The sequence below is a fragment of the Salmo trutta genome, chromosome 13 (assembly GCF_901001165.1).
Source record: "Salmo trutta chromosome 13, fSalTru1.1, whole genome shotgun sequence".
Lineage (NCBI taxonomy): Eukaryota > Metazoa > Chordata > Actinopteri > Salmoniformes > Salmonidae > Salmo > Salmo trutta.
Window position 1 is genome coordinate 52161843 of NC_042969.1, and position 72089 is coordinate 52233931.

Genomic DNA, 72089 nt, shown 5'->3' on the forward strand with positions numbered 1-72089 from the left:
TATCAACTGGATGGAGTTATTTCCTTCTTGACGTTTAGCAAAATAATGCCTCTCAACACACTAATACGCCTAATGTATTTTAAATGGGAAAGAAGGAAAGTGCAGATGTCATGTCCTGGCCAGTATATAAGGTTAATTGTTTTGTAGTTTGGTCAGGGCGTGGCAGGGGGTATTTGTTTTGTGGTTCAGGGTGGTGTGTTTGGTTAAAGGGTGTTTGATTTAGTATTTCCGGGGTTTTGGTTTATAGTCTATGTTTATGTATTTCTATGTCTAGTCTGGTGAGTGTGTTTCTATGTTGTGTTGATTGGGGTTGGGACTCTCAGTTGAAGGCAGGTGTTGTCTATCTGCCTTTGATTGAGTCCCATATATTAGGGTGTGTTTGTGGTTGTTATTTGTGGGTGATTGTTCTGTGTGTAAGCCGTATGCTTTAACAGACTGTTTGTTGATCGTTCGTTCGTTCGTTCGTTCGTTCGTTCGTTCGTTCGTTTCTTTGTTATTTTTGTATGTTCATTTTTGAAGTTAATTAAAAATCAAGATGAGCATACACGTACCTGCTGCGTTTTGGTCCTCATTCACCGACGACAACCGTGACAGCAGAGCACATACAGTATTGCCATGTAAAAAACTACATTCCATATGCTGTGTTGATGCTAATGCATTCATGTGTTAACTTAGATCTGCAAAGCCAGATATTCCACAAACAGTTGTCCCCCAGAATTATTCACTTATATAATTAACTTACACAATTCTCACAAGTATTATTACATCTAAAATAGTGGAATGGTTGTAAGGTTAAACTGCAATCATTTTGCATAGTGATTTTTAATGATTTGTAAAAAAAAAAATATGTTTAAATCACCACTCTAACACCTTTAGTCTGAATTAATAAATCATTGTGATTGGTTGCTTGAGTTTTAGAACACACATATAGCCAACCTACTGACACTGCTGAGTATGAGTAGAAAATATATATATATATATTTTTTAAACTGGAGCAAGTACAAAAAGTTTTGAGAAAATCACTTTCTACACATCACACCCAAGGAAGGATTCAAATTCAATGTTTAAAGCCATTCAACTTTAAGCAAGGTCAAAATGTTCTATATATTTTGGGAAGCACCAGTCATTACAGTTTGGGTAGAGTGAGCTCTGTCAGTGCAGTTACCAACTCGTTCAGAATGTTTGACACGTGTAGAAGGGTTCTTTCACTGTGCAGAATGGTATTGAACCTGTCCTCTGAAAAGGAGCAGTAAATAAACATACCAGAATTATTCCTCATATATGGCAGGAATATTTATAAAATAGCCTCCGGCAAGGTTTTTGCAAACAGTTTGAATATCTTTTCATGACAAAATACACAAAAACACCAGTTAACCTCTCGTCCCTGCATTAATTCACTTTTTTTCTCTTTTAAGTGTAGTAAACTATTGTGAGCACATTAGAAATAATTAGGAAAAGATTAATCGGCTTCCATTCAATTATTCCATTTTAATTGGAATGCTTGTTAGTATATGCAAACCAAACAAAAATGTGTTATTTTATAACAACAGAGATTAAAGGATTATACATTAAACCCACTACAGTTTTTACACCAGACCTTGATGAAAGTCAATGTACATCTGAAGAAAATAGAGAATAACAAGTCTAAGATCAGTTACAGCAGCTATTTTCAGATGATGTCCTATATGACAAGGCCAGGCTACACTAGAAAATTTATTCCCACCAAAACGTCCGGTGAATGTGCACATCAATTTACAAAAATACTCATCATGAACATTGACAAAATAAATAACAATTATTTTAAGAATTATAGATAGACTACCCCTGGATGCAACCGCTGTGTCAGATTTTAAAATAGCTTTACGGAGAAAGCACATTTTTCAATATTCTGAGTACATAGCTCAGCCATCACGGCAAGCTATTCAGACACCCACCAAGTTCGGGGCAACCTAAACTCAGAATTAGTATTAGAAATATGCTCTTACCTTTGCTGATCTTCATCAGAATGCACACCCAGGACTGCTACTTCCACAAGAAATGTTGCTTTTGTTCGAAATAATCCATATTTATGTAGAAATACCTCCGTTTTGTTCGTGCGTACAGATCACTTATCCAAAGGCATAACGCGCGAGCGCGGAACGAGAGATGAAAAGTCAAAATGTTCCATTACCGTACTTAGAAGCATGTCAAATGCTGTTTAAAATCAATCTTTATGGTATTTTTAACGTAAAATTGCGATAATATTCCAACCGGAGAATAGCATATTCATTCAAGAAGAAAAATAAGGAAGGGTGCGCTCGCGGGACCGAGCATATCCAATCCCTTGTTGCCAGGCAGTCTACTCAGAAACTGAGCTCCTATTATCTGCCCAGTGACAGGAAAATGCTCAAACCACTTTCTGAAGGCTTTAGACAGCCAATGGAAGCCTTAGGAAGTGCAACATCCCCCACAGACACTGTAGTTTCGATAGAGAATCAAAAGAAGAACTACAATTCTCAGACTTTCCACTTCCTGCTTGGAATTTTCTCAGGTGTTTGCCTGCCATATGAGTTCTGTTATACTCACAGACACCATTCAAACAGTTTTAGAAACGTCAGAGTGTTTTCTATCCAAATCTACTAATTATATGCATATTCTAGTTTCTGGGCCAGAGTAGTAACCTGTTTAAATTGGGTACATTTTTCAACAGGCCGTGAAAATACTGCCCGCTAGCCCAGACAGGTTATTAGGACTCTACATATATTTCTGCAACAAAAAAAATAATGTGTGCTATTTCATGGTGTAGAAGAGTTTCACGACAATTTTGTTAACTGTAACGTCTTTGAACTTTCGTCAAAATGTTCTAAGCAAAACTAGTTACCAGTTTCTGGAATAACCCCTAAATATATATCTTTCCCCTGCAGCAGTTGACCATGTTTGAAGTTTGATGAGTTGAGTGTTCAGGGTCGTTCCACCAATTTGGTGCATTTTGAAAAGTGTAACTTGTTCAAAAAAGACTTGATTTCACCAAATGTGTACGTTCTGTCATAAAGTACACATGTTCAACTTAAAATGATAAACAAGTTCTTAAAATACATGGCTATAATAAGTGCCTATTCAGTACCAAATAAAGTAACAGGATTGACCGTAACAGGGTTGACGATTTCATCTAAAATCAGCCAACAATCCCCTTGTGACAGGGGTTGCAAGTTCAGGGTATATTACTGGAAACGTTGTAAGTTTATCAGTAAACCACAAGATAGCTAGTGGACCTTTTGGGTACTTCAGATTATCACAGTTGTCTGTAATTATCTCTGGCCCTCTCTCTGGCATTATCACACGTCAAATATATAAACTAATTAAAGTTTATTATCAAGATCATCAAAAAAACGAATGACAAATTTATAAAACATTATACTAAATATAAACTATCAATTTAGTGAATACCATTGGTGTTTAATATGATGAGGGTTTCAGCATGAAATATCCTTTATATATGTTTTTACACTTTAATTTAATTTACTATGTAAATATGTAATTGTTGCCAATCTTTTGGCGTCAAACTGGTGGCAGTTGTGAAAAAAGTTAATTGTTGGACAAGTAGCAGAGTCCATTGTTGATTAGATGCTTTTTTTAATTAATTAGACTATTTCCTCTTGAACTATATGGTCTATCTACTATGAACTCATGGACAATATGGACGCAGATATACAAACTTAATACTATATATGAATGCATGTTTTTAAAAGTTATTCAAGGATAAATTACCAAAGTTATGATAGATTGTAATAGATTTTCTGTTAATCCCCAAAATTACTGATGATTCCGGTAACTTTTTCAAATTACCGGTAGCTTTGCAACCCTAGACAGGGGGAATGGAAGCTTGTTGTGTGCAACAGGGACTGGCAATTGAATGCAAGCTTCACAACCCAAAAAATAATTGTTCAAACATTTCTTGCCTGTCGATCTATGGGTAACAGGGTTTATGTGTTGTGGTCAACTTGTTTAGTTTTCAACCACAAAACACCAAACATTGACAAAAAGAGTAAAACTTTCTCACCTGCTTTAACACTATGGTTTGACGATTACATGTTCAATGTTTCATTAGAATCGTTTATTTTATAGGAACAGTTTCACCATATTAAAACGAAAGTTCAGTTCATGTAACAGGATTGGCCTTAAAATGGGAGACAGACATACATTAATTGATAATCACATGAAATAAATAATCATTTTCAGAAATTACTTTGTCAAAGCAACACAACAACAAGGGCTTTACAGTTATGTTGAAAACTTGGATACATGCCAGGGTTAAGTGGGTTAAAACGTCCTAGAAGTGACACGGTTGATGGAGGAACATGACAAAATTACGAATTTTGGCACTTTAGCAAGTCTTTATTCATATTCAAAATCGGATATATTGACTTCTCTATGTGGTCTATATTAAAGGGCAATTCCATTAATATAACAGGCTTTTGGAAGTAAATATTGGTCCACAATTTCCACTTAAAATGTTACCGCAAATGTTACTCCTTCTGTTGAACAACCCATCTGCTCTTCAGACTGCAAACATTGTTTGCTGAGTACATGAATCAAAACGTGTATTATGTCAGCACAATAATATATTTGTAACCCCTCTTGGATGTCTGATAACCTGGCTTGATTGCGCAGACCTCAGGTATCAGATAATCATGGCTCTTTAGACTACACTCTTCCAACAGTGTTCCATTTCTCATACTACTATTCATTTTCCATGTCTTTCTGAGAGAAGCACTGCATCCTGCTCAGATCTTGCAGTGGGTTCCCGCAAAACTGAGCTAAACCACTGCCACCACTGCTTATCTGAATTTACAGGTTTTACGCACCAACAAAAGTTTTAGGAAAGTGTGATGGCCTCTTTTTGAATAGATATCCTGTGGGACACTGCCTGTCAGACAAGAGGGAAAAGCCATGCATGAGGTAAAAACCAGAAATAAACATTTTTTACATAAACTCTGTGAAACTGACAAAGGTGTTAAAAACAAGTTTGTGTAGGGGTGTGATGAGGGTGAAAGATGTTAATTTGTTTGGGAAAGCATGACACAAGTTCAGCAGCCACAGTGAAATTATTCAGAGATGTCAGAAAGCAACCACCATTGTCAGCTTAGTTAAGCTTTTCCGAAACCCAGGGCTTTTGCCAAGTTTGGAATCAACAAACCTTTGTTTGAGCTGATGTTCAGGCATTCCAACATGCTGTGTATTATTTGTGTAGTATATCCTGACAGATGCACTTACAGGTTTGTATTTGTTTAGGCTGGATCACTGTCCTGTCCTGACAGTGATATAGCAGAATCAGTAATCTGTCCATCTGTGTTAGGGTAAACACATCCACACTTGCAAATGTGAGGATTCAATGCGTGATTCATGGATTGTGTAGGTGGAGAGTTGTGAATGTGTTCTAATAGCAGGAGAGAGGGTGGAGTTATCCTAATGCCACAAATGACGGAAGCCAATTTTTAATGGGAGGGCAGTGCCTCAGGGCCCATTACCTTAACGTTTTCTCTTGCTTTTGACGTTTTTTAAATATTAATTTGAAGGCAGACACACAAAGCGTGAAAACAAGACTGAAAAGTGCACCGCTCACTTTCAAGTCAGAAACAAAATTAAATTGTACGTAGGTTTAAGGCTGTCATTTGTGAGCCTTTGTTGTTTTTTGATGGATACTACAATTCACAGCACGACTCCATCTTTGTCTATGTACTTTTAAAAATCTCCAGGATATGTCAAGCTTCAAACAAAACTCAGGGGGAAGAAAATTAAAATCAAAACACTTGATCCTGGTTCGCACACTAATATAACAGGTAAGCTATGTGTGCCCAACACTAATCACGTTCCAGTTTATGTTGTGACATTTTTTCAACTTCAGTTTAAGTCTCAACCTCAGTTTACGTGTTCCAGTTGCTGATTGCACCCGGTTAATAGATTTCTTTCAGCGGAACCAGCCTTTTGTTCCCATGGTAACAAATATAAAATACTGTGCTACTTGGAAAGCTAGGTGACAAATTGCATGTGTTTGACATGTAACCTATGCTATTTGATGGTATTTGAAACATCACTTTTCATGAAAAAATGTAAACGTTGAAAATTGCTCTAACTTAAATGTCAAATACGATGAATTTTAAATGCAGTCATCAGGACCAAATCAAGTAGCTATAGTACATTCAGGGCCATTGAAATTCTTTATGATAGACTAACGCATTACTGTTCTCTTGAGGACACCAGACACCATCTGTACATGGCCACATTCACTTGACGGGCCTTTCATTCTCCCTGTTGGGAGAATGAGAGCCCACTCCCGTCCCTGCTCCCCCACCTGCCAGCTCCCTTGCAGCCCAGCACAATGTCACAGGGATTAGGCAGAAGGCAATTCAGCTCCATCCTTGAATCCAATCCAAAGCTTTGATATTAGCGCTTTTTCCCCCCTTTCTCTCTTTTCTGAGGCCACCAACATGTGTTAAATTGCCTCGGCCCTATGTCCATTATGAAACATGGCCAGCTGGGTAACACACTGGCCTACTGATGGTAACCACACTGATTTTGCTACATGTAGCAGGCTATGGTAATTGAAAAAATAACAACAACCCACAAATGCCACTACATTTCCAAACATTCCAAAGACTCTATTGGACTTTATTGGAGATAGACAGTGTACAATTGATCTTGTGTTTATGAGCTAGGTGTCATTTATCAAAGTATGTCTCTGCTGACGTGGGCTGTAGACACAAGAGACAGAGCTTCTCTTTGACTTACAGTGTGTTGACTCTTAATGAATCTTAGAGGGGTCCACCAGGACTCACAGATTATACCGTGTTGGTGATTTACAGTCCTGACTGGACAGATCGGACTTCTATAGGATCAGGAGTCAACACCTGTTATTAATCATACATAGCAATAGCACTAAGGTATGCAGGTTTGGAGAATAGACATTTGCAGGAACTGTCTAAATTCAAAAGGACATACAACCTACTTCCTCATGCATGCGCGATGCACTCATGGCTGTAACATGCTTTTTTCATGTGCATTTACAGTGTATGGATGTCTTTAATTATACATCCTGGATGACCTTAGTGTACTTGTTTGTGTGTTTGTGTGCGTTCAAGAAAGTGCTTGACTCAATGCTGGAGTCCTAGTATAGTAGCTGGATATTTGCACCAATGTGAATGCATGCCAGTCTGCTTTTGGTGGCATTATGGGTTCCTGTGGAATTGGATGTACAGTCCTTGGGTATGCTGGGATAACATTGTGTTAGTGGAGAGTAATGCAGACCTATCAGGCTTTACTCAGAGTTTAATTAGTAGCACTCCTTTCTGGACTCAAGGCATAGCCCGCTGTCTGCAGCTCACTGGGGACTAATTAAAAACCCCACCTAGCTAAATCTGAGATACATCCCTTAATTGTGCTACCTTATCTCCCAAAGACACACATTCACTACCTAAGACAACTATATTTTAACACACAGGTCAGAACTCACTGACATGCGACAGGAACCGATTGGCTGGGTTATCTCAAACTCAGTAATGTAGTTAAAGGAGTGAACGTCATTTTTAATAAGGGTTACATGGATTACATCGGACCTCTCTGAAATGAAAATGGACGGCCCTCCCTTCAGCAAAATATTTTTGACCTTAACCCTTCATAAATGCTTGAAAATATAAAAAAGTGACCCTTCCCTATACCCAAAATAATAATTAAAATATAAAATGGATAGCAGAGAACATTCTTACCTTTTACTCTCACTTCTTGGACAGACCAGAGCCTTAGATATCCCATTCCAGAAACTCTACTTCGTCCTGTAAGCATTAAATAGCAACACAGGACTTTTGATAGCGCACAGGGCTGCGGGCCAGAAGGTTGTGGGTTCACAGACTACTGTGGACAAGTGTAGGGGTGGAAATATCTCATTTATAGCAAGCATTGCGTGAATCTATCATTGTATTTACAAGTACGAGAAAAAATGGCCTTTTATTAAAATTCTACATGAAATTCTACAACTTTACATACCAGCAGAATTTTTTTAATACCACACAAATTACCAAAATTACAGGCTAACACTGGACAGGGAGATAGGCCTATGTATTCATCTTGTCATATTTCTCCAATACCAAATCGGTGTGTCTTCTTTGCAAATAAACTGTCATTGTTTACAAATAATTGCATCTGAGATGTCATTAGGAATCATAGAATGGTAGTTTCAAAAGTTAGGCCTACCTTTCCACCCCAGACAGTAGGCCTACCGATGCAGAATGTAAGCTTTAACTGCTGGCTTTTCTTCTTCCGTGGCTTAACCCAACAAGAGAAGGTCACAAGTGTTTCCCTAAGAGCTGTCTATTGTACAGAAAGTGAATAGCTTAATCAATTGATAGCGGCAGAATTAGATTACTTCTCAAGCAAAGTCTTTTTTTATGTCCTCGGTTGTAGCTCAGCCTCTGAATGTCAAAGAAACAAAACAATGATATCCCCATATGCATCAGACTCACTTCTTTCCTGGGTATTTTACAGCTTCTTCTTTCAGATGAAAGCACTGTTATGGATCTCTTTATATAATCGGATCTATTTTCTTTTCTTCAGAATCTTAACTTAAATATTGGTAGGCCTGTGCTTTTTGTCATTTTTTCTTTAATAAAAGGTATGCCTATGGCACACCCTCTCATACCCCCTCAATTCGAGTCCTGGTTTAAACTTAACAGCCCTTCACTGATACTGAGGTAGGCTATTTAAAGAGTAGATGGTGGGTGGAGGAATTGGCCAACAAATCTACAGTGCCTTCAGAAAGTATTCACACCCTTTAAATGTTTAACAAATTAATTGAAAATGAAAAGTTGACATTTCTTCAAACCTTATGTTATGGGAAGCTTAAATAAGTTTGGGAGCAAAAATGTGATTAACAAGTCACATAATAGGTAGCATGGACTATGTGAGATTTTTGAATTACCAACAGAAAACAATCACCTTCTGGGTAATTACAGAAAGTAATTACTTCAGAAAGTTAACAAACCCATTGACTTTTCCACAATTTGGTGTGTTACAGCATGAATTTAAAATGGATTAAATTGAGATGTTTGTCACATACTTACACACAATACACCATAATGTCAAATTGGAATTATGTTTTTGGACACCAAGTCACTACAACGATACAGGCGTCCTTCCTATCTCAGTTGCCGGAGAGGAAGGAAACCGCTCAGGGATTTCCCCATGAGGCCAGTTGTGACTTTAAAACAGTTACAGAGTTTAATGGCTGTGAGGATGGATCAACAACATTGTAGTTACTCCACAATACTAACCTAATTGACAGAGTGAAAAGAAGGAAGCCTGTACAGAATACAAATATTTCAAAACATACATCCCGTTTGCAACTTTTTATCCTGAATACAAAAGTTTTGTGTTTGGGGCAAATCTAATATAACACATTACTGAGCACCAGTGATGGCTGCATCATGTTACGGGTATGCTTGTAATCGTTCAGGAATGGGGAGTTTTAAGGATTAAAAAATAATATGTAATGGAGCTAAGCACAGGCAAAATCCTAAAGGAAAACCTGGTTCAGTCTGCTTTCCACCAGATACTGGAAGATGAATTCCCCTTTCAGCAGGACCTAAAAAACAAGGCCAAGAAGAAAGTGCATTTTTCTGAGTAGCTGTGTTACAAATTTTGACTTAAATCTACACGACAATCTATGACAGGAAAGACAGAAAATGCTCGTCTAAAAATTATCAAAAACATTTGACAGAGCTTGAATAATTTTGAAAAGAATAATGGGCAAATGTAGAACAATCCAGGTGTGGAAAGCTCTTAGAGACTTGTCCAGAAAGTCACAGATGCCAAAGGTGTTTCTAGAAAGTATACACTCAGAGGTGTGAATACTTATGTAAATTTGATTTCATTTTCAATAAATGTACTAACATTTTCCCCCCCAAAATATATATACTACTGTTCAAAAGTTTGGGGTCACTTAGAAATGTCCTTATTTTTTAAAGAAAAGCATTTTTTTGTCCATTAAAATAACATCACATTAATCAGAAATACAGAATAGACATTGTTAATGTTGTAAATGACTTGTAGCTGGAAACGGCTGATTTTTTATCGAATATCTACATTGGCACAAAGAGGCCCATTATCAGTGACCATTACTCCTGTGTTCCAATGGCACGTTGTGCTAGCTAATCCAAGTTTATCATTTTAAAAGGCTAATTGATCATTAGAAAATATTTTTGCAGTTATGTTAGCACAGCTGAAAACTGCTGTCCCTATTAAAGAAGAAATAAACGGGCCTTCTTCAGACTAGTTGAGTATCTGGAGCATCAGCATTTGTGGGTTCGATTACATGCTCAAAATGTCCAGAAACAAAGACCTTTCTTCTGAAACTCGTCAGTATATTCTTGTTCTGAGAAATGAAGGCTATTCCATGCGAGAAATTGCCAAGAAACTGAAGATGTCGTAAAACGCTGTGTACTACTCCCTTCACAGAACAGCGCAAACTGAGGAGCAATTTCCAAACGCCTGAAGGTACCACATTCATCTGCACAAACAATAGTACGCAAGTATAAAGACCATGGGACAACGCAGCTGTCACACTGCTCTGGAAGGAGACGTGTTCTGTCTCCTAGAGATGAAGGTACTTTGGTGTGAAAAGTGCATATCAATCCCAGAACAACAGCAAAGGACCTTGTGAAGATGCAGGAGGAAACAGATGCAAAAGTATCTATATCCACAGTAAAACGAGTCCTATATCGAGATAACCTGAAAGGTCGCTCAGCAAGGAAGAAGCCACTGCTCCAAAACCACCATAAGAAAGACAGATTATGGTTTGCAACTGCACATGGGGACAAAGATTGTACTTTTTGGAGAAATGTCCTCTGGTCTGATGAAACAAAAATAGAACTGTTTGGCCATAATGACCATCGTTATGTTTGGAGGAAAAAGGGGGAGGCTTGCAAGCCAAAGAACACCATCCCAACCATGAAGCACGGGGGTGGTAGCATCATGTTGTGAGGGTGCTTTGCTGCAGGAGGGACTGGTGCACTTCACAAAATAGATGGCATCATGAGGACGGAAAATGATGTGGATATATTGAAGCAACATCTCATGACATCAGTCAGGAAGTTAAAGCTCGGTCGCGAATGGGCAAAATGGCTTAAGGACAACAAAGTCAAGGTATTGGAGTGGCCATCACAAAGCCCTGACCTCAATCCTATTGAAAATATGTGGGCAGAACAGAAAAAGCGTGTGCGAGCAATGAGGCCTACAAATCTGACTCAGTTACACCAGCTCTGTCAGAAGGAATGGGCCAAAATTCACCCAACTTATTGTGGGAAGCTTGTGGAAGGCTACCCGAAACATTTTACCCAAGTTAAACAATTTAAAGGCAATGCTACCAAAAACTAATTGAGTGTATGTAAACTTCTGACCCACTGGGAATGTGATGAAAGAAATAAAATCTGAAATAAATAATTCTCTCTACTATTATTCTGACGTTTCACATTCTTAAAATAAAGTAGTGATCCTAACTGACCTAAGACAGGAAATTGTTATTTGGATTAAATGTCAGTAATTGTGAAAACTGAGTTTAAATGTATTTGGCTAAGGTGAATGCAAACATCCGACTTCAACTGTACCTGTCAGCAACGGGTGTGGCTGAACTAGCCTAGTCGACTAATTGGAAGGGGTGTCCACATACTTTTCTCTATAGTGTATCTTAGAAATATACAGTATATCTTTGCTCTGTTCATCTCCGAGCATGAACTTCGTAGCTTATAGGCTATAGGCTATGGATCATTTGATTGAGAACACACTAAATAGCCTATAGGCGCACTTGGTATTGCACGGCAATCTTAGAATCAGAGATGAGAGGCGGCATCAGGAACACATCGATGTATAGCCTAATAAGCAATTCATTTTAAAACACAGAGAAATATTGAAACGTCCTCAAATACAAATTACATGATCCTCCCCTATACTAGATAAAAACAAAAATACTAAACCCTTCCATTGACTGAAATTGAAAAAGCATGACCCTCATTTTCCTCCAGGTACACATTCTGTACATTTTGATCCATCCCTAACTCAAAAGGTCACTTTGTTCATATCTCTCAATTATGGATCAACCAGCATTATATACTATACAGTGTGTTGATTACTGTAACCTGATAGTAAACTATTGGTTTAATTGGTCTCAATTTCAAAGCTGAAGAGTTACTAAGCAAAATCCACTGGGCACATATGTCAATTCAATGTCTATTCCACGTTGGTTCAACATCATTTCATTGAAATTGTGGAAACAACGTTGATTCAACCAGTGTGTGCCCAGTGTGCAGTAATCAACAAAACTGCTTCAGGGCATATCAACAAATTTGAAATTACACATTACAACACATTACATAGCACCCAATGATTGAAATACTTTTTTGGACCTGAATGACTACCGGGCTCCGTAGTAGGAAACTGGTAGGATATTAGAGCATGGCAGTTGCAGTTGGCAACTCTGTGGCTCTGGCAATGGTGTTTGACAAACGCACAGTGCCTCCAAACTGCCGTTCAAGGCATTTTTATCTCAAAAGAAAGGTTGTGAGCTGACAATAGAACACAGAAAGCCTCTGTTTTAAGGAAATGTTCCTAAATTACAATGTCCAACTCTTTGGGACTCTTGGGGTAAATCTATGTGTCTGTAAATCTAAATATATTTATGGACAGGAATAATGTTTAAATCAGGTTAGCTACAACTGGGGTTGGAGTAAAAACTTACAGGAGAGTAGCTCTCCAGGAACAGGGTTGGAGAGCCCTGGTGTAGACAATATGATAATGTTAGAGGATTTTTGAATAGATCCTACTTAATTCATCCAGGTGCCCCGTGTGAGGATGATTATTTACAACCTATTTAGAATGGGTTCCAATGGTCATTGACTGTGATGTGAATGGAGTGAAATTATTAGCTGTTCATCCACGAGGCACGGGTGGAGAGTGTTTGTCCACAATACTGAATGTCAACAAAACCTGAGGAAAAAAGGGCACATACAGGACAGGAGGGCAGCAATCACTCTCTCTCTGACATGGCATGAGGATGGCTGAAAAAGCCAGATAGGACCACCCCAATGGCAATTCTGTCTCATGCTGTGCCATGCTAAGTGTGCATGGACTGCAGATTTTACCAGCGTACAGCCTCAACCCACCATGATTCAGCTTTGACCTCTGGCTCTGCAAGCTATGACTCAAACAGCTGTCACTCATGGTCATTCCAGGACAATGCCCTTTGCTATCCGGATCTGTCAGCATAATGTTACAGGTTGTGGCCTATCCTTCACTACTGACTCAGAGAGATAAGATATCAAAGAGGCCACCCACAGTCTCGGAGAACATCTGAGTGAGCTGTATTTCCATAGATATAGCCACAACATCTCCATCAATATCTTAGTGTGTTATCAGCCGTTGAAGAGCACCAAAGGTGCTGGCGAACACACACTCTGTTCTCTGTACAGCACAACATCGGGTTGATCCCTTTGAACTAATGAAAGGCAAAAGCAATGCATTTCTGAACACCCTGTGCTTCAGTGCTTCATAGACTGTGCATCTCCTCCCCTCACTCAGTGTACTAGTTCTCTTGTGTGCCTTTGTGCAGATAAAAAACAATGCATTTTTTAGGAACCATGTCTCATTTCTTATACAGAACCGCCTACACTAGAGATTGCATTCTCCGTTCCAGTGCCTCCCCCCCCCTGGCTCTCCACACAAATGTATTTGTTATAATGTACATTTGTGTACTGGATATGAAACAGTTTCCCTTTGCCTCGCTCTCTCTCTCCCTCTCTCCAATGGAGGAGGGAGTGCTCCCTAGCAGCCAGCTCCCGCTGTCTTTTCTTTATTTCTGATCAACAAAGTCCTCTCTTCAGGGAAACTCATGTAGGGGATCCTGTTTTAATGTTGAAGTGTCTTCCTTTTATTCACATCCAGGTTGGAGGTCACATGGAAGGGTTGATGGTGTAAGCGTAACAGTAACAATACCACAACAGGCAATTCATGTTTTTTCCCCATGTGATGCAACACTGTTGTTGGCCCTGTAAGACTACACCATTCTTCAAGTCATTCAAGCTATAGATTAAGAGGGTTATGGTTAAATTAATGGGAATATGGGATTGTCAGAGGAAAGAGGATTTAATGCAAAAACACCCGGAAATTTGCTCAGTATTATGTAAAAAATGTGCTCACGATTAAATCATTTTGGCCCGATGGATCATGGTGCATTGGATGAGATGATCCATGGTTAGGGTGTTCATTCAGAGTGGGAAATGTTCAAAATGAGTAATTGCAACTGTCACGCCCTGATCTGTTTCACCTGTCCTTGTGCATGTCTACACCCCCCTCCAGGTGTCGCCCATCTTCCCCATTATCCCCTGTGTATTTATACCTGTGTTCTCGGTTTGTCTGTTGCCAGTTCGTCTTGTTTGTCAAGTCAACCAGTGGTTTTCTAAGCTCCTGCTTTCCCCGGTCTCTATTTTTCTCGCCCTCCTGGTTTTGACACTTGCCTGTCCGGACTCTGAGCCCGCCTGCCTGACCACTCTGCCTGAGCCTGTCTGTCATCCTGTACCTTTGCCCCACTACTCTGGATTATCAACCCCCTTCCTGCCTTGACCTGTCGTTTGCCTGCCTCGTTGCTGTAATAAACATTGTCACTTCAACAGTCTGCACTTCTGTCTTACCTGAAACATTATAGCATGAGTATGAGAAAGCATTTATTCTGAGTTTAATTATTGATACAGTGAACAATGCACACATTTTTACACATGACTTCTACAAGACTGCAAACATCCCATATCCTATTGGCTGGCAACTGTTGAAAAAAAGGACAAATTGAACCTATTCATTCAGCCACCCGTGGGTTGCCATCCATTGCAAATGATACACCTTACAGCAATGGGGTGTCAGGGCTCAGAAAAAACAGCATTATTAATTTCACCGATTGTCAAGTTATGAAGGAGATATCGGAAGGCAAAGACCATATTGTGATTGGCCAAACGGCTACACTTTGTGAATTTACAGATGGATGTTTCTCCCGGTGGAGTTCCTGCTGATAATGACTACTGTAACAGAGCTGCTCATCTGGGGATTGAGTGCTAATTGAAAAGAAGCATCAGATCGTTGTAGTGAGCTAAATATCATTAGATATATGGTCATAGTGACCCTCCTGTAAGGCTTGACTATGAGGTAACAGAGCCTTTTGTGCAATTTGGTTTCTTTGGAGATTAGATACACCTCCTTTCTTTCTCCCACATATCTTTATCTTCCTCACTTAAGAACAAACAGGACTGCTTGAATTTCAGGAGGGCAGATGGTAACACATTTGCTATGAGACCCACCGGAAACATCACGCTTTCCAAAAGTTGCCAAATTCTAGAGATGGATGGATGTTAAATTAACATTTGTACCATGTCTTTTAAAGGCATTATACTCTCATATTTCATAAATACATTTTCAGCTACATTTACATTTGAGTAATTTAGCAGACACACTTATTCAGAGCGACTTACAGTAGTGAGTGCATACATTTTCATACGTTTCATACTAGGTAATATCTTTTTTACTGTCATATTTTCGGACAATATGTAATCAAATCAAATCTAATTGTATTTGTTACATGCTTCGTAAACAACAGGTGTAGGCTAACAGTGAAATGCTGACTTACATGTTCATTTCCAACAATGCATTGTTAAAGATAAAAAAATTGATAGGATAAAGAAATAGTGACACAAGGAATAAATACAAAGGGAATATCTATTTGACCAGTATTATGCAAATGCATGAGTGCCATTAATATTGAGGCAGTCTGTCCCTACATCATATTGTCGCTCAAGTTGGTAACAGATTGGTTTTAGTTGATATTAGAGCTATGAATCTGCTTCTTACAAGTTTTGTGTAACTGTCATTTTGCGAGAGTCCATTTTCTCTCCCATGTAATGGTAGGTTTGCCAGCAATGGCTCACTCTCTGTATGACATCTTCATCGAGATACAATGTGTCAAAGCAGTGTTATATCACTGAATAATATGTAAACCCTGTGCCAGTTGTCCAGTTCATGGTGGAAATATTGGTTTATAAAGTGTAAACCACTGCTTTCAATGATTTCATCTCATATGCAAAGTGTCAGTGTGAGGTCACACATTCAAGCTTGTGTTCCCACCAAGCTAGTCACACATCTCATTGTGATAGTTCCCTTCTGTGTCTCAATACTCTGCATTTAAATGGTTTAGGCGAGAGAATATCCCTCTTCTGTTTCCAAGTCAGATATAAGGCTGCGTTTAGACAGGCAGCCCAATTCTGATATTTTTTTCACTAATTGTTCTTCAAATCAAGCTTTATTTATACAGCCATTTCAGACATGGAATGCAACACAATGTGCTTTACAGGAAAAATAAAAAATAAAAAACAATCAAAATAAAAGCTGAAATATTTACTACACAAACAGATAAAAAACGAATGAATGACAGATAAAAAAACGAAAGAATGATGCAAACTGAACAACTAAAAAGCACCCTAAGGAAAAGAAAAGCTATTCAGGCAGCATATTCCAGAGCCTGGGAGCATGATAACTAAACTAAACTTAAAAGCATGTCTGACATGTATTGTGGTGCACAATCGTGGATTGATTTAAAAATCAATAGAATAATTTTAAAATGAATTCTAAAACTCACCGGCAGCTAGTGCAGACACCTTTATACCGGTGGAATGTGTGATCTCCGTCTGGTCTTGGTCAGTACCCGTGCTGCAGCATTCTGTATGTTTTGCAGTTGACCAATGGCTTTCTTGAGTAGGCCAGACAGGAGTGCATTACAGTAGTCAAGCCTGCTTGTAATAAAGGCATGGATGAGTCTCTCTGTATCAGCCTGAGAGAGCAACGGCCACACCTTGATTCTTCTCAGGTGGTAAAAAGCTATTTTGGTCACATCCCGAATGTGTGAATCCAAATTGAGTTTAGAATCTAAAATAACACATAGGTTTTTTATCTTTTATCATTATTGCCTGTGAATTAAAATGTGTGGCTAAATTCTCTCTCTGTGCTTTGGCTCCAACAATAAGGACCTTGGTCTTGTCTCGTCTTAGCTGAATGAAGTTGTGAGCCATCCAAGTATTTAAATCACTAATGCAGTCTAATAATTTATCCGTGGAGCTAAAATCCTCTGGTGACAGAAATGTAAAGTTGTGTATCATCTACGTAGCACTGAAAATCAATGTTGGGCTTTCTGATGACGCTGGCAAGGGGTAACGTATATAAACTGAACAGTACCGGACTCAAAAATTAACCTTGTGGAACGCCACATGTGATATGTATTTTCACTGAGTTATGTTCACCGAGGCTAACAAAAAACTCTCAACCGCTTATATAGGTCCTAAACTAATTTAGAACTGGCCCGGAGAGGCTGCCTCATCTCTCCAGTCTGTCGAGAAGGACATCATGGTCAACAGTGTTGAATGCAGCACTTAAATCTAAGAGTACAAGGATGGTGACCTGTTTGGCATCTGTGTTGACTCTAAGATCATTTCCCACTTTAACTAAAGCTGTCTCTGTGCTGTGGTGGGCACGAAAACCGGATTGGATTTAAAAAATATATACAGTTAGTACTTAAAAAATAATTTAGCTGTTTGAACACCAATTTCTGCCAAATTTTGCTTATTAAGAATGGAAGGTTGGAGATTTGCCAGAAATATCTAAGAGCTGAAGAATCTAGATTGCTGTTCTTTAGAAGGGGTTTCACCATAGCAGTTTTTAGTGAAGTGGGCAAAGTGCCTGTGAACAGGAAGTGATTAACATTAGCTGGCACTTCTTCTGATATCCAATTAAAAACTGTTTTGAAGAAGGTGGTGGGGATAGGATCGAGAACGCAGGTAGAACGCTTAAGTTGTGATATCATATTTTTGAGAATGTCTGTGTCAACCAGGGAGAAAAAAAGCCATAGTGCCTTTGCGTGGTAGGTATCAAACTTCTCATCAGGTCTTGCATGATTGATACCCAGCCTAATGTTGATTATCTTATCTCTGAAATATGCTGCAAACTCATCACATTTAGATGTGGAGGAAAGTTCACGTAGGATTTATCAGGACTTCAATGGTCGATAAATGAATTATTCTGATTAACAGTGATCAAGTTAGAAAATCTCCTATCCACCTCCTACACAAAAAGGGACTTAGGAAAATTGAAATAGGCTCAGAACAGGGCAGCACGGCTAGCCCATGGAAGTACAAAGAGAGCTAATATTAATATTATGCACCTCAAATGCTCAAAGTGGAGGAGAGATTGACTTCATCACTAGACATGTTGAAGGCACGGAGCTGTGTGTTTGAACTACTGGTGCACAGCTCGGACACCCATGCATACCCAACAAGACATGCCACAGTCCCCAAGTCCAGGACAGACTATTGAAGGAACACAGTACTACATAGAGCCATAACTACATGGAACTCTATTCCACATCAAGTAACTGATGCAAGCAGTAATATTTGATAAAAAATACACCTTATGGAACAGCGGGGACTGTGAAGCAACACAAACATAGGCCCAGACACATGCATACACACGATAACATACGCACTATACACACACGTGCACATGGATTTTGTATTGTAGATATGTGGTAGTGGTGTATTAGGGGCCTGAGGGCACACAGTGTATTGTGAAATCTGTGAATGTTCTGTAATGTTTTTAAAATTGTATAAACTGCCTTAATTTTGCTGGACCCCAGGAAGAGTAGCTGCTGCCAAGGCAGCAGCTAATGGGATCCATAATACATACAAATACCCTAGGCTGGCCTTTGTTACTTTATCATGGGGAATGTTTCTACAGTGCCCTATAGCCATTCTACACACATATAGAATCAACAGTGTGTCCAACCATCTGATTGTCTGAAAAAGGCTGATTCCCTTGTAGATTACATGAACCTGTCTCAGAGAACACCTGGGGTCCTGTGCAATAGTCTTTAGCATCTTCACTGTCCTCCAACAAAATCAGAGAACAGCAGGCTTACCTTGGCTTCGCCAAGCTGTTACCGTGGCGACTGGGAGGGCCGATTTGCCACAGTTCCTGAAGCTTATCCATCTGACTGCTAGCCATGAATAAATATTGTATTGTATACTATCCCCAGGGAAGGAGTCATTTGTCTTTGATGAGAATCAATGACTCTGCAATGCATATTTTAATTGTACAGTTCTAGGTCTTACATCTTATAAAATCACAAATTTGTGTAGCATGGGTGATGGAGGTAATGGTTTTAGCAAAAAAACAGGCAAGGTGGTCTGTGATCCTGAACTGAGACTCACAGATTTGGCATTACTGCACTCTAAAAATAAAAGGTTCCTGAAGCATCCTTTGGGGTTCTTCAAATTGAAACTGTCTAGGAACCCCTATAAGTTCTTCGAAGAACCCTTTAAAAGGGTTCTTCAAATAACCCCTTTTAATGGATCATAGAATAAACTTTTGAATAACCTTTTGGGATCTATTTTTGAACTTAATTATAATACGCTTAACAATAACAAAAATAACACCATATTTTAGATGTCAGTGTTTATTATGATTTTAGTGACGAAGCAGCATAGAAAAATGCAAATATCAGGTAAACACCCAGCAGAGACCCAAGTCCAATGGGTATATCATCTGGTGTGTTGATGTTAATGTGTTGATGTTCTCCGTGTCCATAGCCAGAATCATTTTGCAGTGCATGGTGATCGAACAGGTTTCCTGTTGTATTAATCAGAGGTGTAGGGAGGGTGAAGTCTGTGAATGTTTCAGTTGAGCAGTTAGGTTCCTGCAAGAACAACCACCAACTTAGGAGGTTCCTCGAAGAATCTTTTGGCCAAGGACCATAAGGTTCTTTGAAGAACTTTGAGGGTCTTAGAAGAACCCTTGTTGAACCCCTAATCTTTAGAGTGTGCTGATCTTAAAACAAACAAGCATGCACAAACACACGTGCATATGAATACACATGCACCCAAGCACAGAAATATACACGGACACACGCACACACACACACACAAACACACACACACACACACGCGCACACACACACACACACACACACACACCATATTGCCCATTGCTGAGCAGAGGTGATTGCAAACAACAAAGACCTAAAAATAATTCCTTTTTACAGATTGAATCAATACAAGGTGTCATAGTTCACTAGTATAGAGGACCTTCAACCAGGAAGCAAGATATCCATTCCTTCTTCTTCTCTGACAAGCTGTCTGTAGTGATGTGTTCTTAGAACTATCAGAAATCTGTCTTGATGGATATTGGACATTGAATGACATATGTGACTCGTTTCAGGAAACTACAGGAAACTAAAATGTTCAGATATACTGTAGGCATATGGCGCACGTCACTACTTCACAGGAGCGGCATTTGAACGTAAGCATTCATTTTTTCTCAAAATGCGCATTTTGACAGAAATACTTTTAGGAACATGTGAACTTTCATGTGCCTTAATAATAAACTTGTATTCCAACCATGAATATGAATACAATTGTTAAATTACGAGCCTAGTTGGTTTAGCCACGGAAAAAGACAAGATCCTTCCCACTAGCCATGATTGGCTGAGATAATGGATGTGCTGGACATGCCGGGAGATGAGTTTGGATTGTTCTGACAAGTAGCATGCTTCTGTCTATAACGTGAGCTGTTCAGTATAACGTGAGCTATTCATTTTTGAAAGATATAACGTTAGCCATCAAGAACTACAAAAGTCTCAACAACATTGATGCCCTGAACTTAGCAGGCGCTATTGACAGATCAGTTGGAAAAAGTGATGGGCTACTTTCTGCACACGCCACAGTCAGTGTGAACTAGAGTGACTTAACACAACGCTGGCCAAACAAGATGTAGCTCCAAACTAAACAGTGTTAAATGGTTCCAGTCATACCGTGAAGCGTTCATCCATGTATACGGGTAAGAGTCTTGCTACTTCTTAAGATAAGTTTCAAATTTAGTCAGAAAGACAATTTATTGCAAGTTAAAGCATACTGTTAGTTAGTTAGCAAACGTTAGCTTGCTGGCTCGCTAGCTAACATTACATGTATGATCTGGGTAGTAATATTATTTGAATCAGGAAACCATTTGCATTGCTAGTTATAACATAATGTTAGCTAGCTAACGTTGAACCAAGTTTGTTGATTTTGTACGTTTGCCCACTCACAAAGAAATGATCAGTCTATCATTTTAATGGTAGGTTTATTTGAATAGTGAGAGACAGAGTAACAACAAAAAAATCCAGAAAAACGCATGTCAAAAATGTTAGAAATTGATTTGCATTTTAATGAGGGAAATGTTATTCTGTCTCTCACTGTTCAAATAAACCTACCATTAAAATTATAGACTGATCATTTCTTTGTCAGTGGGCAAACGTACAAAATCAGCAGGGGATCAAATACTTTTTTCCTTCACTGTATACTACAGCTATGACAATGTTTGTATTGGTAGTATTTTTATTTTATTATATTTATTTAACCTTTATTTACCTAGGCAAGTCAGTTAAGAACACATTCTTGTTTACAATGACGGCCTCCCAAAATGCAAAAGGCCTCCTGCGGGGACGGGGGCTGGGATTAAAAAATATATATATAAAGGACAAAACACAAATCATGACAAGAGAGACAACACAACACTACATTAAGAGAGACCTAAGACAACAACTTAGCATGGCAGCAACACATGGCAACATATTATGGTTGCAACACAATATGACAACAACACGGTAGTAATACAACATGGCAGCAGCACAACATGGTAGCAGCACAAAACAAGGTACAAACTTTATTGGACACAGAAAACAGAACAAAGGGCAAGAAGGTAGAGACAACAAAACATCACACGAAGCAGCCACAACTGTCAGTAAGAGTGTCCATGATTGAATGAAGATAAAACTGTCCAGTTTGAGTGTTTGTTGCAGCTCATTCCAGTCGCTAGCTGCAGCGAACTGAAAAGACGAGCAACCCAGGGATGTGTGTGCTTTGGAGACCTTTAACCCTCCTGTTGTGTTCGTTTCATGTTAATTAATTCTGTGTTCCTGGTCCAAAATGACCGCCCCATTATAGCTGATTATAAATCCATAATAGTACATATAGTATCACCTAATGTTGTGTTAGATCTTTTTATTAACTTAAGTTCTTGGGAACAGTACAAATGTTGAACTTCTATTTGCTATTTATGGCCTGTAGGCCTCATTGACCTGAGCTCATACAAATTGTTTTTGAGCAAAAAATGCATAATATATGGATTATTTTGACTATAAGAAATACTCAGATGAAACATATTGTGCTATTTATCATAGACTACTTTGTTTCAAAGTTTAACAAGGACATTTGTTTTGAAACCATTTCAAATGTTTAAATAGTGGCATAAAATAACATCTGTCGTGTCCCGGTCAAACCTGACCGGTATGATTTTATTAGTAAAGAAAGGACATAGGCCCAAAACTACTCATGAAAACTTTACCATATTACAAAATCAATGTCTGAACACATTAAAGAACAACAGTAATAATAACAGCATTACTAACAATTACAAAAACATTAAAATGTTCACAATCTGTCAATCAATGGTGGTTACATTTTGTGTGTTCTCATGCACTTGTTGGACAATACGTGGTGGTTGTTGCATGTGCATGGGCTTGGTTTATAGATGAGTGGCAGGTGCTCCACCCACTTGTGCCAAACCTCTCTGATCACTGCCAGCTTGTCATGTTGACGGTGGCCTGGTCTTGTATCACGGTTGTCGAATTGAAAATTGTCTGACCAGACTCTGCATTCCATAAACTGGTGTTAGATTTGTTTCTGGATCTGTACACACCAGCCAAAATCAAGAGACCCACATATCCTTGCCTCTCTCCTCCTCACCAGTGTCATGATCAAAGATATGATCAAGAGCCTCACATACAGTATATCATTTGGTCATTGTGCTGCCACAGAATGAATTGTGAGCAAGGCCTCAAAAAAGCTTTATATACCAGAGCTGCGAGAAAAGTTCTATATATTATTGAAACAATGTTGCAATTGTTTGTGAGAATGCCAACAGGTGTGGTTCCCGTGGGGAAAGATTCAATTGGGGAAAGGTTCCCGTGGGGGTTGTCATGTAAGCCAAGAAGGGGAGTGAGGTGTGTGTGTGTGTGTGTGGGTGCTCAAACACACATGCATGTTGGGGTCTGGGAGAGGAAGTGTGTCCATCTGATGAATGGGCATGTCCCTGAACTAAATTTTATACACTAATTGTAGTCTCACCCATTCATTTCCAATGACGGGTGATTTTTGACCGGGAACACCACAGGTGTACAAAAGTTAAATAAAACACCCCAAATTTTATGAAAATTATCAAAATGTATTTGGTGTGTTCAGATGCCCTGTGTGGACAAAGTCATGGAACCTTATGACAATCAGATTAAATGAACTACATTTTTCAGAGAGAAAACGGTCCAATTCGACTGGAACACAACAGCAGGGTTAACAGAATGTGACTGGCAGAACAGGTGTTGTATGTGGAGGATGAGGGCTGCAGTAGATATCTCAGATAGGGGAGAGTGAGGCCTAAGAGGATTTTATAAATAAGTATCAACCAGTGGGTCTTACGACGAGTATACGGAGATGACCAGTTTACAGAGGAGTATAGAGTGCAGTGATGTGTCCTATAAGGAGCATTGGTGGCAAATCTGATGGCCAAATGGTAAAAAATATCTAGCCACTCGAGATCACCCTTACCTATGGATCTATAAATTAAGTTTCCGTGATCTAGCATGGTCAGGATGGTCATCTGAATCAGGGTTAGTTTGGCAGCTGGGGTGAAAGAGGAACGATTACGATAGAGGAAACCAAGTCTAGATTTAACTTTAGCCTGCAGCTTTGATATGTGTTGAGAGAAGGACAGTGTACAGTCAAGCCATACTTCCAAGTTCTTGTATGAGGTGACTACCAAGCTCTAAACCATCAGATGTAGTAATCACCCTCAGAGGTAGTATGAGTTGGGATTATGCCGGTTCATTGTTACATGTCTAAACAAAAGATTCCACTTCGGACGGATTGTTACATGACCCATCAAATTAGCCAGGTGTGTCTGGGGGTGATTACAGATATCTATTGTAGTTCATGACATGTGCACATGTCTAGACAATAGTGACCCATCCACTTAGCTATATGTGGCTGGGGGTGGTTATAGCGTTTCCTTCACATGACCCATCAATGTAGACAAGTGTGTGGGGTAAGCGTCATCTAAAAATGATCAAATATTTAAAAATATTTTTATCTGGACACTTTCTGTTTTTGATATTGCTACCATTAAAGTAACCACTACACTGTACCGTTTACATCTTCTGTATCCTGTGCATGTGACAAATAAACTTTTCAAATTTTATTTGATATAGTGTGTGTTTACCACATGTCCTCACATGTGAATCCTTAAAGAGATGGGTGGGGCTAAGGATTAAGACGGTGTGAATGATGCTGAATGGGTGTAGACAAAGAAGAGCTCTCCAGTAGGAGAGGGCCATTTTCTCAAAAGTGAAGTTTATCAATTTTCAAAGCAGAATTACTTTCCCATTGTTCCTCAACTGCAGTGTATGATATACAATTTTCTAGCTTGGAGTCTCTACTTTTATCCAATGTAAAAAACACACCACTTCAAATTTTACTACATAAGACCAAATCGAGGTGGTCGGTCACATATTGAAATGTGTGGCCAATATTGACCTTGGTGAACGCATTTGATTGTTTGACTGAGCTCCCATTTTATTGATAGTTTAATATAGGCTTGCAGGTTCCATCTGGTTAGTTCAAAGTTTAATTTGGAACAGACGGTAGTAAAAACTGCAGCATTTATTTCTATCAAACTTCCTTTGACTTTTATTACAAGTATGTACTACAATAACTTTCATTACAGTCCCTCCACTGACAACACAATCAAAGTAAATTAGTGAGGGTGAAAAAACATTGGAAACCATTTCAGCAGACACTTATCCAGAGCGACTTACAGTTTACAGTCATACATTTGGTGGTACTGGTCCCCTGTGGGAATCAAACCCACAACCCTGGCATTGCAAGCACAATGCTCTACCAACTGAGCCACACAGGACCCACATACAGTGTCTTCAATCACGATACTTTAATATATGATATGCCATAACCATTATATATTGATTGTTATTGCATGTTTGTGTTCAATTTGCACATTGTGACATTCATTGTTATCCCTTTAATGCCATGAGTGACTCTGTAATTTTTAAAGACGGCATCTTCGACATTCAGAGAAATGCAGTTATGTTTATATATCCATGTGTGTCTGAGCTGGCCAAAGTAAACATCCTCCCACTATGACAGTAGTGACAGATCACACAGCCAAACCTTCATTTGTGTTGCACCATGCAGGGGGAAACAGCTGAGCAGGAGAGCTGTGCCGAAAACACAAAAGGAACGCCCTCTCAATCTCTTGTGACGGAAATAATGGAGAAATGTGTTGGACGGACGAAGCAGTGGTTTATGTGTGCCCGATCCTGTGATAGGCCAGACAGCTTGCTGACACAGAGGAGAGGAACAAGATAACAGAAGAAAAATCACATCAACTCAGACAATCCGTCTGTTCTGTCTCTGACTCCCCCCACTCTTACCAACCTGCCAAGGGAATTTGCTGTAAACGAAATGTCTTTACAAAAACATAGAAGAATACAGATATTGTGTCTCGTCAGTGAGAGCAAACACTGGGATTGAAACACGTATACGTTTAAGGTTGACTGCACATAACTTTCACGCTTCCAGAAGTCTCCAAATTACTCAGATGCAGACACTATAGTCTTGTGTATCCAGAAGGTGTAATGTCATGTTAGCTCTGCGCTCAATAAGTATTAGCTAGGTAACATAGTTAACATTCTCATTGTTTATCAGTGTTAAAGTTTGATCATTTTTTTTCAATGATGACTCCCAAAGATACCGATTTGTTATTGTCAGAAAACAGCCTTAGTCTTTGGCTAAGTTCCCTGGGGGAAAAAATTATTAACACCGTTTAGTTTGACAAGGCTGTTATCCTCCAACATAGTATTCTCACAGTTTTAGCCCAACAATGCATCTGAATCCCACCGGCATCGCAAGGGAAAAGCCTGGGAATCTATCCTTCTACTCCACTGACCAGTGCAGTACCTAATTTTCCTCTGCACTACTTTATTCAATTTACCTTCCACCAGATGAAGATTACGAGATAAGGGAAGACAACAATGGATTGTTCTCCCAAGTCAGTTTGCTTTGCAGCCCCTTCTGGACAGCAGTAAACCAGCCCATAGCTGTCACTCTGCTGATAACAATGTTATGGTTTGGGGAGGACTGCTTTTTTCCTTCCTGAAAGTAAAGGTGACCCTGGACTCACAGTGTGATGGCAGGAGTGAACATTGAGTTCGGGGGTGTGTGTGATTGACATTTGGCTACATGATATGAGACTTGTGGACATTCTGCTCAGTTGAAAATCAAAGAAAGTGAGTGTTTGGGAATGTTTGACAATTCCATGTGTGATTTTCTTAGACTGAAGTTGAAATGTGATACTTTTGTTTGCCTTAGGTGCCCACTTTCATTTAAATTCCATTCATGAATTGGTTGCTTGTATGCTGATAAACTGACCCTGTATTTGAACAACCACTTGGGTATTGAAGACCCAGTTTTAACATAACCCACCTGAATAAAATGCTAACAAAACTGTGAAACTATTAGTATCATTTGACGGGTGGAGTTCTTCGGCCAAATCTGCAAGACAGAAACCGCCAGTGGCTGGCTGAGTTTGGGAAGAATGAATTGTAAATCAGATGTCAACAAAGGCCCCTTTCATGTGAAATAAAATGTTTTAAATGCTTTCTTGGAGGAAGTTGTATGAATTTTCTATTATTGACATGGAGAAAACATTTAAAACATTTGTAAAGCAGAAATCCTTAAAGCAGGCATGCGCACACACACACACACACACACACACACACACACTAAATCATAGCAGTATTTAGGTAATATCATGCAATATTTTGGGTGCTTGCTGTGCTAACTCTGTGGAGCATATAGAGTAGATTCAATTTCTTTTCATCCAGAGAATGAAGCACGGATGGAGCTTAGTGCTGTACTGATTCAGCATGGCTTCATGATAAATAGGGCTGGTGGATGTGGCTCCCGCATACCACAGGATTCTCTGTCCAAACCACATCAGCATATTGGAAATATTAAACTATGTATGAATAAGGTTTCTCTCACACTCTCTCCTACTTCACTGATGTCCAACAGCGTCATGCTATGACCAATTGTGTTTAAACATCAAGCCGGGTCCTAATCCCCATGCAGTACCATGGTCCTCTAGGGCCCTGGCAGACACCGTTGTTCATTATCTGGCCTCAGTTTGATAAATCCAGTGCCGAAATACTCAAGCCATCAGGCTGAATCAAGGGCATGAATAATCCTGACACCACCACTTTCCCCGAGACAGCCCAGCAGTCTACACACACGCCATCAAAAACTAGGACGAATTTTCCATTTCAATTGAATTTCATATTAAATGTTTCTCTAGGAAGACACTGTTCCAGAGAGTGTTATTTTTTGTTCAAGTGTGAATTCATGACTACGGCCAAATGGTTTGCGGTGATTTGTTTTCAAAAGGGCTAAAAAGTGACATATGAATACTGCATAATAGCTAACTGATTGCCAACAGAAATGCATTGTTCAGTCTTTACACTGTATGTCAAATCACTTGCTAATCAATTCTAAAACGTGTGCATGTGTGTGTGCGTGGCTTGGCTCACTGGCAGACCTGCTTAACCTCTCTTCCTTTGTTGCTACTTCTCCTTGGATGCCAGTGGCGGTCAGTGCAGTTTAAGATGAGGGAGGACGATCATCTTTTTATGAGCATGGCCTTATTTCTATTATAGCATATCGGATGACTGACCTTTATATTCCATTCACCCAGCTCAATGTAACATCGATAGGTTTAGGCTAAAACATGATACAAAAATGTTCCTTATACCCATCATGAAGTTGCTACAACCTATCCTAAAAATAAAAGTTTACAATGTAGGTGCACAGGTCGAGATCTTTTTTTTCTCCAGGAATCAAGGTGACAGAGTGACACATTCAGTACCGTCTTGCACTCTTGCCTGAATCTAGAAGATCTAAGGTGTAATCCTTAGTCCAACAGCTGCAAATGAGAGTTTCTATTGGAAAAATTCAGGAATGTTTATCCCTGTTCCATTTGCTTCTGTTTAAGAAAAGTTTTTCAACAGAATCTGTGGACTGAATACACCCATGATCACCGCAAACATAGTTCACTTTCATAGCAGCCACATACACATGATCATTTGCTCGTTGTATAATTCCTTCTTGCATCTACGCGCTCCCCTCCTCTCACCTTTTCCCTTCGTGTGTCAGTGACCAGGCGAAAAAAACCTTTCCAAGCCCAACCTTCACACCATAACTGCTAACAGCTACACACAGCCTACATCGTTGTCACCATATTACCTAATGTCATAGTTAACATAGCTAGCTGCTAGAACTAACACTTTAATAAACCTGCTACAATCATGCAGTACAGTGTACAGCAAGCAGCTTAGCAGTTACACCAGAAGGCCCCGCTGGCAATAAATTAATAAAACCAATAGCTTACCTTGACTTGGAAGATGTCCAGTGTATGGATAGCCATAGCCAGCTAGCTAACATAGCATCCCTCTCTGTTTGAGCTGGGTGTTTGAGTAGGCTAAACAAAACAACGAAATATAGCTCTCTCTCAATTTGTTCAAAGCTGTTCAACTATTGTCTTTCTCTCTCTTTGAGTCAACTACTTTCCACATTTTATGCACTGCAGTATTAGCTAGCTATAGCTTATGCTTTCAGTACTAGATTCATTCTCTGATCCTTTGATTGGGTTGACAACATCTCAGTTCATATGTCAGTTCATATGTCAGTTCATGTTACAACCCCTATTACTAGCCTGTTCAAACTGTCTTTTGTATCATCTGAGATCCCTAAAGATTGGAAAGCTGCCACGGTCATCCCCCTCTTCAAAGAGGGACACACTCTAGACCCAAACTGTTACAGACCTATATCTATCCTACCCTGTCTTTCTAAGGTCTTCGAAAGCCAAGTTAACAAACAGATCACCGACCATTTCGAATCCCACCGTACCTTCTCCGCTATGCAATCTGGTTTCCGAGCTGGTCATGGGTGCACCTCAGCCACGCTCAAGGTCCTAAATTATATCATAACCGCCATCGATAATAGACAATACGGTTCAGCTGTGTCATGACGTTGGCCTCTTTGGGTACAGGAAGGACAGTTGACCCCCTCCCCTTTGTACCATCACCCAACCTACCTTCCCCCCCAACCCAGGGTTGTAAAAATTCCAAGAGGAGAATCTACTACAACATGTTTCATAGAGAGACAAAGGAAATTCTTCCAACTCATAGAATTGGAGAACCTAGCGACATGTGTGTTCTGGAGAAGATATGGAAGATTGATGAAGACTCCAGCTACGAACTGATCCGCTTGGTACAATTTTGTGATACTCAGAAGAGACAATATAGCCATATTACCCTAAAACGGTCTACATGATAGCCTCAGCGATGAGACTGAATCCACATGGTTGTATACAATGTATTATTAAGGATAAAGCTATTTGTAATACATTGAGATGCTATGTACTGATGTTAATGTGATAGAATTATATTTCTGTAACCAAGTCTAGCTCAGTCATAGGCACGCCCCCAGGGACACATACAGGACCAGGCGTCATTTGACAAGCCTGTTCTCTGGGCCCTATAAAACACCCCCTGATTTACATTTCTACAGACCAGGCCTCCACTCCATCGTGAGTTTGGCCCAGAGGTTTGACCAGCCAAGTATTCTACTGAAAGTGAACCATACCACGTGGTTAACTTTTAGACTATCGATATCGACAGAATAAGAACAAGTCTTTGATATTAATTATTAGTCTGCAGCTAAGTAAATTATATCATCGAACGCGAAGACCAACCACATCCATTCTATGACGACATTCATGAATGTCGCTCTGACAGATCCATTCTAACCGAGAGAGAGAGAGCGCTGACAAACTCTCCATCAGAACAAAACTCTCCAACAAGAATCCCGACGACACATGAGCGTAAATATATATTGATTGCAAAGGTTCCCGAATGAGTGAGCCTTCAATTGGCAATTGTTAATATTAATGAACTCTGTGTAACTTCTCAGCTTACCGTTTTATGACCCATTGTCTAACAGACCAGCCATGCTTGTTAGCCAGTAGGGCACATTCCTCTACCCATCATTGGTGACGATAATTACTGTTTGTATGTTTTCTGTTAATTACTTAGTGTAGTAAATAAATGATTAAGACAATTGATGTATGGATGATTTTAGTAAAGACTGGGTTCGTGCAGATAACCAAGAATTACAACTTTCATGATGAGACTGAAACAACATACGGGTTAAGATTGACTGCTATCGATGTAAAATATTACTAAGTATTTTAAGAGTTTATTCAGAGGATAACAGCTCTATAAACGTTCTTCTGTGGTGCCCCGACTTTCTAGTTAATTACATTTACATGATTAGCTTAATCAGGTAATATCAATTACAGAGAAATAATTTTATAAGTTAGCATGTCATATCACTTAATCCGGCATAGCCAAAGACACGACATATATGGAGCCCCCGTGCGAGGAATCTAAGATAGAATTGGACTTTGCTGTGAAATTCTATATATCAATTGTGCAAACAGAATTGTACAAACAGCCTGCTATCTAAACAAAGTGATTGTGCATTTTCCATTGAGAGAAGCTATTTAAAATAGCCCCGGTCTTATATCGATAGCAGTGAGGAATAAATTCCAGTTTTAGTCCGTTAGGCCAAACGGTACTATTTCTGTCGGTAAATATTAACTTCTAGAGTAAGGTTAGAATTTAGAAGTTAACTGTCCGGTAACCGAGCCGAATAATTTGCCTACCGCACTAGGACAGTGTGGGCAGACCGTATGCGTATCTGTATTTTAGTACCGTGTCGCTCCGGTCAGCATAAACGCTAGCAGAATATGCTGAATGGGGTTAAGGTGAGACGTCACTAGAAAACCCACCCTTTCCATAAGTGAAAGGATCCTATTTTGGTGCTTGGAAGGATACTTCTGAACCAAGTAGCAATAGCTTAGCATTACGGGCAAGCTAACAGAGAGGGAACATTTCCTCTCTCCGTACCACGTTTAAAATTCCTCCGTAGCGCGACGGAAGTCCGACCTTTGTACTTCCGTTTAAATTTCATCATTCTGCACCCTGGTGGTGAAGAATTGCCAGTACATCTCTAGGGGAAATTCAAACGTGGAGCACGGGATATGACGTCTCATTCAATTTAACTAACAAGTGAAATTGCCAGATTTACCTTTTCAAGTGGATCTTTTTTTTTTTAAATATCCAAAATTGATTGGGCGTCCATAATGAGACATTATTAACTTTTTCCAAACTTAACTTAGATGAAGCAAGGCTCTCAGGTTAATTGAAAGTTAATTCCCAGATAGCCTATACAGGTTTGAGATATCATAAATAGATTAATCAGTAAAATCTGCTTTAGCAAGGCACATTCAGTAAAACCCATTACTGACGGGAATGAATCCCATGTGGCTTCGGCCTTAAGGGAAAGTATAGTGGTGAATGTACTCTAAACATTTAAACTACATTACTGTTATGATAACTCTGCAATCTGAATTGCTTGGGTATCATTGCCTCATTCAATTTATTTAGTTAAATTGTCAAACATACCTTTCTAGGTTCTTCCAACTGAATGAGACAACTTAAACTTTGCATATTAACCTTGATGAAGCAACCTCTCAGGTAATTCAAAGTTAATTCCCAGATAGCCTATACAGGTTTGATATATCCTAAATAGATTAATCAGTAAAATCTGCTTTAGCAAGGCACAGTCAGTAAAACCCCTTTACTGACGCTCAGCCCAGGTAGGTGCGTACCCTAGTGGTGAAGGGTCCCAACATTTGACCTACGGTTTACACTTATGATATCCAATCAATGGAGATTGTAGGAACCAATCGTCTCATTCAATTTAATAAGTTAAATTGTCGAACATACCTTTCTAGGTTCTTCCAATTAAATGAGACAACTTAAACTTTGCATATTAACCTGGATGAAGCAAACTCTCAGGTAATTCAAGTTTAATACCCAGACAGCCTACCCAGGTAGGACTAATCATTGGCATTGATTAATTCAATTTGCTTTTGCAAATTCATTCACGCCCAACTTCCACAGTACTGTACAGTACTGATGGTTCATTAACGTCTATAAATAGATTAAAATCGTCTTTGCAGCTCCCCACGTTCCAAAACCAAATTTTGGAAAATTAGGAAAAACATTTTTCCTTTCAAATGTTCTAATAATGTGCAAGCTATCAGATGGGGTGGTCCCCACTCGCCCGCTAATTAGTGAACCTCCACCCGTAAATGGATTGATCTCTGACCTCAGCAGCGATAACAACCCTAATTATGCCATTAGTGGAAAAGCAGACAACAATGTTTTCCAAAATCAACCATCGGGTGCAGGCCTCGTAAAGGTTCTCTCCAGTCTAGCTCTGATGTCTTGCCATCCGAGATTTGCCATCTGTCCAATACCGCAGTCCACAGCTGAAGCACGAGCAGGTAATGGTAGACATAAAGGGACAGGTGGAGAGAACCGGGAAACCAATGACCAAGGCAGACAAGGGAAAAATTCTGCTAGCTATGGAACTGCGTTCGAAAACTGAACAATTAAATGTAATTGCAAAAACGTATGACGATGAACAAGCACAAGCTCTTCAACAAAATCGTTTTCTACAGGAACAAAATCATAGGCTACAGGAACAACTCGATTTAGCCAAAACTAAATACGATGATGTCCACGCCAAACTAGATACATCTGAAGAGTTATCTACAAACAGGAGCGCTCAACTTGACAACATGCATGCTGTTTTGTTGAATGTTACTCAAAATAACACGGTGCTCCTCAAAGCGCTGCAGACCAAAGACGATCAGTTAATGAACACAATGACAAAGTTGGATGATAAATCAGCAGAACTTATTGAAGTCGCTGACCAAATGAATGATGAGAGAACTCAGGTGATGAGGTTGGAAATATTGATTTCTAAGCAAGCAGAGGAAATCTCATCACTGAATCTCTCGCTCCGTACTCAAGACCTCTATCTGCAAACCATGACAGATAAGTTTGAGACCGAAAGGAGCAGGTGTGACACTCACGTGTCCAAAATCAGTACTCTAAGCGCTCAAGTGGACTCTGCAATGCAGCAGAATTCCACCCTTAGGTACCATCTGGAGGAAATCCAGAATGGTCACGCTCTACAGCGCGACTTCCCATCCAAGCAACCGGAGCCCTGTACTCACAGGAGTGAAGACAATAGGTTTCAGACATTGCCTCCCTCATGTGTCCCTCAGTCTTCTCCTCTTTGCCCTTCGGCACTGAGTTATATGGCGCCTCTTGGCCAACAACAAGGCTTGGCTTCCTCTCTTGGCCTTTCGGCCCCAATTTCTCCACAGGATGAAGCCAACCCTCTCCGCCCGCTTGGCGCGGAATACCTTGACAAACTCGTCAAGAAATTCCTCACCTTTGACCCCGTTCCAGGTCAGCCAAACGATACTGAGACGTTCCTAGCTGACATAGAGGACGCGTTGGATGGCTACCCAAACGCTACGGGTTCTGACAGGGTTTACCTGTTGAAGCGAACGTCAAATAGACACGTGACAAGGTTCATTCGTCTACAACAGCAACACGTGCTAAATGACTACACTAAACTTGCCACAGCTTTGAAATTAGAATTCAGTGGTTCTGCGACTCGCAAACACGATAGCTCACTGGCTAACACCGTCAAACAAGCTCGGAACGAACACCCACAAGCTTACTATCATAGGCTTCGTTCAGCTTACTTTGGCCTACTCACAGAAACAGGAATGGAAGAGCTTTTACCATTCAAACAAATGTTTCTGTCGAACATGTATCCCACCTTCATTACCTACTTGGGCCCTGCCGCCCACGTTGGCTTGCCTATCTTACAACTCAGAGAGCTTGCAAGCACAGCTTTTGAGGCATCAAAAGTTCACAACGCTAAGAGCCCTGACCACTCGGTTTTGAAGTTTAACCAGGAGCACTCACTCCAGTTAGAGGGTGCATTATCAGGTATTGGAGCGTCGAGAGATGACGCACAACAACAGTTTCTACCACGAAACCATGATTCCAATAACCTCCGCGGTCGAAATAACTGTAAAGTACGTAGCCATCAACATGACTACCGCTACAATCGACCCGTTCGCTGCGTTCCTGCACCCAACCCACAAAAAGTGTCAGAGCACAAGAGTAACAAAGGGTTGAAGGACGATCAAAACGTAGACCAATGTTCTCCAGAAGTCCCACTACGGGAAGAACTTAAGCGAGAACAATTTGAGAAAAGGGTAAAAGATAAGTCACAAGGACTAGACGGGGAATTACCGGACACCAGGTCCGCAGGAATTAACACCCATAGCAAGGACGTCAAAGTTCAAATTTCTCCCGCTCTCATTCAAGACCCTATCCAGGGCCCGCTTGATCAAGAAACAAGCCCCCGGGCTTTGTCTATAGACTCTGATAAAAAAGTTGCGAAGAAAAAGGTCAAACGCTTCGTTAAAGCCAAGCCCACTCAAAATCGGAAAAGTCAATCTGCTTCCACCTTGAACAGACATGGCACATCACGTCGTTGCGAACGACCACTCCACTTTGTGGGGAATATGTCCACTAACCACGAATCTAAACGGCCATACCTGGAAACAGTCCTGGAGGACTGCTTAGCTTGTTATGCACTAATTGATTCGGGTGCGACAATATCACTCATCTCTCAAACATTGTTTGATGATCTAAAAAGGGCTTTGAAGCCAACTAAACGTTGGTTAAAAGTGGAACGATGCGATACTAAACTTCGAGGGGTCACTCAGACTACCTCGCCTCTCACATTGAGAGTCATGCTGAAACTACACTTCCAGGACGTATCGCTCGTTCACCCTGTGTATGTTACCAGCCTCGAAACTGTAACCCTCCTACTTGGAGCAGACTTGATGGATCGGTTACTCCCATTGATGGATTGGAAAACCAACCAGGTATGGTCACAGGCCACAGTGCCTTCTCCACTGACCACACTGTCTTCCCCTAACGCTAGCTGCAACGCAGTCCTTCACGAGGGGTATCTGTCGAAAGCACCCCTTGGGAAAAAGACGTTTAGAAACCTCTTGGTACAAAATCCGATCCATGGAGATATTACGATATCTCAACACATTCCATCAGCCAACCTGATTGACCATTCTTTTCATGATTTCGAGCCAGCTGTCTCTGTGAATGAGCAACTTCCCTGCAACTTCCCTTCCCTCGTCCTTGCAGTCGTGCAATACGGTAGTTGAGATGAACTTCTCTTGCCCTTTGGACACTTCCGCAAGCACTGCGGCCGTCCCAGCAAGAAAAACATCGATGCGCAGAGTATACTCTGCTTCCCGATGATACACCTTCCGCTTTGTTGGGGACTGTCACCCCTTACAATGACACTAATGGCGTCAGTCCAGCAACTGACCCGATGACTCCCACTGGTGAAACACTTTGCAATATCACAGACCGATATCCTCGTCTCAGTTCGCAGGTAATGAAGAGGTTGCCACACGCGGACGCGGTGGGGACTGACATGCCTCGACAGCCACTGAGTGTTTTGAAGCACAAACACCAGGAGATTTGGTTGAAAGGTTACAGCCATTCTCATAACAACGCGGCCGCTGAAAACTCGTACGTAGGGTCCGATCTTCTTGTTTGCGCATCGGACACCAACACCACCCGCTGGTGGGGGGGTCCCGAGGCACAAAGGGGGGAAATAGTAGCCCAGACCCATGATGAGCCTCATCGAGGCCGGTGGGGGGGTCAAGACTACGGACAACACCGTACGAGGCCGCCAGAGCATAAATCAAATCTAGTTGTAAACTCTCCTATGAGAACAGTGAGGAGCAGACAGGCCCCTAGACGGGGATTATCTTAGAACACATCTAAGATAGTACTGAGGTGTACCACACTGGTCGTAAAGGAAGTCCAGTGGACTTTTCCACCTCCAAAACAAATGGCATCAATAATCATTCTTTGCCATGTGTAGGTTCAACTACAATACAACTAGTAAAATGCTCCAATCACGTGTTCCGGTAGATAATATTTCAGAATAAATCGGTAGGATAACTGGTCCCCTTGAGTACCAGTACCAATACTAGCAACAGTCAGTCCAGCTACAAATCAGTAAGAAGGTTAGAGATTTAACCAATCAAATTACCATCGACAACAGCGACATAGGAGTCACTCAGAGTGCAACACGTGGAGGGGAATCTCCAGTGCACTCTTCCAATGGTTAACACACATGCCACTAATAAATAGGACCCTCCATTCAGGAGGAAAATTATTAGAAGTCATGAACCATGATCACACCACGTATGACTGGTCCAATACTTAAAGAGTACTTCTGTCGTGAGGTTAGCTCCTCCGTGGATAACATAGCTATGAAATAGACTTCATACCTATCGCCACTACAAAAGTGGAAGAAACAGTGACTTGTAGAAAAACTACTACAGACTCATTTGACACCAATTCTGACTGACCTCCAGGCATTGACCTGAAAATTACCTGACTACGTCAGACTCATTCTGAACAAGTTGTAATCTGCCCGGATACTTGGTTTTCTTCCCTTGACATGCGCGCTTGTGTAAGCAGAAGCGCACATGCACAACGGAACATCCAATTAGGATTTATGCTAGGACCACTTAAGGGCCCAAGCAATATACCAGCCTTAGTAAAGGTGAACATTTACTTCTAGGCCTTTGACTCTACAGCACTCACCAGTTTTCTTCCCAGAAGTCCATAGGTCATCCCTGCAGACTGCCCAAAACTAGTGCATTACAGCTGTAGACTTATCATATAGTTATCAACTTAGGATAGCGCCTAAGCAACACACCAAGTAGGAAAAACCCTAGATATGGCATTAGAGACAATGCCATGATAATCATTTTGCCAGAACATTGGACGTATATAGAATACAGTCCAATTAGATGATTTTTTTTTTGTGTGAGAACTATATTTTGTATTTTTTTTTGTTTTGTTTATGCTTTCATTCCTTTTCGGTTCAGTTCCTTTGATGCATAGGAAGTGATAGAGCCATAAACGAAGTCCCCATACAACCATCCCTTAGTGCCACAACGCCGCTCATTGGGGAATGAATGTAATCATATATATTTCATGAGTGTGTGTGCGTTGTTAACATCTGCCTAAGTTACTGCCCAGATCTTCCAGTTTGGACGACGGGTCCGGAACGGCGACCCCAAATCCGGACACCCACAACCTATCCTTGGGGCGGCATGCCGCTGTCAGAGAGACTACCAAGGTAAACCACCAGAGGGGGGGACCGCAATGGCGATCAACAACCAGGACATCCCCTGGCCCTCCCTGGGGTACTTTGCAGCTTCCAGGGAACCTACCAAGGTACACCACTAGAGGAGACCGCAACGGCGACCACCAACCGGACATCAACTGCCCATCCTTGTGGTGGACGGCTCCGCTTTCAGAGAGCCTACCAAGTTCAACCACCAGAGAGGACTGCAACGATGATCTACCAATGGGACATCACGTGGTCATGATTTTATGTTGATTTGTAACTTGCAGGATAAACAAGATCCAAACCACCAGGGGGGGTATGTCATGACGTTGGCCTCTTTGGGTACAGGAAGGACAGTTGACCCCCTCCCCTTTGTACCATCACCCAACCTACCTTCCCCCCCAACCCAGGGTTGTAAAAATTCCAAGAGGAGAATCTACTACAACATGTTTCATAGAGAGACAAAGGAAATTCTTCCAACTCATAGAATTGGAGAACCTAGCGACATGTGTGTTCTGGAGAAGATATGGAAGATTGATGAAGACTCCAGCTACGAACTGATCCGCTTGGTACAATTTTGTGATACTCAGAAGAGACAATATAGCCATATTACCCTAAAACGGTCTACATGATAGCCTCAGCGATGAGACTGAATCCACATGGTTGTATACAATGTATTATTAAGGATAAAGCTATTTGTAATACATTGAGATGCTATGTACTGATGTTAATGTGATAGAATTATATTTCTGTAACCAAGTCTAGCTCAGTCATAGGCACGCCCCCAGGGACACATACAGGACCAGGCGTCATTTGACAAGCCTGTTCTCTGGGCCCTATAAAACACCCCCTGATTTACATTTCTACAGACCAGGCCTCCACTCCATCGTGAGTTTGGCCCAGAGGTTTGACCAGCCAAGTATTCTACTGAAAGTGAACCATACCACGTGGTTAACTTTTAGACTATCGATATCGACAGAATAAGAACAAGTCTTTGATATTAATTATTAGTCTGCAGCTAAGTAAATTATATCATCGAACGCGAAGACCAACCACATCCATTCTATGACGACATTCATGAATGTCGCTCTGACAGATCCATTCTAACCGAGAGAGAGAGAGCGCTGACAAACTCTCCATCAGAACAAAACTCTCCAACAAGAATCCCGACGACACATGAGCGTAAATATATATTGATTGCAAAGGTTCCCGAATGAGTGAGCCTTCAATTGGCAATTGTTAATATTAATGAACTCTGTGTAACTTCTCAGCTTACCGTTTTATGACCCATTGTCTAACAGACCAGCCATGCTTGTTAGCCAGTAGGGCACATTCCTCTACCCATCATTGGTGACGATAATTACTGTTTGTATGTTTTCTGTTAATTACTTAGTGTAGTAAATAAATGATTAAGACAATTGATGTATGGATGATTTTAGTAAAGACTGGGTTCGTGCAGATAACCAAGAATTACAACTTTCATGATGAGACTGAAACAACATACGGGTTAAGATTGACTGCTATCGATGTAAAATATTACTAAGTATTTTAAGAGTTTATTCAGAGGATAACAGCTCTATAAACGTTCTTCTGTGGTGCCCCGACTTTCTAGTTAATTACATTTACATGATTAGCTTAATCAGGTAATATCAATTACAGAGAAATAATTTTATAAGTTAGCATGTCATATCACTTAATCCGGCATAGCCAAAGACACGACAGCTGTATTCATCGACCTTTCGACTCTGTCAGTCACCACATTCTTATCGGCAGACTCAACAGCCTTGGTTTCTCAAATGACTGCCTCGCCTGGTTCACCAACTACTTCTCAGACAGTTCAGTGTGTCAAAGACTTCAGTGTGTCAAATCGGAGGGCCTGTTGTCCGGACCTCTGGCAGTCTCTATGGGGGTGCCACAGGGTTCAATTCTCGGGCACACTCTTTTCTCTGTGTGCATCAATGATGTCGCTCTTGGTGCTGGTGATTCTCTGATCCACCTCTACGCAGACGACACCATTCTGTATACTTCTTGCTCTTCTTTGGACACTGTGTTAACTAACCTCCAGACGAGCTTCAATGCCATACAACTCTCCTTCAACTGGAGTCCAACTACTCTTAAATGCAAGTAAAACTAAATGCATGCTAATCAACCAATAACTGCCAGCACCTGCTCGCCCGTCCAGCATCACTACTCTGGACGGTTCTGACTTAGAATATGTGGACAACTACAAATACCTAGGTGTCTGGTTAGACTGTAAACTCTCCTTGCAGACTCACATTAAGCATCTCCAATCCAAAATTAAATCTAGAATTGGCTTCCTATTTCGCAACAAAGCATCCTTCACTCATGCTGCCAAACATACCCTCGTAAAACTGACTATCCTACCGATCCTTGACTTCGGCGATGTCATTTACAAAATAGACTCCAACACTCTACTCAGCAAATTGGATGCAGTCTATCACAGTGCCATCTGTTTTGTTACCAAAGCCCCATATACCTTCCACCACTGCGACCTGTATGCTCTCGTTGGCTGGCCCTCGCTTCATATTCGTCGCCAAACCCACTGGCTCCAGGTCATCTACAAGTCTTTGCTAGGTAAAGCCCTGCCTTATCTCAGCTCACTGGTCACCATCTGTCATAAGAAACTAGCTCCCTGGTATACAGAAAATACACGAGCTCTGAAGCAAGCTTCCAGAAAATTGGAACGGAAATGGCGCCACACTAAACTGGAAGTCTTCCGACTAGCTTGGAAAGACAGTACCGTGCAGTATCGAAGAGCCCTCACTGCTGCACGATCATCCTATTTTTCCAACTTAATTGAGGAAAATAAGAACAATCCGAAATTTATTTTTGACACTGTCGCAAAGCTAACTAAAAAGCAGCATTCGCAAATGGAGGATGGCTTTCACTTCAGCAGTAATAAATGTATGAACTTCTTTGAGGAAAATATCATGATCATTAGAAAGCAAATTACGGACTCCTCTTTAAATCTGGGTATTCCTCCAGGGCTCCATTGTCCTGAGTCTGCACAACTCTGCCAGGACCTAGGATCAAGGGAGATACTAAAGTGTTTTAGTACTATATCTCTTGACATAATGATGAAAATAATCATGGCCTCCAAACCCTCAAGCTGCATACTGGACCCTATTCCAACTAAACTACTGAAAGAGCTGCTTCCTGTGCTTGGCCCTCCTATGTTGAACATAATAAACGGCTCTCTATCCACCGGATGTGTACCAAGCTCACTAAAAGTGGCAGTAATAAAGCCTCTCTTGAAAAAGCCGAATCTTGACCCAGAAATTATAAAAAACTATCGGCCTATATCGAATCTTCCATTCCTCTCAAAAATTTTAGAAAAAGTTGTTGCGCAGCAACTCACTGCCTTCCTGAAGACAAACAATGTATACGAAACGCTTCAGTCTGGTTTTAGACCCCATCATAGCACTGAGACTGCACTTGTGAAGGTGGTAAATGACCTTTTAATGACGTCAGACCGAGGCTCTGCATCTGTCCTCATGCTCCTAGATCTTAGTGCCGCTTTTGATACCATCGATCACCACATTCTTTTGGAGAGATTGGAAACCCAAATTGGTCTACATGGACAAGTTCTGGCCTGGTTTAGATCTTATCTGTCGGAAAGATATCGGTTCGTCCTCTGACAAATCAATTGTAAATTTCGGTGTTCCTCAAGGTTCCGTTCTAGGACCACTATTGTTTTCACTATATATTTTACCTCTTGGGGATGTCATTCGAAAACATAATGTTAAATTTCACTGCTATGCGGACGACACACAGCTGTACATTTCAATGAAACATGGTGAAGCCCCAAAATTGCCCTCGCTAGAAGCCTGTGTTTCAGACATAAGGAAGTGGATGGCTGCAAATTTTCTACTTTTAAACTCGGACAAAACAGAGATGCTTGTCCTAGGTCCCAAGAAACAAAGAGATCTTCTGTTGAATCTGACAATTAATCTGGATGGTTGTACAGTCGTCTCAAATAAAACTGTGAAGGACCTCGGCGTTACTCTGGACCCTGATCTCTCTTTTGAAGAACATATCAAGACTGCTTCAAGGACAGCTTTTTTCCATCTACGTAAGATTGCAAAAATCAGAAACTTTCTGTCCAAAAATGACGCAGAAAAATTAATCCATGCTTTTGTTACTTCTAGGCTCGACTACTGCAATGCTCTACTTTCCGGCTACCCGGATAAAGCACTAAACAAACTTCAGTTAGTGCTAAATACGGCTGCTAGAATCCTGACTAGAACCAAAAAATTTGATCATATTACTCCAGTGCTAGCCTCCCTATACTGGCTTCCTGTTAAGGCAAGGGCTGATATCAAGGTTTTACTGCTAACCTACAAAGCATTACATGGGCTTGCTCCTACCTATCTTTCCGATTTGGTCCTGCCGTACATACCTACACGTACGCTACGGTCACAAGACGCAGGCCTCCTAATTGTCCCTAGAATTTCTAAGCAAACGGCTGGAGGTAGGGCTTTCTCCTATAGAGCTCCATTTCTATGGAATGGTCTGCCTACCCATGTGAGAGACGCAGACTCAGTCTCAACCTTTAAGTCTTTACTGAAGACTTATCTCTTCAGTAGGTCCTATGATTAAGTATAGTCTGGCCCAGGAGTGTGAAGGTGAACGGAAAGGCTGGAGCAACGAACCGCCCTTGCTGTCTCTGCCTTGTCGGTTCCCCTCTTCCCACTGGGGTTCTCTGCCTCTAACCCTTTTACAGGGGCTGAGTCACTGACTTACTGGTGTTCTTCCATGCCGTCCATGGGAGGGGTGCGTCACTTGAGTAGGTTGAGCCACTGACGTGGTCTTCCTGTCTGGGTTGGCGCCCCCCCCCCTTGGGTTGTGCCGTGGCGGAGATCTTTGTGGGCTATACTCGGCCTTGTCTTCGGACGGTAAGTTGGTGGTTGTAGATATCCCTCTAGTGGTGTGGGGGCTGTGCTTTGGCAAAGTGGGTGGGGTTATATCCTGCCTGTTTGGCCCTGTCCGGGGGTATCATCGGATGGGGCCACAGTGTCTTCTGATCCCTCCTGTCTCAGCCTCCAGTATTTATGCTGCAGTAGTTTATGTGTCGGGGGGCTAGGGTCAGTCTGTTACATCTGGAGTATTCTCTTGTCTTATTCGGTGTCCTGTGTGAATGTAAATATGCTCTCTCTAATTCTCTCTTTCTTTCTTTCTTTCTTTCTCTCGGAGGACCTGAGCCCTAGGACCATGCCTCAGGACTACCTGGCATGATGACTCCTTGCTGTCCCCAGTCCACCTGGCCATGCTGCTGCTCCAGTTTCAACTGTTCTGCCTGCGGCTACGGAACCCTGACCTGTTCACCGGACGTGCTTGTTGCACCCTCGACAACTACTATGATTATTATTATTTGACCATGCTGGTCATTTACGAACATTTTAACATCTTGACCATGTTCTGTTATAATATCCACCCGGCACAGCCAGAAGAGGACTGGCCACCCCTCATAGCCTGATCCTCTCTAGGTTTCTTCCTAGGTTTTTGGCCTTTCTCAGGAGTTTTTCCTAGGGAGTTTTTCCCAGCCACCGTGCTTCTTTCACATGCATTGCTTGCTGTTTGGGGTTTTAGGCTGGGTTTCTGTACAGCACTTTGAGATTTCAGCTGATGTACGAAGGGCTATATAAATAAATTTGATTTGATTTGATAACAACACCCACCTGTAGCACGCGCTCCAGCAGGTATATTTCACTGGTCACCCACAAAGCCAATTCCTCCTTTGGCCACCTTTCCTTCCAGTTCTCTGCTGCCAATGACTGGAATGAATTGCAAAAATCACTGAAGCTGGAGACTCATATCTCCCTCTCTAACTTTAAGCACCAGCTGCCAGAGGAGCTCACAGATCACTGCACCTGTACATAGCCCATCTGTAAATAGCCCATCCAACTACCTCATCCCCTCATACTGTTATTTATTTTTTTGCTCCTTTGCACCCAACTATCTCTACTTGCACATTCATCTTCTGCACATCTATCACTCCAGTGTTTAATTGCTAAATTGTAATTATTTCGCCACTATGGCCTATTTATTGTCTTACCTCCCTTATCTTACCTCCTTTGCACACACTGTATATATACACTTTTCAATTGTGTTATTGACTGTATGTTTGTTTATTCCATGTGTAACTCTGTGTTGTTGTTTGTGTCGCACTGCTTTGCTTTATCTTGGCTAGGTCACAGTTGTAAATGAGAACTTGTTCTCAACTGGCCTACCTGGTTAAATAAAGGTGAAATAAAACATTTAAAAATTAAAAGAGCTCTAATAGGTTGGAGGACATCCTCTGGAAGTTGCAATAATTACTGTGTAAATCTATGGAGTCAATGTATGCAGAGGAGGACGTCAACTAGCTGTTCTAAGGCACCATGGTGCTACCCTACAGAGTGCTTTTGAGGCTAAGGTAGACCTTAATTGCAAAACAGTGTGTTTTAAGAAATTATTTTGGTGACGTGAATATATTTAGTATAGTTTCATCTAAAAAGGATTACTTTTTTATTGTTTCACAAAAAAAATTCTCCTTTTGAAATTCAGTGAGGAGGATGGTCCTCCCCTTCCTCCTCTGAAGAGCCTCCACTACTGGATGCTCTTGTAGGGGTCAGCCCTTTCTCCCATAGTCCCATTGAAGACAGCAGGGTGTGGAGTGATGAAAGAAACAGGCTTTCCGCGGCTTACTCTGATCTTCCCATGTCACAAACACAAAGGTACTCTCCTCGTACTCTCCACCTTTCAGTTTGTTCATATTTATCAAATCAAAGTTTATTTGTCACGTGCGCCGAATACAACAGGTGTAGACCTTACAGTGAAATGCTTACTTACAGGCTCTAACCAATAGTGCGAAAAAGGTGATAGGTGAACAATAGGTAAGTAAAGAAATAAAACAATAGTAAAAGACAGGCTATATATAGTAGCGAGGCTATAAAAGTAGCGAGGCTACATACAGACAGTGGTTAGTCAGGCTGATTGAGATAGCATGTGCATGTAGATATGGTTAAAGTGACTATGCATATATGATGAACAGAGAGGAGCAGTAGCGTAAAAGAGGGGTTGGCGGGTGGTGGGTGGAGGGACACAATGCAGATAGCCCGGTTAGCCAATGTACGGGAGCACTGGTTGGTCGGCCCAATTGAGGTAGTATGTACATGAATGTATAGTTAAAGAGACTATGCATATATGATAAACAGAGAGTAGCAGCAGCGTAAAAATAGTTTTTGTGGGGGTTGGGTGGACACACAATGCAAATAGTCCGGGTAGCCATTTGATTACCTGTTCAGGAGTCTTTTGGCTTGGGGGTAAAAACTGTTGAGAAGCCTTTTTGTCCTAGACTTGGCACCCTGGTACCGCTTGCCATGCGGTAGTAGAGGGAACAGTCTATGACTGGGGTGGCTGGGGTCTTTGACAATTTTTAGGGCCTTCCTCTGACACCGCCTGGTGTAGAGGTCCTGGATTTAACTCAGATCTTTGAAGTGTGGAACTGAAGGGAAAGACTGAAGGGACTTTTGACAACTTGCTAACTTTTCTCATGCTTCATTGTCATCATAGTGCGCATAAAATTGCTGAACAATATTCTGAGGGTAATACTTACAAGCAGGTGAGATGATTCATTCTCATGTAAGAACGGCTGTAATATGAATTTTTCTCGTAAACACAGGTGAGAGGTGCCTCCTCCGCTATCATTAGTAAAGTATGGGTCTGCTTTCATGTTGGTCCACTCATAATGGAGAACAACAGAACTGTTCATACTGCTAAATCATAAAAATTTAGAATAAACGTGGAATGGGTGTATTTTAAACAATTTATCCTCCACACAAATGCTGAAACTTGCTTACTTTTGAGTCCTGGCAGTACACTGTACACCTCTTTTACTATAGTTCTCATGACCATGTTGTAAATAAACATGGGGAAAAGAAAGTGCTATGTATTAATGTGCTTCCCTCTGCTTACCTGGATGGTTTAACCTTTTACAACTCTGGGTAGCGATTTAGAGTATTTCATTAACCTCTCTAGGGTAGGGGGCAGTATTTGCACGGCCGGATAAAAAACGTACCCGATTTAATCTGGTTATTACTACTGCCCAGAAACTAGAATATGCATATAATTCTTTGATTTGGATAGAAAACACCCTAACGTTTCTAAAACTGTTTGAATGGTGTCTGTGAGTATAACAGAACTCATATGGCAGGCAAAAACCTGAGAAGATTTCAAACAGGAAGTGCCCTCTCTGACCATTTCTTGGCCTTCTACACTCTCTTTATTGAAAACTGAGGATCTCTGCTGTAACGTGACACTTCCTACGGCTCCCATAGGCTCTCAGAAGGCGGCAGAACGTTGAATGATGACTTTGCAGGCCATGGCTGAACACAGTAGCGCATTTGGTAAGTGGTCGATCTGAGAACAATGAGACGGGTCGTGCGTGCACGTGAAGAGTCCATTTTACATTTTCAGTCTTTGAACGAAAACAGGGTTTCCCGGTCGGAATATTATCGCTTTTTTACGAGAAAAATCGCATGAAAATGTATTTTAAACAGCGGTTGACATGCTTCGAAGTACGGTAATGGAATATTTAGACATTTTTTGTCACGATACACGCCGGGCGCGTTACCCTTCGGATAGTGTCTTGAACGCACGAACAAAACAGAGGATATTTGAACATAACTATGGATTATTTTGAACCAAGCCAACATTTGTTATTGATGTAGAAGTCCTGGGAGTGCATTCTGACGAAGAACAGCAAAGGTAATCCATTTTTTCTTATAGTAAATCTGAGTTTGGTGAGTGCCAAACTTGGTGGGTGTCAAAATAGCTAGCCTGTGATGGCGAGCTATCTACTCAGAATATTGCAAAATGTGCTTTTGCCGAAAAGCTATTTTAAAATCGGACATAGCGATTGCATAAAAGAGTTCTGTATCTATAATTCTTAAAATAATTGTTATGTTTTTTGTGAACGTTTATCATGAGTAATTTAGTAAATTCACCGGAAGTTTGCGGTGGGTATGCTAGTTCTGAACGTCACATGCTAATGTAAAAAGCTGGTTTTTGATATAAATATGAACTTGATTGAAAAAACATGCATGTATTGTATAACATAATGTCCTAGGAGTGTCATCTGATGAAGATCAAAGGTTAGTGCTGCATTTAGCTGTGTCCTGCCGTACATACCTACACGTACGCTACGGTCACAAGACGCAGGCCTCCTAATTGTCCCTAGAATTTCTAAGCAAACGGCTGGAGGTAGGGCTTTCTCCTATAGAGCTCCATTTTTATGGAATGGTCTGCCTACCCATGTGAGAGACGCAGACTCAGTCTCAACCTTTAAGTCTTTACTGAAGACTTATCTCTTCAGTAGGTCCTATGATTAAGTATAGTCTGGCCCAGGAGTGTGAAGGTGAACGGAAAGGCTGGAGCAACGAACCGCCCTTGCTGTCTCTGCCTTGTCGGTTCCCCTCTTCCCACTGGGATTCTCTGCCTCTAACCCTTTTACAGGGGCTGAGTCACTGACTTACTGGTGTTCTTCCATGCCGTCCATGGGAGGGGTGCGTCACTTGAGTAGGTTGAGCCACTGACGTGGTCTTCCTGTCTGGGTTGGCGCCCCCCCCTTGGGTTGTGCCGTGGCAGACATCTTTGTGGGCTATACTCGGCCTTGTCTTCGGACGGTAAGTTGGTGGTTGTAGATATCCCTCTAGTGGTGTGGGGGCTGTGCTTTGGCAAAGTGGGTGGGGTTATATCCTGCCTGTTTGGCCCTGTCCGGGGGTATCATCGGATGGGGCCACAGTGTCTTCTGATCCCTCCTGTCTCAGCCTCCAGTATTTATGCTGCAGTAGTTTATGTGTCGGGGGGCTAGGGTCAGTCTGTTACATCTGGAGTATTCTCTTGTCTTATCCAGTGTCCTGTGTGAATGTAAATATGCTCTCTCTAATTCTCTCTTTCTTTCTTTCTCTCGGAGGACCTGAGCCCTAGGACTACCTGGCATGATGACTCCTTGCTGTCCCCAGTCCACCTGGCCATGCTGCTGCTCCAGTTTCAACTGTTCTGCCTGCGGCTACGGAACCCTGACCTGTTCACCGGACGTGCTTGTTGCACCCTCGACAATTACTATGATTATTATTATTTGACCATGCTGGTCATTTACGAACATTTTAACATCTTGACCATGTTCTGTTATAATATCCACCCGGCACAGCCAGAAGAGGACTGGCCACCCCTCATAGCCTGGTTCCTCTCTAGGTTTCTTCCTAGGTTTTTGGCCTTTCTCAGGAGTTTTTCCTAGGGAGTTTTTCCCAGCCACCGTGCTTCTTTCACATGCATTGCTTGCTGTTTGGGGTTTTAGGCTGGGTTTCTGTACAGCACTTTGAGATTTCAGCTGATGTACGAAGGGCTATATAAATAAATTTGATTTGATTTGATTTGTTTGGGTTTATGTGACATTATATGCTAGCTTGAAAAATGGGTGTCTGATTATTTCTGGCTGGGTACTCTGCTGACATAATCTAATGTTTTGCTTTAGTTGTAAAGCCTTTTTGAAATCGGACAGTGTGGTTAGATTAACGAGAGTCTTGTCTTTAAAATGGTGTAAAATAGTCATATGTTTGAGAAATTGAAGTAATAGCATTTCTAAGGTATTTGAATATCGCGCCACGGGATTCCACTGGCTGTTGAGTAGGTGGGACGATTTCGTACCACCGACCCTAGAGAGGTGCTGCTCATTAGTGTATGTCCATGAGCCGACCCATCCCAGCGATGTCTAGCTTCTTTGCACTCTTTTTGCTAATTGATTACAACCTCTGATCACATCTGCTCCACAAATACAAACTGAATGCTTTATCAAAGAGGTGCCATCCTACAGTATTTCCACGTTTAGTCCATTTCCATTTCAATCTTGTGTGAAAAGTGTTAGAGAGCAGCAGAGAAGAGTAGGTGAACATCTACAAATCCTTTGACAGAATGCTATGTGAGGTATTAAAGTGTCTTGTTTCAGTTGGTCTCTGAAAGAAAAGGGATTAAAAAAACACCTTTGTTTCATTTCTTAAACCTTTCATCAATGTTATTTTCTTCATTTAATTTGATCAGAGCTCAAGTTTCAAGCTGCACCTGTCCATACGTTGTTTTTTAGGTTCTTGCTTCAATCACAGTATCCCCCCTAAAAAAAATCCTACACACACACACACACAATCGCACACTTTCCCTCACTATCTCAAACACGATTTCAGCAATCAACACAGCAATCTCGGAGCTCTCACAAGTTTTTAACACCCAATAATTTGCTGTTGATACACTCCAGAGTAACGGGAGTCTAACAATCATCGGGAGAGGCCCTCGGGCACTGAGTGATTGGTGAAGAGTTCAGCTAGTGGCATCGCCAGAGGCATTCTAATAGGACTTGATGAGACTGGAGATCAGATTCAATGAAGTTGGCTAACCCTGGAGACAGTGGAGTAGCAGCAAAGGGGAAATGGCGCCTTAGTAACCACGTTAGAGGTAACCCTAGTACAAGCTAGGGGCTAAAGCTCTGACACCTCCCACTCCTCCTCCTCCCCTGCTCTGTCATGGGTCTCTCTCAACCATCATTTACCTCAAATCACTGCGGGAGAACTGGGATCTATGCTAACGTGCAAAGACACTGGAAATTACAGAGAATTTTTAACACTTGATTTTGACTACTCTACTACGTATATACAGTCCCATGGAGAGTTTGAATAATGCAAATAATTCAAACTCTTTTTTTCATATTCATTCAACTTCAAAAGGGTACACATTATTGGCTGCATGACCTTGAGTGCTGCCTTCAAAGTGCCATTGAAAAATAATCACAAGCTCCCGCCTGATTCATTTTATACTCTCAACTCTCGGCTTACCAACTGCCAATATGTAAATTGGTGAGAGACTATAGTTAGGGTCACAGTCAATATGATAACAGATAGGGTGCTGGTATGGGAAGAGTTGGTGTGTCTTGTGTGGGTTAGATAAGCCATGGTTAGAGAAGCCACACCAACCCAGTGACATCTACACTAAGTGTAGAAAACATTAGGAACATGACATAGACTGACCAAATTAATCCAGGTGAAAACTAGGATCATGTATTGATCTCTTTCCATGACATAGACTGACCAAATTAATCCAGGTGAAAACTAGGATCATGTATTGATATCACCTGTTAAATCCACTTCAATCACTGTAGATGAAGGGGAGGAGACAGGTTAAAGAAGGATTTTTAAGCCTTGAGACAATTGAGACATGGACTGTGTAAACTGAGTGCACAGAACATTAGGAACACCTTACCAATATTGAGTTGCACCCCCTTTAGTTCTCAGAACAGCCTTCATTTCTCGGGGCATGGACTCAACACAGTGTCAAAAGTGTTCCAGAGGGATGCTGGCCCATGTTGACTCAAATGCTTCCCATAGTTGTGTGAAGTTTTCTGGATGTCCTTTGTGTGGTGGACCATTCTCAATACACGAGGGAAACTGTTGAGCGTGAAAAACCCAGCAGCATTGCATTTGTTGACACACTCAAACCGGTGTGCCTGGCAGCTACAGTACTACCATACCCTGTTCAAAGGCACTTAAATATTTTGTCTTGCCCATTCACCCTCTGAATAGCACACATACACTATATTTGCAACCGCAGGAGGACTTTGTCCTAAGTGCATTTCAATCTTCCTTTACTGTCAAGTTACTATGTCATTTACCATCCTGAACTATTTGCTCATTTTTTAAGCATTGCAAAATAAGTCATGCAAAGAAGAGACAGTCATGACCATTTAGCATGGCTGTTGCTGATCTGCATGGGTTACATATAGAGGAGTGCTTCTTACCTACGTGTTGGTCCCACAAGGTGCTAACAAGGGAAGCGACAGCCCAAGCCTGGACTCACAGTGACAACGGCAAAAACTTTAATTGGAGAGCACCTGTTCTACTTCAAGGATAGATTAAAAACTTGTAGAGGAAGAGACATTGTGTCGAATCGTCCTAAAATAGCTGGTCAGAATTGGATTTAACGTAACAGAAATGTTTTTGAGGAGAGGATCATTAGAGATAAGAAATGGACCTTATGAGGAAACAGATAGTGTAACAACCAGCCCTTAGTAAATGACACAGACTTGGTTGAATCCGCTCTGGAAAACAGGTTAGTTGTTCAGAGGCTAGCTTAACCCGAGGAAGTAGCGCTGTGTGCGAGGCAACCTGAGTAATTGTTTCTTTATTATTCAACATGATCTCAGAGCATTTTGTATTATTCTGTACTTAAATCCGAGACACTCCATTTAGTATGATATGTTACATTTCGCATGCATGTATTAATTTGTGGATGTCCATCATATAATTTTGTATGATATGTTACGAATTACAATTTGTTGTGGCTAACCTTAGCTAGGTGGCTAATGCTAACGTTAGCTATGTGGCTACCGTTAGCTAGGCTAGGGGTTAAAGTTAGGGTTAAGGTTAGGATTAGGAGTTAAGTTTAGGGTTAGCTAACATGCTAAGTAGTTGTCCATGATGAGATTCTAACGCAACCTTTGGGTTGCTAGACAGGCTCCCGAGTGGTGCAGCGGTCTAAGGCATTGCATCTCAGTGCTTGAAGGTTACAGACACCCTGGTTCAAATCTAGGCTGTATCACAACTGGATGTGATTGGGAGTCCCATAGGGTGGCGCACAATTGGCCCAGCGTCATCAGGGTTTGGCCGGTGTAGGCCGTAATTGTAAATAAGAATTTGTTCTTAACTGATTTGCCTAGTTAAATAAAGGTTCAAATAAATAAATACACCTACCCATCCACCCTCTTTGTTTTTGCCTTAATAAGTAACCTTCTGTCTTATGTAACCATACCAGACATATCATACTCATTTGAGTGTCCCGGATTTACGTTTACTATGTAACGTCTAGTCCAGGCTGTATTATTTGATCCACTATACTTTCCCTTATACTTTATCTTCAGTTCAAATTTAGTGTCTGTCTCTCTCGCTCTCCCTCCGGCCCAAGTCGTGTCACAGCCAATCACGTTGCTGTAACTCAGCATTACTGATTTAATCCGCAACATTTTCAAAAGTGGAAAACGTCAAATCCCATAAGTTTAGTCTTCAACGGAGCTCAGACTGTTGTAGAAAAATTACCTGACACGAAGTCAAATGGCTGGTTCCTCTCAAGTAGAGAACGGGAACAAAAGTATGCAGGGGGTACAGTTAGCCCCAGGCAAGGAGAGGCCCATTGCTTCCAAACCTAACAGGGGCTCTCATTGAGGAGAAGAGTCACATCAGGCAGGTAAGGAATTGGCGGCATTTGAGGAGTGACAGGAGGCTCCATTAGAATGGGAGCTATGACATTCAAGGGAGAAAAACACACATCAATTAGAGCATAATTAATCAGCAAGGGGGCGTGAGCAAGTGTGTTTTCCAAACTTTAACAGGTCTAACCATTTGCTCATGCAAGCATCATTACACCTTAAAGTTGCAGAACGCCCTTTATTCAGACAGAACTTTGGAATGGGACGCTATGACGCCCATCCATTCATCAGTGATGCTCCACGATGGCACTTTGCGGCTATGGGGGCTTGTCAATGTAAGTTCCCTGGATGAATAGGAGGCACCATTACTGTGCGTGTCTGGTTCTGCTTCCTTTATCACCTCGCCATGGGGTTGACCTCCAAGCTGTCTAGTTGCTGAAGCGTCAGTGACGATGCAAGGCTAATGTGTTACATCATGCGAATGAGGGTCAAGCCCTCCGTAAGTAGAGAATGAACAGTCTGTCATCAGAGGGGACTGAGTCACTCCATTCCGATATCCTCGGGGCACAACATGGCCAAATAAGCAACAGTTCTGACCCAGTGAATCACATCACTGTAGTGGGGTTGAGCTGCACTGTGCAGGCAGACACTATGATTGGGCCAAGTTACCTGGTGGGAGCACATACCGTGACAATCCTCTCAAAACACAGGCAATGGGAACTCTCCAGGATTATTAATCCTTGACCTTTCTGATGATCGTTTCACACTTGAGTGCTCCTTGAGTGGGGCAGCAGCAGTACTGTTTCCCTTAGGCCAGGTGTTTCTCTTTGCTCTCTCGACCCTCCCCAAAAGTAATGTTCTTTGCACAGAGCCAACTCTAAAATGCTGCAGTATATGATTTAATTTCACTCAAGGTGGTGAGTGATGGGACATTCCATTCCTACTCTCCATACTAACCTTGAGTGCTGTGCTGTGAGTTCATGTGATTGCCATGTATAAGAAGAATTGGCATTCATTTGAGCGTTCAAGTTATTGACATTGAAAGACTGGATGCTAAGATGTTTTGATTGCAAGAGAATCATTACACTGAGCTGAACATGAACAAAAGCAATGGGTGAAGAGGCCATCATGATAGTCATGCATGATGCCATTTACTCTCTCTAACACGTAAACCCCACATACAGTACACACAAGGCACTGTTCCATTGATTCTCTCCTCCCTTATTTATACCCAACAGAGAGTTGTGTGCCTGGTAGTGTCACTCTTCCCATCTCTGTATGAGCTAGCCGCTGAGATTAATTCTCTTGGCATGGAAACTCATCAGGGAGAATAATTGGAAACCCTGACGTTACTCTGATATACGGACTACAGCTCCCACTGCTGCATTTTTATGACTTACGAGATGCCCGAACAAGACCAAATGGACTCCCCTCCAATGTGAATGGCGACAGAAGAATTCACAATTAAATTCACCTATTTCAGGCCAAGGTCCGTTCCTCCATCACAGAGTTTATGACATACAGTGCTGCATTGAATTCAATCATCACTTCAGTCAAGTCCAACGGGGCAGGAGAGACGCAACTAGAACATTATTGTAGTGTATTAGCTTTACAGAGTTTGTGGAACTGACAGTATCTTTTATTGTTACAGTTAGCCTGATTGAAGAAGCATGCGTACCATGCAGTCTGATGTGTCTGCCTGATGTGACTGCTATGAAAGATTGCACTGCACACTTCATTTGCAGTGATGGGCTGACACAGACACATTGTCATTTGCATTGCCTTGACAAGGAAGGTTGATTTAGTGATGGTCCTTTTTTTATTAGTTTGCTCTTTCTCCTCATGTCCATGAAAGACACAGGTTATATGTCCAGCACACTGAGACCGGGGAGTAAATTAATAAAAGTTATTTGGACGCCATTCAATCAACGTAGCAGGTTAACATTTAAAATTACCTTTCCTACTGTGGCAATTTAACACCAGTACAGCAAGATTGGATCATTCTCCATTGCAAATAATTTCCTGAATGAATCTTAAAAACTAAGGCAAGTAGCTTAAGTCTTCCAGGAGGGTGATTGCCCATCACTGCAGATGTTTACAGTGAGTAATTACAATGCAGAGTTATCCACTAAGTAGTGGTGCTTCATCATTCTAAAACAAACAAGTTTCTGCCTCATACCAACCCACTTTGTTGTAATGTCAGAGCAGTTGCCCTGAAGGCACATATGATACAGAGACTTCCATTGGAAACAGAGCAACAGCTATAAATAATGGCTATATGGGGAATGTTAGTGCCTTGCAGGATGCACGGATCGAAAGGGCACCAGGCTAGCTTATCATCATCTTCCTCCACCACGGGGAATTGGGGGAAAGGGTAATGTGCAAGGGAGAGCTGTTGCTGGGGTTCCCATTTGGCACGGGGAATTGGGGAAATGTGCAAGGGAGAGCTGTTGCTGGGGTTCCCATTTGGCACGGGGAATTGGGGAAAGGGTAATGTGCAAGGGAGAGCTGTTGCTGGGGTTCCCATTTGGCTTCCCAGAGCAATCGATAAACATTCAGGTGGAGTCATTCATACATCTGGGTAAAAAAAATCAAACAATGTTTTGTTGTTGGCAATGGCGTATCAGCATTCATATTGTTCAGGTTCAGCAGTATGAGGTGTGTCTCTCTCTCTCTCTGTCTCTTTCTCTACCCACCCCCTCTATCTCTTTGTATTTCCTCCCTCCCTCCCTTGCCTTCTGTCATCTGTAGCCATTTTCTCCTCTCTCACCTCTCTCTGACAAGCATGGGATGAATCAGCCAAATCATATTGGGGCTGGGTAGCTCCTTGGAGAGATGGCACAGGTGCGGTTTGGAGCTGTGGTTTGATTGATTGCATATCCTTCTCAGGAAAGGTGAGCTAACCAGCACACTGAATAATGAGAGGGCTCCCATCACTACCTTAGCGACACAGGTAAATCCTCCATTATGGTTTCTCCTTTATGGCACAGCCAAGTCGACACTCTGCCATTCTTCTTCTGAGGAAGGACATAGTCCAGCGGGAACTAGAACACTGCCTGTGAATCTCCCACTGTTTCAGAGTGAAGCAGATGTCTTCATTCCATTAGCCACAGTAATTAGCTGAATTAACTCTCAGGTGAAGTGAGAAACAGAATGATAAACCAAGTCACACACTGGACAGGCTGAAGGTGAGGAAATAGGCTGCTGGGCCGAAATTCTCTGAGCCGTGAATGACTAGAGAATAACACATGGCAACACCCCGCTGGTGATGATAATCTACCTTCCATGGTAACATCACATCCTCCCTGTTCTCCTCCTCCTCCTGTGTTATTCAGCTGTAAGCTGCAGAGGAGATGTCTCTGTATTTCTCCTTCTGCAGCTCGTCCCCTGACAGATGGCTCCATGGGGTCTCTCAGTGTTCTCCGAATGCCTGGGAACCTTGGGGAAATGGGGGTGTCATGGCACAGAGAGAAAAAATATGAGCTCGAATGCCCAGGTGTACCACACTTTTAAAATGTAATCCAGCCTGGATTCATGGCGGCCGATGCAGGGGCTCACATTTCATCCGGGCCTAATCTCATTATGATTTTATGTCCTCTGCGAGCAGTGGTGGATCAAGCCACAAAATAGACTCTCCAAAGCAGCAGACACCAAGCTCGTTACCATCGAAAGTGAGTTCCAAACCTCACTTTATATTCAACAAAATTCTCTACTATATAAAGGTAACCACAATATTTGGCAAGGCTTGTGGTTTGCTCATGAAGGTAAGTACTGGGGAGTTGTTATATCAATCCATATCACAGTTGTTTGCTGTTCCGTAAAAGTCAAAAGTGTTTAAAGCTAATGACGCCCAATTAGAGCTAGCTGGAGAGACTTTGCTCAATTTTAGGCAATGGAGTATGATTTGCTAAGACAACAAAGCATGAGTAACTGTGTTGTAAGAGGGGAAGAACAGCCTCGAGTTTAGCAAGAATGTGTTTTCATTTCAGCTTTAGCAAACTACATTATTAAATGATGTTGTGACAACAGGATCTGATGACCGAAAGATCCCTTTGACGTTCTAATAAGAGAGGACGTATCAACTGCACAATATGTGCTACACCTTGCAGTCATGCATCAACAACAGTGTTTTTCACATGTATTAATTGCTATTGTCATTTACTGGGTGTTATTATGAATTCCTTCCCCCAAAAAGTTGGATAAAAAAAATTGCTTGCGATAATGATAGAAATAATAACACTCAAAACAAATGTCAATGAAAGAAGAATACTAATGAATTTCATTTTCATTATCCTTAATACTGTGTGTTCTCTGTGAAACCTCCATAGGTTCAGGTTAATTGTTTTCATCCTCTAGCAGGTGGAGGCCCTTCCCTCCCTCTGTCTCAGTCTAATTTAGTGTTGACAGCAGTGTGCTTCGTTTGGAGCGGAAGATTTGCGCCATCTGTCTACGGCACGCTGATGTGTTTTTTTTATCGTTGTGACGGTGAATGAGCGAGTATGGGGATTGCTGGGTCCATTTCACCCTGGGGACAAGGCAGCCCAACATCGCACTGCACTCCCAACACGTACACACCCTTATCATTCAGACGCATACACACTGTACTGAGGAACCGTCATCTACTGAAATGAATATACTTGTTCTGCCTCCAAACTGCACACCCCTCTACACGCATCCACATTCACATAAATATGAATACATACCCTGTGGTCCCATCTCTCTCCATACACAGACACAAAGACACGAGGCTGTGGGTCTGGATTGCAGGGCATGGGTGGAAAGTTATTGTGCTGAAAATCACTGTCATTGCCTGACATACCGTATCTCTCATTTGCTAAGCATCAGTAGGCTAACAGACATGCCTTGGAGTGGATTATGCTGTGTGCCATAACAACAAGAGGAATAGCTACCTCTTTAACATTCCCTTCAGAAGGATAGTTATCATTTCTCAAGTACCCCAATAGAAGTGGTTTGCAGTCAGTTTTCAGGCTGACTGTCAAAAAGTGAAAGGCATATCTCACCTACCTTCACAATTTCTCAATGCGGGTGTCTGGACACGTATAAAGATGAATAATTACTATTGTAAAAAGGGAATTTGTAAGGCTGGTGTGAGCAATTTTTGGGGGGTCTCCTCGACATTCAGGTTATTGACGGATTTGAAAATGTTTCGACCACCTCGTCCCACGGTCTTCTGACGACTTACCTGTCAGGCCAGAGAGAGAGACAGAGGAATGTATATAAGGTGGTGATAGAGGGGGAGGTGGGGAGTGGTGGTGGTAGCGGCAGATTGGCACAGTGACTGACAGATTGAGAAATTAGCATTCAGATCCATTCCGGTCCTTTGATATCTCCTTGCCACAAGCCACCGGAACTCCGGAACCCATAAGCCATTCCGCGGACAGGCATTTGCAGGCTTCCGGCATCCTCACCACCCCACTTCCTCCCCGTCCCTCTCTCCCTCCTGCCATCTTGTCCAAGCTCCCTCAACAGAACATGTGCCAGGGACTGGAAAGACATGAAGAATCTGTTTCCCGCTCCAACAGTACTCCCAGGCTTCACAGAAGTGCAGACTGTCATTATGGGGAAGAAGTCCTTGAGAACCTGCATAATTGTCTCACAATGGACTACAAAGCCAGATACTTTACAGTTCTATTGTATTAGCACCTACCATTTGAATCAGAATAAACATTGCCTCAAAATACATTAGGTAGAACCACAAAGTTATAAGGATATCATAAGTGAATAGGTCACTCATGCTAACATCTATTTGGGGGTGGAAGTAGCACAACATTAATATTCAATAGCAAGCATGGTGTATTTGTAGTGGGCAAGAGTTATTTCAACCAAACATTGTAATGAATCACAATCGAATCAATTGCTGGAGAAAAGTCTGTTTGAGTTCAATGCATCAGTTGAATAGAAGGTGACTCACTTTCTAATTCCTATGCAGATAGTCTGTGTGCCTTCCCCCGTCCCTCCGGAACTGAAAGTGATAGGTTGCAACTTAGGCATCCAATATGTTATTTATGTTTTACACAACACGTCTGATATAAAAATGTCATGGCTCTATTCAATCCGTTTTCTGCATTCAACCCTAGGCAATGTTCCCATCTTAGCGGAGACTTCATTCACGGTAAATGCTGCATATGTTGGCTCAATCATAAATTACCTTCTATTGTGGGTCCCGCTATAATTAAATAGATGTTCAGTTTATAAAGGCTTCGTAAAGCATTCATAAAGCCATAAACGCTACATAGATGTGTTACACATCATCTAAAACTGTATATCATGCTTTATAATGGGTTCATAAATGTGGCATAAATGTGTGATATAACCACCAACGTCAAATGTGACATAACCCACTACGTTAAATATGACATAAACCTATGCTTTATAAAGGGTGGCATAACCATTGCTTAGTAAAGGGTGGCATAACCATTGCTTAATAAAGGCCTTACAAAGCATATTAAATAGAGGCTTAAAAAGCATTTATAACCCTGTCATGCATCTTGGTAGAGCATTGCAATGCCAGGATATTGGGTTCGATTCCCGGGACCACCAATACGTAAACATTTATTTGTCCTTGAAATATGTTTTAAAACCCAAATTTAATACAAATGTTACTTAAATATGAACAAATATGAATCATTGTTAATGTTTAGACGAGACGCTGATCATTTGACGAGTTTGCAAATCAAATGCCCCACTTGTGCTGCCACCAGCGAAACAAGTAAGTTAAAACTTCTTTGGGATTTGTGTCCCTTCCACGGGATGGTTGAGCTAACAAAGGCTAATGTGATTAGCATGAGGTTGTAAGTAACAAGAACATTTCCCAGGATATAGACATATCTGATATTGGCAGAAAGCTTACATTCTTGTTAATCTAACTGCACTATCCAATTTACAGTAGCTATTACAGTGAAAGAATACCATGCTATTGTTTGAGAAGAGTGCACAGTTTTGAACATGAAAAGTTATTAATAAACAAATTAGGCACATTACGACAGTCTCATGCAAAATTTTGAACAGAAATGCAATGGTTCATTGCATCAGTCTAAAACATTTCACATGCACTGCTGCCATCTAGCGGCAGAAATCTAAATTGCACCTGGGCTGGAATAATACATTATGGCCTTTCTCTTGCATTTCAAAGATGGTACAAAAAAATACAAAAACCAGTAGTTTTTTCCTTTGTATTATCTTTTACCAGATCTAATGTGTTATATTCTCCTACATTCCTTTCACATTTCCACAAACTTCAAAGTGGTTTGTTTCAAATGGTACCAAGAATATGCATATCCTTGCTTCTGGGCCTGAGCTAACAGGCAGTTAGATTTGGGTCATTTTAGGCAAAAATTTTAAAAAAGGGGCGGATCCTTCAGAGATTAAGCTTTATTTTTTGTAATTGAAATTAGTTTGTAGTAGTAAGCTAATTGTTGAGTTAGATTACATACTGTATCTAACTCAATTGTTATTTAAAATAATTGTGGTGATGTCACAGCCGAAATGTAGCTAGGTAAATACAAATCCCCTAGATACATCCATGTCTCATAGTCACGTCATGAGATTTGTAAATGAATGAGGAATATAATAATACAATTAATGGAGTTTCCCATCTTCCATTTAGAGTTTCTGGCACAGCACAGACATGCCCTTATCCAGATGATGTACCAAAGGTATTTCCTAACAGACCTGCTAACTTTCTTTGATGTTACTTTTAAGTTTGGAACCAACATGCAGTTCCTCCAGCAGGAAGAGAGGCAAGAACCATTTGTCCATCAGCTCAGGGACAAGCTACACTATTTGTAGCCCTGTGTAGCATTCAATGTAATTGCGTTGCTGGACTTTTTGAAACTTAAAGTATTTGTATTATTTTAGAAATGTACAAATAAAAGGAAATGTACTTGTTGTTTTAGCTGTTAGTGATAATTCCCTATGTGTTAATACATGTGTTTACATCATTAAGCCTTAATGTATGTGTTATGAATGACCAAAGGTGTCTGCCTTCATAGTAAGTACAGCGTCATATGATAAGCCATTTATGTATGTGTTATGAATGACCAAAAGTGTCTGATGTTATAGTAAGTCCTGCATCATATAATTCAAGGCATTTATGTACAAGTATTCAGACCCCTTGACTTTTTCCACATTTTGTTACCTTACAGCCTTATTCTAAATTTGATTAAATTACATTTTTTCTTCATCAATACACACACAATACCCCATTATCACAAAGCAAATTTACCAAATACCTTATTTACATGAGTATTCAGACCCTTTGGTATGACACTCGAAATTGAGCTCAGGTGCATCCTGTTTCCATTGATCATCTTTCAGATGTTTCTACAACTTGATTGGCGTCCACCTGTGGTAAATTAAATTGATTGGACATGATTTGGAAAGGCACACACCTGTTTATATAAGGTCCAACAGATAACAGTGTATGTCAGAGCAAAAACCAAGCTATGAGGTCAAAGGAATTGTCCGTAGAGCTCATAGACAGGATTGTGTTGAGGCACAGATCTGGGGAAGGGTACCAAAACAATTCTGCAGCATTGAAGGTGCCCAAGAACACAGTGGCTTCCATCAATCTTAAATGGAAGAATTTTGGAACTACCCAGACTCTTCATAGAATGGCCACCCGGCCAAACTGAGCAATCAGGGGAGAAGGGCCTTGGTCTGGGAGTTGACCAAGAACCCGAAGGTCACTCTGATAGAGCTCCATATTTCCTCTGTGGAGATGGAAGAACCTTCCAGAAGGACAACCATCTCTGCAGCACTCCACCAATCAGGCCTTTATGGTAGAGTGGCCAGACGGAATCCACTACTCAGTAAAGGGCACATGACAGCCCGCTTGGAGTTTGCCAAAAGGCACCTAAAGATTCTCTGGTTTGATGAAACCAAGATTGAACTCTTTGGCCTGAATGCCAAGCGTCACGTCTGGAAGAAACCTGGCACCAATCGTCAAGTACGGTGAAGCATGGTGGTGGCAGCATCATGCTGTGGGATATTTTTCAGCGGCAGGGACTGTGAGACTAGTCAGGATTGAGGGAAAGATGAACAGAGCAAAGTACAGAGAGATCGTTGATGAAAACCTGCTCGACAGCACTCAAGACCTCAGACTGGGGCGAAGGTTCACCTTCCAACAGGACAATGACCCTAAGAACACAACCAAGGCAATGCAGGAGTGGCTTCGGGACAAGTCTCTGAATGTCCTTGACTGGCCCAGCCAGAGCCCGGACTTGAACCCGATCGAACATCTCTAGAGAGACCTGAAAATAGCTGTTCAGCGACACTCCCCATCCAACTTGACAAAGCTTGAGAGGATCTGCAGAGAAGAATGGGAGAAAATCCCCAAATACAGGTGTGCCAAGCTCGGGCGGCAGGTAGCCTTGGGGTTAAAGCGTTGGGCCAGTAACCGAAAGGTTGCTAGATCTAATTGTCACGCCCTGACCTTAGAGATCCTTTTATGTCTCTATTTTGGTTGGTCAGGGCGTGAGTTGGGGTGGGCATTCTATATCCTTTTTTCAATGTTTGGTATTACTTTGTTTCGGCCCGGTATGGCTCTCAATCAGGGAGTGCTGTATATCGTTGTTGCTGATTGGGAGCCATACTTAGGCAGCCTGTTTTCCTTTGGGTTTTGTGGGTGGTTATTTTCTGTTTAGTCATTTGTTACCTGACAGAACTGTTTAGCTGTTGCACTTTGGTTTTTTGATTCAGTGTTCATTCAAATAAATGTCATGATGAGCACTAACCACGCTGCGCCTTGGTCTACTCTTTCAGACGGCCGTTACCCTAATCCCCGAGCTGACAGGTAAAAATCTGTCGTTCTGCCCCTGAACAAGGCAGTTAACCCAATGTTCATAGGCTGTCTTTGTCAATAAGAATTTGTTCTCAACTGACTTGCCTAGTTAAATAAAATACAATTGTAGCGTCATACCCAAGGAGACTTTAGGCTGTAATTGGTGCCAGAAGTGCTTCAACAAAGTACTGAATAAAGGGTCTGAAGACTTATGTAAATCTGATATTTAAAAAATATCTATACATTTGCAACATTTCTAGAAACCTGTTTTTGCATTGTCATTGTGTGGTATTGTGTAGATTGATGGGGGAAAATATAATTAAATAGATTTTTGAGTAAGGCTGTAAAGTTACAAAATGTGGAAAAATTCAATGGGCCTAAATACCTTCCGAACGCACTGTATGTGTTATAAATGACCAAATGGGTCTGACTTCATAGTAAGTACAGTGTGTACTGAGTAGTTGTACTAAAATGTCATACTTGAGTAAAAGTAATGATACCTTAATAGAAAATGTCTCAAGTAAAAGTGAGTCACCCAGTAACATACTACTTGACTAAAAATAAAAAAAATCAATAGTTTTAAATATACTTAAGTATCAAAGTAAAAGTAAAAGTATTAATCATTTAAAATGTCTTATATTATGCAAACAAGACAGCACAAATGTTTATTTATTATTTACAGATAGCCAGGGGCACACTCCAATATTCAGACGTTAATTTGCAATTGAAGCTTTTTTGTTTAGTGTGTCCGCCAGATCAGAGGCAGTAGGGATGACCAGGGATGTTATCTTGATAAGAGCATGAATTGCACCATTTTCCTGTTAAAATGTAACGAATACTTTTGGTTGTCAGGGTAAATGTATGGAGTAAAAAGTACATTATTTTATTTAGGAATGTAGTGAAGTAAGAGTAAAAGCTGTCAAAAATATAAATAGTAAAGTATTGTTACGTTCGTCTGAAGTATGAGACCAAGGTGCAGCATGGTAGGCGAACATTTTTCCTTTATTAACCTCTCTAGGGCAGGCGGGACGAATTCGTCTCACCTACGTAACAGCCAGTTGAATCCTGTGGCGCGATTTTCAAATACCTTTGAAATGCTATTACTTCAATTTCTCAAACATATGACTATTTTACAGCTATTTAAAGACAAGACTCTCGTTAATCTAACCACACTGTCCGATTTCAAAAAGGCTTTACAACGAAAGCAAAACATTATATTATGTCAGCAGAGTACCCAGCCAGAAATAATCAGACACCCATTTTTCAAGCTAGCATGTAATGTCACAAAAACCCAGAAGACAGCTAAATGCAGCACTAACCTTTGATGATCTTCATCAGATGACACACCTAGGACATTATGTTATACAATACATGCATGTTTTGTTCAATCAAGTTCATATTTATATCAAAAACCAGCTTTTTACATTAGCATGTGACGTTCAGAACTAGCATACCCCCCGCAAACTTCCGGCGAATTTACTAACAATTTACTAAATTACTCACGATAAACGTTCACAAAAAGCATAAATTATTTTAAGAATTATAGATACATTACTCCTCTATGCACTCGATATGTCCGATTTTAAAATAGCTTTTCGGTGAAAGCACATTTTGCAATATTCTAAGTAGATAGCCCGGCATCACAGGGCTAGCTATTTAGACACCCACCAAGTTTAGCCTTCACCAAAGTCAGATTTACTATTAGAAAAGTTTGAATACCTTTCCTGTTCTTCGTCAGAATGCACTCCCAGGACTTCTACTTCAATAACAAATGTAGGTTTGGTCCAAAATAATCCATAGTTATGTTCCAACAGCGACGTTTTGTTCGTGCGTTCTAGACACTATCCCAATGGTAAATAACGGTCAAGCGCACGGCGCATTTCGTGACAAAAGATTTCTAAATATTTCATTACCGTACTTCGAAGCATGTCAACCGCTGTTTAGAATACATTTTTATGCCATTTTTCTCGTAAAAAAGCGATAATATTCCGACCGGGAATCTGCAATTAGGTAAACAGCCGAAAGAAAATATATCACTGGGTCGACTCGGGCACGAGCCTAATTCCTTTGTCCTCTGATCGGCCACTTGGCAAAGGCGATTATGTGTTTCAGCCTGGGGCTGCCTCGACATCGTTCAGGTTTTTCCCGGGCTCTGAGAGCCTATTGGAGCCGTAGGAAGTGTCACGTTACAGCTAAGATCCTGACTCTTCAATAAACAGAAGCAAGAACAACAACACCTTGTCAGACAGGCCACTTCCTGCATGAAATCTTCTCAGGTTTTTGCCTGCCATAGGAGTTCTGTTATACTCACAGACACCATTCAAACAGTTTTAGAAACTTTAGGGTGTTTTCTATCCAAAGCCAATAATTATATGCATATTCTAGTTACTGGGCAGGAGTAGTAACCAGATTAAATCGGGTACGTTTTTTATCCGGCCGTGTAAATACTGCCCCCTACCCCCAACAGGTTAAAAATGAACACCGTCAAAACAACAAATTACAAGAACGAACATAAAGTTTTGCAGGCTACACAGTAACTAACAAAAACAAGATCCCACAAAAACCCAGTGGGAAAAGGCTGCCTAAATATGATCCCCAATCAGAGACAACGAATGACAGCTGCTTCTGATTGGGAACCATATCAGGCCAACACAGAAATACAAAACATAGATTATGTCCACCTAAGTCACACCCTGACCTAACAAAATAGAGAATAAAAAAGTATCTCTAAGGTCAGGGCGTGACAAGTACAGATACCCCAAAAAACTACTTAAGTAGTTTTACTAAATACTTTACACCACTGGTACTGAGGAACATGTAACTTCCAGAAAAATACACTTTCAATCTATTTAGGTTGGGGGCTTTGATTGATCTAAGTGTTTCATGGTGTAAAATCGTTCCCGGCTATTGCAGACACAGCACATATAGGCCATTTGAAGTTGGCCTTAGTGATAGTGACCATGGAATTCTATAGGAGTGACCTTACTGAGTAAATTATTTGTCATCGTCACTACCCAACACAGTCAAACAGTCATATATTTGCTAAACCCTGTTCATTTCCACAATGTATCTTCTTGAAGGCCAAGATGGATGAGTTGGTTCACCAGACCTACTGCACATTTGGGGCGGAAGTGTCTGGGAATGAGATTAGGTGTTATGTGACTAACATGACATCACTCCTGTTAGGGATAGGGGGCAGTATTTTCACGGCCGGATAAAAAACGTACCCGATTTAATCTGGTTATTACTCCTGCCCAGAAACTAGAATATTCATATAATTATTGGCTTTGGATAGAAAACACCCTAAAGTTTCTAAAACTGTTTGAATGGTGTCTGTGAGTATAAGAGAACTCATATGGCAGGCCAAAACCTGAGAAGATTCTATATGGGAAGTGCCCTGTCTGACTATTTCTTGGCCTTCTGTAGCCTCTTTATCGGAAACACAGGATCTCTGCTGTAACGTGACATTTTCTAAGACTTTCATTGGCTCTCAGAAGGCGCCAGAACGTTGAATGATAACTCTGCAGTCTCTGGGCGAAAAACAGTAGGGGTTTTGGAGAGTGGTACTTCTGAGAACAATGACACTGGGGCGCGCGTGCATGACGACTCCATTTTCTTCTTTCAGTGTTTGAACGGATACAACGTCTCCCAGTTGGAATATTATCGTTATTTTACGAGAAAAAACACATAAAAATTGATTTTAAACAGCGTTTGACATGCTTCGAAGTACGGTAATGGAATATTTTGAATTTTTTTGTCACGAAACGCACCGGCGCGTCACCCTTCGGATAGTGACTTGGACGCACAAACAAAACGGAGGTATTTGGATATAACTATGGATTATTTGGAACCAAAACAAAATTGGGTGTTGAAGTAGAAGTCCTGGGAGTGCATTCTGACGAAGAACAGCAAAGGTAATCCAATTTTTCTTATAGTAAATCTGAGTTTGGTGAGTGCCAAACTTGGTGGGTGTCAAAATAGCTAGCCATGATGGCCTGGCGATCTACTCAGAATATTGCAAAATGTGCTTTCACCGAAAAGCTATTTTAAAATCGGACACCGCGATTGCATAAAGGAGATCTGTATCTATAATTCTTAAAATAATTGTTATGTTTTTTGTCAACGTTTATCGTGAGTAATTTAGTAAATTCACCGGAAGTTTTCGGGGGTTATGCTAGTTCTTAAGGGGCATTGCAGTAATAATGGCGCTGACAAATGAAACGTTCCCGCTGCTCTGTTCTTAGCGCCAGTCTGCACATTCAAACTAAAACAATGTAACTAATAATGACATCTTTATGCTTTCGTTAATCAAATAATGATAAAAATACTCTTTCAAAATGCCAATATTTATTTAGTGACGGATCCATAACGAATTACTATGGGAATAAATATCACTGAATTACAGAAATATCATCCAATCCTCTATGTAATTATTGGCGGAGAGTCAGGTCATATTTTTCGATATACTGTAGGCGTACCATAGGCGACATGAATCTCGTTAGTGTTGAGTAATGTGCTGTTAAAAGTGGTGTAGGTCTTATTTATTTAAAGAGCATATTGAAGTTAGAAGCAATAGCCTACAACTATTTTAGCACCGTTTCGCGCTGCTCTGAGACAAGCATGGGGACTGGTCTTGATAAATCAATGAGACGGTTATAGATGCTTTGTAACACATTCATGTAGTTCTTAAGGCTTTTTGAAGCCTTTATAAGCTGAACGTCATTTAAAGCTTTGCCATATTGGTCAATATGTAACCATGGTACAGTAGCAATTGAAAGTAAACATTTTGGAGATAATGGGAAAATTATTAGACCAAAGGCAAATACAACAGTTCACCTGACAGTCTGAATCCAAACATTACACTGTTGATGTTATGTGCATTTTACATTTACTGTACTTTTCACTGCATTTATTGATAATGAAATCTGAAAATACTCTGGATACATTCAGTAACATGATAAGACTATTCCTTGAGTGAGAGGACAAACTGCTGTCTCCAAGTGCCACACATCTCTCCAATGTGTGCACAGTCTTAATTCATTTCAATGCACTTTTATGACTCAAAGAAGAGTCTTCAACTATAAAGTACTTGTTTGAGCTCTCTGAGCTGTGCCACTGAGGAATTAGAGCAAGCAAGACTTGTAGTTGTTTTGTTTGGAACTCAACCCTGCATCCCTGCCATCACACAATTACTGTTGTTGCTTATGCAATCCAAAAACGGTCCATTATAAATCACAATCTGGGTCAGGTGGGCATGATTTGAAGCTTGTTCATTTGGACTCACCGGCGTTTGGCTTGCTTGTATGAGATCAAAGAGGTATTTATTATAATCTTCAACATCTCATCTGTCCACGTTTCCCTCACTCAGACAAGAACATTTTTTGCCCAATTAGCGGGATGGATGGGGCATTGTCTTTTCTGTGCTTCATACAGCGCTGTGAAGCGCAGAGCCAGAGCTCTGACATCATGTATAGCATCTTACACTGACTTTATTAATTGTACACTCCTCAATAATTCAATACAGTATTGATTGCACATGCCTGTGTTGTAAATTGAATTATGCCACATTCACACTGGATTGATTCGGAATGACCTAGTTCGAGATTACTGGGGTTCTAACTTTTTACCCAGATGAATACCAAACTTCTCATAGGAATAAACAGCTACATTCCTAGGTCTGGGCCTACAGGTATATCAGTAACTTGCAATTAAGTAAAGAGGGCCAGGCAGAACATTTCCTATGTTCATACATCAACAGTTATTTTCTTATCTCGTCAGTACTCTTTGTCTCCATCCACACCTTGGTTTTTCACTGGTGCAGCGTACTTAGTGGAATTGATTAATCGGGCCTGAAAGACTCCTTGAAGACAAGAATATCAACGGGGAGGCTACATAGTCATGTCCACATAAGGTTGTGATTAATTGTTTAATTATGTTCTGTTAGAAGATTAATGGGGCCTAATTGAATCGTGTGTATGGCTCCGTGGAGCTAGTTGCCAACAGAGTTGTTAGGTGCATCACAATTCTTGTCGAGCAATTTGTCATCCAACCACATCGGAGAGTCTTCTCATGTCTCTCATTAGCACTATTTGTGACAATTATCCATTATATGATGAATTTACAAATAGATATGATCACCTGTGTTTAAAGTACATAACCAAAGGCGTTCATTAGCATCCTCATGGAGAGATACGCATCATTACTATGAACATGAATTCTTACATTGTCAGAAGAGCGTGTAACGGGCGTCGTTGTGAAGAGACCAAGGTGCAGCGTGGAATTTGTTCATCTTTGTAATTTAATGGAAAAATGAACACTTTACAAATAAACAAAAACGACTGCCAACAGTTATGTCAGGATAACTAGAACTAAACAGAAATGAACCACCCACAAACACAATGAAAAAAAAAACTACTTAAATATGGTCTCTAATCAGAGGCAACAAAATTCAGCTGCTTCCAATTAGAGACCAACCCCAAACAATTCCAACATTGAAATAGATACCCTAGAATAAATATAGAAATAGAAAAACATAGAACATAACCCCAGAACACACAGACAAACACCCCCTGCCACGCCCTGACCAAACTACAATAACAAATAACCCCTTTTACTGGTCAGGATGTGACAGAGTGTGAAAGGAAACTCTCTATTTTCTTAAATCCGAGGACACATTTGTATGTATTCGTTTTCATTAGTAAGGTGAGCGAGAAAATGTAATATCAACCTAAAGAAGCATCCCCATCCTCAATGGGAATTTAGACCAAATTACCTGGCTTATTTTGCTCTGACGAGAGATGCTTTTGGGACAAACTGTGCGTGCAGGGCACGAAAAAGTCAAATAAATGTCACTAAAATTCATTAAAATGACTTTCACAATGACTGTATATAAAAGAGCAGCTTCATTACAGGAGTTGATTGGATGTCCTCCCTCTCTGCACACTAGAGAACAGTCAGCCAGTCAGCTATTGTTCCCAGATGTACTCGGAGCTGAACTGTATGTGGAAGCGGCTGTGGTAGCTGTAGGCACTCTGATCTGAATCCTGTTTCTTTATTGTGTGTTAAATGTTTAATCATTAACTGTTGAGGTGCAATGCCGTGTCAGGTGTACATCCTCCCCTGAGCGGTGAAGAGAATTGCTCCCAAGTACAAGTAGTGTCCTTGTTTCAAACCCCCTTTGGAGCTGGGTTTCGTGTAGACCTCCCACTAATCTTCTATACCATACCGCCTTCATTGGAATGACAAGCTTTTTGACATTTTACACATCTTTTCTCATCAATTCTGAGACCGCTTAATTACTGGGGTTTTATGTACCTGGGCAAATTGAGCGTCTGCTGGTGCGCTACATGACAGGCATCCGTAGTGGTACGTCTGCGTAGGCACGATTAAAATGAGTGATAGGCAGAGAGGGGGCTGGCATTACAATCAGAGCCATCAAATGGGCGATCGATGGTGAGACAGAGAGAGGGGGTCCTGGGCCCTGTCGTGATTGCCATGGAAAAAAGGGCTGAGATACTGTGAGCATGGTAAAATACAAGCATAGTGTTTTGCCTGTGTTTCTATCCACCACATTGCGATGGAGCTCTCTCTCTGTCTACTAACTATTAGCTGTGTCTGACATCATAACCGTGTAATTAGTGCCTGCTAGCCTCTCGTTCGGTTGAAGCAATACAATAAAAAATGTAGAGAGATGCTATTCACCTTCCATGACTGCACTGCTCACTTGACAGGCGTTAAGTCACATATTGAAGGCCTTGCTGTCATTGTTGCTGTCATGTGTGTTTAAGGAAAACAAACCCAACAGAAGGATAATGTCCCATTTCACTTGAATTTGCATCGACCATAATAATTACAGCATGACTGATTATTCCACAATGTGCCTGTCCAACTAAGTGCCCAGTTTAGATCAAAGGCACATACAGGTCTTGGGAATTCTATGGATGCTAGCTACATAGTCCAGCATTTTTCTAAGATAATCTCTTGTGGACAAATGTATGTAACGTAAATGGTAGTGGCGTCTGGCAAAAGACTGTGGGATGCGACAACTAACGAGGAACCTTGTTCCGGTATACAGATTTTTTGTCACTGATCATTCCGACAAATCCAGATTTCATAGGTCTTAGCATCTTTCAAATGTAGTAAGGGTGTGGGACATTTGGCCAATAGACTTGCCCGAAACTGGCTAAGATTTTCTGATCAGTGGGGCGGAGACTTCGCCAGTCTCCTTAGTATATTTTATAACACATCTTCCCTCCTGAACTTAATCGAGCATCTGCCGCAATTCTGGAAGATTTTAGTTCTGGGTGCACAAGATTAAAGATAGCACTAGCATACAGAGCAGGGATGCTGTGGAAATAAGGTGGTAAATGATGAATGTCAGTCGAGATGACAGGTGGCAAGTAACATATAAACGCTAACAACGCTTATTTAGTGTGACAGGTGCACTATTCACCATTTAATTTCATTGCCCCCCAGCAATAAAAGAGGAACATGTCCCCTCAAGCGGCACCTGCTACGAAGTATTAGATAGAAGATACTGCAAAATCTGGTGTTTACAATGTGTCACAGCCAAGAAAAGCTCAGGAGCTTTTCTATGCATTTGATAAATAGGCAGCATTCTTTAGTTGTATATCTAATGTGACACCTCCGTTACACGGGGTTATACTTTGAGCCGCGCAGCTATGCACCCACTGAGACTCATTTGAATAATCAATGTCTGCACGATTCAGTTTCGGACTCCAGAACAGTCTTTTCAGTTTCCAATAGCTCATTAATATGTGTTTAACGCAGGAACAGCATTACCATGGCCTTATATGTTAAATTGGCTTAATTGACTTGCATGGCGTACACCCCCCCTGCCTACTATCTTGCTCGGTGAGGATGACATTCATGTCCCCACATGGCTTCCAATGATCCTTTAAACTGAACAGGATGCCATTTCTGTTGCACCGTAGGTTTTCTTACCAGCATGAGTTAAGCTCACTTTGAATGGTAAAGTAGTATGATGAAATGGGTCAGCTGAGATGTGTTGCGCTAGGACATACGTTTATTGTTGATATGTAACGTTTGGTAGAGATTTTTTAATTATCCCTCAAAGTTGGGAGGTTAATTGGACCGCGCACTAAATCCAGCCACACATGACTATATAAGGGGAGGTGTACTTTGATGTACTGTTTATCTTTAAAAACAATTTCCCTCCTAATGTAGGGAGATAGTGGTGTGGTCAATGCAAGTAATGGAACATGATGTCCTGGGTTCCATCCTTCTTCCCGCTGTGGTTGCTTCAGTTGGGTTGATATTTAACCATAATGCTTTAGAATTTATTAAACAGAAAAAAGAGTTCACAAGTGTCGTGTCTTTGGGGTACCATTAAACTGAAGACATGTTTATCAATTAACTCCCTGTAATTATTATCACGCGATCAAAATGATTAATCGTTTAATTGTAATTAACTAGGAGATCGGGGCACCAAGGAAAATATTCAGATTACAAAGTTATAATTTTCCTAATATAACTTTCCTATATTATAACATTATATATTCTATTCTATTATAGTATAGGCCGATTATCTTCTGGTTTAAATGGTGTATTTTACCTCGCGTCCAGTCTCATTCCAAACGTCGTAAATTGTTGTATCTGCACGAACCCAGTCTTTACTAAGAGTCATCCATACATCAATTGTCTTAAAATCATTTATTTACTAAACTAAGTAATTCACAGAAAGTATACAAACAGTAATTATCATCACAAACAATTGGTAGAGTAATGTGCCCTAGTGGCTAACAGGCATGGCTGGTCTGTTAGACAATGGGTCATAAAAAGTTCAGCTGAGGAGGTACACAGAGTTCATTAATATTAACAATTGACAATTGAACGCTCACTCATTCGGGAACAATTGCAATCAATATATATTTACGCTCAGTGTGTCGTCGGGATCCTTGTTGGAGCGTCGTTCTGTTGGAGAGTTCTCTCTCTCTCTATCTCTCGGTTAGAATGGATCTTTCAAAGCGACATTCATTAATAGAATTAATAGAATGGATGTTTCGTTGGTCTTTGCGTTCAATGATATAATTTCTAGCTGCAGACTATTAATTAATATCAAAGACTTGTTCTTATTCTGTCGGTATCAATAGTCTAAAAGTTAACCACGTGGTATAGTTCACTTTCAGTAGCGGAATTGGATGGTCAAACCTATTGGCCAACTCGCAATTGAGTGGAGACCTGGTCTGTTAGAAATGTAACTCAGGGTGGGTTTTATAGTGACCATAGAACAGGCTTGTCAAATGACGCCTGGTCCTGTCTGTGTCCCTGGGGGCGTGCCGATGACTGAGTTAAGCTTGGTACAGAAATACAATTCTATCACATTAACATCAGTACATAGCATCTCAATGTATTACAAATAGCTTTATCCTTATTAATACATTCTATACAACCATGTGGATGCAAGTCCCATCGCTGAGGCTATTATATAAACAGTTTTATGGTAATATGGCTATATTGTCTCTTCTGAGTATCACAAAATTGTACCAAGCGGACCAGTTCGTAGCTGGATTCTTCACCAGTCTTCCATACCTTCTCCAGAACACAAATGTCG